This window comes from Alosa sapidissima, chromosome 3 (genome assembly GCF_018492685.1).
Source record: "Alosa sapidissima isolate fAloSap1 chromosome 3, fAloSap1.pri, whole genome shotgun sequence".
Lineage (NCBI taxonomy): Eukaryota > Metazoa > Chordata > Actinopteri > Clupeiformes > Clupeidae > Alosa > Alosa sapidissima.
Window position 1 is genome coordinate 21,555,177 of NC_055959.1, and position 71,390 is coordinate 21,626,566.

Sequence of the window (71,390 nt, forward strand, 5' to 3'; positions counted from 1 at the left end):
GTGTGTGTGGGACTTATTTGCCATGATGGTGAGTTTTAGAAAGGAGGCGAAGTTTGAGCAAATCTCTAAATGATGTAAAAATGGTGGAACTTTGTGACACTTTGATAACGGTAATAAGAAATCTTAATGTGGGACATGAGGTGTGTGAATCTGACTCAGATACACACTTGAACTTGACAAGGAACGAATCAGACTCCCACCAAGTTTCAGCAATAAATTAAGTGGAAACGGCTGTCTTGGATAATCGCAATGTGAGTCATTTTTACAAGACCTGACGCCCCAATAGCTCTTGAAAGAGGACCTCATCAGACAGATGCAGATAGACAGAGGCTGTCTTCCTTTGTACCTCCTTTTATTATGGACATGAAAATAATGCCTGTCAATGTGAATTTAATAAATAATGCCTGTCAATGTGATTTTTTTTCTGCTTTTTTGAATCACAGCTTTGAGAAGTGTCTCTCCACAGTGCCTGCAGCGGCACCTTCCCACACACTCTCCAGCCCTCAGTAGTGTGTGTAAGTGTGTGTGTGTGTGTGCGTGTTGTGTGTATGTGAGAGTGAATGTGTGTGTGTGTATGAGGGAGAGAGTGAGTGTGTGTGTTGTGTGTATGAAAAAAGAGGTTGTGTGTGTGTGACTGTGTGTGTGTAAGAGAGAAAGGTGTGATGCATATGTGGATGTGAAGCCTTTTTCCTCCTGACAGAGAAGACAGCCATCCTATTGTGGGGGCAGGCGTGGGCTCTGTTGGTTGCTCTAGCACATAACCCTATCTCGCTCTGACACAAAAGTATCCTGTGTGTGTGTGTGTGTGTGTGTCTGTGTCTGTGTGTGTGTGTGTGTGTGTGTGTGTGTGTGTGTGTGTGTGTGTGTGTGTGTAGATGATGTGTGGAAATGAAAAAGAAAAATCATCAGGGGACACATTTATAGATTCATGGTGTGGGCAGTCATAAGGGCTTCTGGGCGAGAAGCGCTCTTGCATAGGCACGCACAGTGGTGACAGTGCAACAGAGGGGACATTATCAGACTCCTGCTGTCGTCACTCACCACTTTGGCAGGATATGGTTTTTAATCATCACTCAAAAAAAAAACCACTTCCTATTTAAATATGCATGACTAGAATGACTTCCCTGATGGTTATCTCTATCTCACATCACAACCAAAATTAGGATTTACAACCAAAGCCTGTGTTGACAGCAACACTGCAAAACAAACATAATAAAAAAACAAATACGCTGTTTATCTTTGTCTACGTGCCTGTGTGAGTGTATATGAATAACCCCTCCTGTATGGGCCTCAGTGTTCAACCCTGAGACACAGTGATGACGGTGCATGACATTCATATGGGTAAGGTCACCTGTGCCGGCTGGGCTCCACAGAGGGGTGAAGCCCCTGGCCCTGGGCTGACATGACGTCACCACAGTCAGAATCACAGCCACGGCGACAGCACTAAGCTTAACCTGCAGCCGCCATCTGCTAGCGGCTTACCGCCCTTGCTGCTTTGTTGCCATAGCCCCCTCGGAGACATGGCCAACATATGTCCGTGTGTGTGTCTAAGTCCCTCCCCACTGAGGTCATCCTGTCCCAGAACTCCATTGAGGCACCATTCATGGAAATGGTTGGCCTTCATTCAGCTCGGGTGGTCAGTGCACCATGCAGCATATGCTTTGCCAAAGGAGCCAAGACTGATATGGTGGTTGCACCACCAATTATTTAGCATTGACTTGTTTCACTGTTGTTCAGTCTGATCCAGTCATTATGAAATGTTTTGTCACTGGTTGAAAAAGCGCTGTCACTGTTCTAATGATTCATCTTGTGCAAACAGTTGCTTGTGCTTGTGTGGAACACACTTGATTTGCAAAGATTCGTGCAAATGTGTCACAACCTCTACTCATGTGGTCATTCCTCTTGTGGAATGCCTGTGCCGTGAAGACTACTATGACTCCTTGCATTCTAAATGTACAATAACTCTAATTCAGGGTAACATCCCATAATTTTCTCTTGCTCTCTGGCTCTCAGCACCGCTGATAAATGGCACACATTCTGCCTCTGCCAAACACAGTGTGCTGTGCAGAGCATGGGTGCAGACTGGACTGCCAAGCTACTGCTGCCGTGGTGTTATTCTCTAAAAAGAGCCAGAGGGAGAGAGGACCTGCGCCAGACTTGTGCAGAATTCCAGAATTGAATTGAAACTGGCTCTTAAATTCCAGTTCAATTCTTGAATTTCACTTGCATTTCAATTGAGGTAGCAAACAGGAAGCAGAATTGCAATTCGAATTGTGCACAACCCTGACCTGCACGACCTGACCTCAGATGGCTTGAGCAGTTCACTCCATATTTAGGCAGAAAGAGCCCAATAGGTAGTCTGGGTAAGTGAAGGAGAGACTATAATAATGAAGTCGTAGCCATAGAGACAGGGAAAAGAGTGAGAGGTTGTTTTCTTTGGCTTGTGCAGTATTAGCTACATCTAAACATTCTCTTTTGATCTCCATTCAACTGGTCCTGAGGATGTTGCTTGGAAACAGCCTAAGGAGTGTGGGTTTTTTGTTTGGCTTCGTGTGTGTGTGTGTGTGTGTGTGTGTGTGTGTGTGTGTGTGTGTGTGTGTGTGTGTGTGTGTGTGTGTGTGTGTGTGTGTGTGTGTGTGTGTGAGAGAGAGAGAGAGAGAGCAGGCATTTTATGTGAAAGTGCAAGAGAGAGCTCTTTCATTACACTGGATCTGTCTGATATACTAACATTGCCAACAATGTAAGAAGAAGCAAAAAGTAAGATTTCAGTCTGTTGAACTTCATCTCTAACTCTCCCTGTCCTTCACATCTTGTGATATACAGTATGTGAATATCTCAAAGCTGACACACAGAAGATGACGTAATGTCACATCACCTAGGCTGTTCTACCTGCACCACTGACCATCACACAGCTAAGGTAAGGTGTTTGTGAGAAGGTCCTATTCAGGTCCTCCCGTAGAGGAGCGCCTTCAGTGAGCTGCGATTGATTCAAGGGAGGCTAGTTGAGGTTTCCAGGACAGCAAGGGATTACATGAGCCTGGGATCATGGTCACACACACACACACACACACACACACACACACACAAACATACACACACACACACACACACACACTCACATACAAACACACTCCCACTTTCCACCTGCACTACCACTACCACAACCACAACGACAGGTCAGACCAACCATAGACTTGCCTTAGTTGGTGGGTGGTGGGTGAGTTTCACTGTGGCAAAGGTGAATTTACATCAATATGAGGAGTTACTGAAAAAAAACTGCTACTGTACAAAGGCGTACTTTAAGCATCTCTCAATTGCTCAATTTTGTTACTGTGTGTGTGGGTGCGTGCATGTCTCTGTGTTTGTTTTGTATTTTGGGTAGTAGGGGGGTTTGATGGAACAGCAGTGCACCTGCAATAAACATAAGTTGAGTAAATTTTGAACGAGGTGTGTGGTGTATCTGTGTGGGTTGGTGGATGTGTGTGTGTTCGTCTGTGTGCTTTCGCTCTGGTGACCGAGCACAGCTCTTGGCTGCGCTCCAGCAGGCTTCCGTGACTGAGGCAGACAAGCCGGGCAGCATGTCTCTTTTCTCTTCCTCTTTTCTCTCCACTTCTCCTCTTCATCTTGTCCACCTCTTCACCCATTCATCCCCCTCTTTACAATGTCCAAGGCCATTCCTCCAGTCATACGACCCAATCAGAACTACACCAGCTCTGTGGGTGCAGCATCCCACTTCCCCCTCATATCATTAGTAAGTATTTTCCACTAATCAATGATGGGGCTTATTGCCCCGTATGTGTACTGTGCCCAGGCCACTGAAAGTGGAACCTGAAGTTTAAAGCTGCGACATTCACCCAGCTGCTTACGTGGCAGTTACTTTAACATTGAACAGTGTATGAGTAGTATGCTAATGTATAGTATGCAATATTTGCTTTCTATCTAATTGAAGCTGTGCAAAATTGCAGTTACAAAAGAGTATCTAGAGTATTCAAATGAAATACTATGTGTCTGCCCTGATGACAAAGGCTATGAAATCACCTTACCCATGACTTACAGTATGCAGGAGGTATCCCCCATGTATTCCACCGAACACACTGATGTATTTCCACACTCTCTATTGCTTTTAGTATACCCTACATGGACATCATTTACACCAGTGTTGTGACCCCTAATAGCGTCCACAGGGTGGGCTCTGATCTTGATTCCACATTGAAACACACATACACATACATCCCACACGCCGAATTGGCCAGTAATTTTACCCTTACGTGGCACAAACTGCAGTCGTGAACATGGTGAACACATCAGTGTAATAGGGCACCTACAAATACCACACACAAGACATAAACAACAAACACAAACACATACACAACACGTAAACAACAAACAGCCTCATACGTGACCAAGTCCATGCGTCTCCAGGGCCTTTCAGCACTTGCTCCAGACAGGCACCTGTGTTTTCCACAGAGCCATTCTCAGCCCAGCCCCAGAGGCCTTATCTAAATCCAGCTGGCAGATTGCTACATGAGATGGGAAGGAGATTGGAGCAGGACAGAATGTCCCTCTTTAGGCAAATAGGAACATTTACTGTATTCACAGTTTTCACAATATTATTTCACTTATTTATTTCATACAGTAGATGTACACAGTTTGCAGCATTGTTTCCTTTTCTAACCAACTAGTTGGCCACACGCTCTGAGGTCTGCAGAGTGTGCAGTAGCCGTTTGTTATAGTGCAAAGCAACAGGGGAGTACTTGGTGGAAAGCCTACACACACACACATACACATACACACATATGTCGCCCAGTACGCATGGAAGGCACTGGGGTTAGGTTAGGGTTACGGTTAAGGTTAGGGTTAGGTGCCTTAAAGTCAACGGTCGCAGCGCAGGGCATAAAACACCATCGAGCGCCAAAGACAAGCTTCAAAACGCAGTAGGCCTTGGCAGAGTTTTCCTGGTAGGTTTTTGAGGCTGCCAATATTTTCCTACCCAGTCACTGTGGGCACCTTGGCCTTTTGTCAGCTGACTATGTCATGGAAGGAGAGGAAGGACAGTGGGCTTTTCATGAAGTGGTGGTCAGGCCTGCCAATCTGTGTCATGGAAAACCATGACGGGTGCTCCATGAGAGAGAGGAAAAGAGAAAAAAAAGGGGGAAGACAGAGAAAGGGGAAAGGAAAAATGGAGAAAGACATCCACTGGAGGCCCTTTCTCCCTGTTTGTTAAATGTATGTGCGATCTCTATCCCCTTTATTCCAACGGACGCTGTCTTTCTCCGTCATCATCACAGAGTGACAGATGGCAGGGCATAGACGCCAGTGATAGTACAGGGAGTATGGGGAAGAAACAGAGCATGGGTAAGACACAGAGGGGAAAAGAGGGGGGGGGGGGGTACTTTAAACAAAACAGAAATAAGCAATGTAGGAGAGGAGGGCTAGAGGAAGAGATGGGGAGGCGGGAGGGAAAGCATGTGGTATTAAGCATGTCTGCAAGCGTGGGGGGCATGTGACTCAGGTCTGTGGGGTGGGGGCTGTGAGGAGCCAGGCTGGGTGCTCTTGTTTTGGACAGGAGCCTCTACTCCATGCCAGGATGACGATGCGCCTTTATTTGAGTGTGGCGTGTGCCGCGTATACACACAGATGTCCACGCACACACAAACACACACACACACACATCTCTGTCAGCATCCCCCATCCCCCAAGAGATACCCCCATGCCACGTGGGCAAACAGAACGCCAATGTGACCCATTCTCACCAGCGACGAGTCATCAAAGCCTCAGCACATCACTCAGCACAAAACATGCCCTGCAGTCAGGGCGGGAGTGAGGGTGAGGGAGGGGTGAGAGGGGAGGATGTGTGCGTGAGAGAGATGGGGTGGGTGAGGATGGCGGATGGAATATGGTAGGGGGTGAGGCCAGCTTACCCCATAAAATACTGATTTTGCTGGATGATAAAACAAAGGATAACCCCAAATCAAACAGAAAGCCAGCTGAGTCTTTTGACTGTTGAGGAAGGCAATGTGTATGAATTGTAACTATAGTATTTTTGTGTGTATTAAGTATGAATTATTAGTAGGATTATGAAGAAAGGATCATCTTCATAACAAGATTATATGAATATGAATGTAACATTGCATTTAGAAAGTAATTTAAAAAAAAAACATTTGCCTGTTTAAATTGTTAAATAGACCAGTTTCAATATGGCTGTAAATAGTTGTTTAATACCTGTGGCCTTAAAGCAAACTCAGGTTGACCTTAAAGCAAACTCACATGTTGTTCAGATGGCTACCACTTACACAGAGGTGTCCTGATTCACCATGCTTGTCTTATATCATCCCGGACATGAAAGAGTCCTATTAAGTACAGAGAGGGAGGATGTCCACCTATCCAGGGTAATTATGATTATGAAAGACAGGCCAGAAGAGAAGAGAAATGGTCACCGTCGTTGTTGCAAGGGCAGCCTGAGGTGTAATGGGACTCATTGATTCATTCTTCACACACAAGCACTATAAGCAAAAATACAAAAAGGGCAGGCAATTAGTTGTGTATTATTTGAATTTTATATCATTTTATATTGTTTGTTTTGTTCTTCTAAATAATTAACTGCTTACGGTGCACAATGCAAGAGAGAATAGTGCCTGACCGCTCGATGGTGTTTTAAGCCCCCACCAGTGACTTCAAGGCACCCAACCTTAACCCTAACCCTTGCCTAACCCTACTGCCTTCTATGCAGCACTGCCTGGAAGACGACACCTGCCTGGCCATGTATACAGAAATGTAATGCCATTCATTTCAAATTGGCAGATGGCATAACTTGGCAAAAACTAGTATTTTTTCTACGCTACTTTTTCCCTGGAAGCAAAACTGAAATATGGTAATATTTCACAACAAAATAGGTCAGTGTCTCAACAGGTGTGAATAGGAATGAAACCCTCAACCCTGTTCTAACTAACTGCATGGGCTGCCACGTGAGTACATCATTAAGTATTTTTGCATGCCATCTCAGGCACAAGCTATGGTAGACCCCTTCTCAAAGTTACTCATCAGGACGCTGCATCTATTTTAAAATTCCAGCTCAGGAATCTTTCCATTTGACCCCATGCAGCCAAGACAGCATTCTTCTGTGTGCTTTTCAATGTCTCACATTTAAGACTATGAATGGCTTGAGGAATGTTCCACAAGTGTTTTGTTCTCAAGCTGTTCCAGTTGTGGTTTCACAGGAAGTTAACACCCTGATGATGGGGCCAAGGGGACACTACTAAAGCAGTCTATGACTTCTGCTTGATTGTTATCCATTGCCATAGGCTCTCACATTATTTTTTCTCCTATAAGTGTATGTAGGATTCTTTAGGTTATAATACTGCCAAAAGGTAGCATTCTGCATTCACAAGTATTTGCAAAACAAACCCAAAAGAATAGAAAGGCTATTAAATCTACAGAGAGGAGAGAGTAGACGAGCTATGTAATGCAATAGTAAAAAAATGTATTCTATGTGTAATTATTAAGCATATTTTTTGGATATCTGCAGTGTTTGAATAGGTAGAACGCAGTTTAATACCATACATGATAACTTGAACTAATATTTTAATTTCTAATATGCATGGCCTTTATGTGGCTAGTAAAGACAGTAGTTTTCTTGTCTTTTATTATGCACATAAATAGAAAGTTCTTGGAGGCAGCTAGTCACATGGTGTACTCATGCACTCTCAATGACTGAAGGGCAACACCATTGCCAGTGGAGATCCCTCCCTTTTTGAATGGGGGCGGGTGGGATGGAGGGTGGTAGACATATGACCCTTGTCATTTGTCAAGTCAGTAGCACATGCTGTCAATCTTTAATAGTGGTTCTAATAGCAAAAAACATTTTGTATAGCTACTGTACTTTTCACTTTTACTTTTTGAACACAACTCAGAACAGTCTGATTGAACTACACTTCCAGTTATGAAGTGAAGTTCTTACTCCATCTGCCATCCAAACTGCATAGAATACTTATCACAGAAAGTGGCAGGAAATGAAAGCATTGTTTTTTTCTTCTCTAGCAACTCCATTTGTGAGGAAATTGACAGCGAATGGAATGGCTTTTGAGGCTTGAGATGAACTCTAGATACACACATGGGCCACGTGTGAGACTCCGTCTCTAAACCAATCAGTAAAAAAGCAGAGCACCAACCAATAAGTATAAGTATCAGTTCAGTATACAGGTTCATGGTGCTATTTCCTGCTTGGCCTTATGCCTGTCGCACCTCCTCCGGTGCCCTTCGGGTCAGATGCAAGGTCGTCAGCTGGTGCCACCTATCACCGATGTTTCGCCCCCTAGCCAGTACATCTCCAGGTGGGGGGGCAAGTGGCTTGTCAGGGACGTCTCCCTACCACTCCCTGCATCTCACCCTACTGGGGTGTCTGACCCCATCTACCATCCTTCCTCCTTACCCACAACCAAAAGCTAGCTTTCTCAGCCTCTTCTGCCAGCTCTTTGACTGCTCGCTGCAGCCTTGCCCCTGATGTTCCTGTGGCATGGAGGAGCTGCATCACTGACCGGCCTACAAAGCCCCTGCACCCAACCTCCACTGGGTGGATGGATGCTGCCCAGCCTGCCTCCTTGCACTCCATTGCCAGCTCCGTGTATTTGTCCCGTTTCAGCTCATGGGCAGCTGGTATGCCCTCTTCCCACGGAACGGTCAGCTCAATTATGAGGACTCGCTTGGCGGCTGTGGACCACATGACAATGTCTGGCCTCAGGGTTGTGTCCACAATCTCACTGGGAAAGACGAGCTGCTTGTCCAGGTCCACGCGCATCTCCCACGCCTTTCCAGGAGTCAGCAGTGATCTTGACTGGCCCCCTTGAGGCTGGTTCTCTCCTGGTCTCCTAGGCTTCTGCTGGTTCTCTCCTGGTCGGACAAAGGACACGCGCGAGAGTTGGCTGTTTGAGCTGTTTGAGCTGTTGGCAGTTGGCAGTTGCTCTGTTTGTCTCCAGGTGTTCTGCAAGCTTTCTCAGGACTTGATTGTGGCGCCATCTGAGGCGCCCCTGTGAGAGTGCCACTCTGCAAGCGGACAGGATGTGCTGGAGTCCTGCGTTGGCTGTTCCACATAGAGGGCATTTGTCCTTGCTCCCAAACCATATTGCCAAGTTCTTAGTATGTAGCCTGGGGAGCCCAGTGGTGTCTCTCTGGCTGCATCGGCGTAGTGGTTCCTTGCATACCTTTCCAGATCATCTTTGGAAATATCCAGCTTGCCACTTCGCTTCTCATCAAGCAGCTGTCTGGCATACCTGAAGGGGTCTTTGAAAAAGGCTTTCCTCTCCTTCTCCTCTCTCTTCCTACGCCTCCTGATACGGTGTGCACGGCGAAGCTTTGCGAGCCTCTGTTGCAGGTCATCCCACAGGAGCTTGAGACCTGTCCTTTCCTCTGGTGTTGCTTTCCTCCACCTTTTCCGTAGCTGGCGCCTGTTGCATTGGAGCTCCTCAATGTGTTTCTCTCTCCATCCTTTCTGGGCTGGGACTAAGGTTCTCTTCACTATGCCTTCTCCAAACCTGTCCTTGCATTTCTGGAAGCAGATGTTGCTGAATACCCTTAGCTTGTCCTCCACTCTGCCTCGCAGGGCATTTTCCAGGATGCCACTCAGGTCTCTGTCCAGATTGGTCCACACCTTCCGTTCTTTCGGCTTCGGCCACTTGATTCTGCCGCGCTGTTCTAGTGGCTTGGGGCTGCTTCCTGATTGTGTGGCTGCGGTGGAGACCGTGTTTCCTCTGTCCAGACTTGCTGCTTCCATCTCTTGCCCACTCTCCTCTGCTGCCGCCCTTCCTGCACTGCTGGGTCCTTCCGCACTATGGTTTTCTACCTGGCATTGGGTCCCTTTCGTCTGACCTGCCGAAGCAGTGCGATTGAGTTGTCTAGGCTGGCTGCTGCACTTTGTCCGTCCTTGATGGATACGCAAGCCTCTAAGTGAAGTCACTTTCTGCCACCCGCAACTGCACATCCGGAGGAACTTCTCGTTGCCGTTATCCGTTTCGTTTGGTACCGTGTGATCCGTCCTGGTGGGCCCATCTTCCGCCCCGCCTCTCGGAGGGCCCTCGGGTTGTTTTTCCTTTCTTGTTTTCGTAGTCATTGAGGTTGGCACCCTCTTATTATATACAATAAGTATATATACTCTTTTGATCCCGTGAGGGGAAATTTGGTCTCTGCATTTATCCCAATCCGTGAATTAGTGAAACACACTCAGCACACAGTGAGGTGAAGCACATACTAATCCCGGCGCAGTGAGCTGCCTGCTACAACAGCGGCGCTCGGGGAGCAGTGAGGGGTTAGGTGCCTTGCTCAAAGGCACTTCAGCCGTGCCTACTGGACAGGGTTCGAACCGGCAACCCTCCGGTTAGAAGTCCGAAGCGCTAACCAGTAGGCCACAGCTGCCCCCAAATATCATGTCACAAAGTCGATCTGTAAATGCTCATAACCAAAAAAGCTTTCTGGGCATAAACATAATGAAAAGATAAGAACTGTGAGGCCTTCCGGATGAGAATGTGCCTGGAATCTTCATGCCAATCTGCTCCTCACAAACCTCCAAGAGGTGCAGACCAATAAATATTCAAGCATTGTAGCTTATTTCACTTGATTACATGAAATGTGTGACAAAACTGACATAATAGCCAAAAAACTCAGACTTCCATTGACTATAACTGGACAGTCCAATCTTGTAGGAGCTGCCCTTTGTAGGCCTACTCAATGGATGCAGAGCTGTGAGACTGAATGAAACCTAAATACCTCACACTCACCACAATGCATTGCTTTGCTTTGCCACAACATTGCATTGCTTTGGCAACCACAGTTACTAAGCATGACACATGCATACTCCCTGCCTGCCTCTTATTTCCTCTCCCTCTGTTTGTGTGCAGTACATTTGTGTGTGTGTGTGTGTGTGTGTGTGAGAGAGAGAGAGAGAGAGAGAGAGAGAGAGAGTGTGTGTGTGGTGTGTGTGTGAAAGGCTATAGCATAGACTAGGCTACAATAGAATAGTTTCATGCAATGACCACTGGTGGAATACTTTAAAGATATGATTAATTTAGCCATGACACAGTGAAAGGGGGATCTGGCACACATGGCGTTCAATGTGCTACAATCCCTGACACTGGAATTATTGCTTGGTAGGTTAGTTGCTATTGGTTGAAAGTAGGTCAGCTCAACCGCGTTAATGTGAGCATTTCATGGCATTAGCCTTGACAGTTGCTGTATCCACCAAAGACTCAGCGTAGTCCAGTCTGATTGGAAGGAATGTTGGCTTGGAATGGAAGCGAATAGAGTTTCAAAGCGTTCGTTGGTTCGCGATGATTTAAGACACCATCCTACACTCTTGTTGATAGGGAGTAGAAGGGCTTATTTTTTATGTTTACGGTCCACAACCACAACAGTCGGGCGGGCAATAAAAACATTAGCCTGATTTAAGATTATTTTCAGTTTCTGATGGCACTTTAACCCATAGCCTAGCAGAAGCCTAAAATTCAGAGAGCAGACCATATTGAAGTTATGGCATAGAGACGATGCATTAGCCTAATTAACGCATTATTACCATACAACAAATGCAAAATCATCATCAATCATAATTGTTTCATTACAGAAAATGGATAATAAAAAAATGCAGCCTTCATTTTATATTTATCTTTTGAAATAGAGCTATAACCCTCTTGCGGTGAAAATAATAACAGAAAGATTTGACGTGAAACAATATATATTATACAAAGCTCATTAACAACAGTTTACACGGCCCGCCCTCGTCCAATCTCATTCGCACAGAGGGTTCATTAGCATTGCTAGTGAATTGACGTCAACGACGACAGTGTCCGCACATGGAAAGGCGAACCATTTTGGCTGAGCGCTAGAACCAGTTTCTCTAGCCGCATCGAGCTTCTGGTCGCGGTCTACGCGGACTCCACCAGTTTGGTCTCTGTCACGGATATTGTTTTTATTTTCCGTGCTTCACCAGACCTCTATTTACGGAGATTAGTTGGATTGCAGATAAATACCTATACATTTTATTTTGTCACTGTTTTGGAGAAATAGTTTCTCCTCATGTCCAGGGATATGGAAAAGATGTCCAGACCTATTCCTATTAACTCAACTTTCCTACCTCCGACCCATGGCGTACTCAAATCTCTGCTGGAAAATCCTCTGAAACTGCCGTTCCATCACGATGAAGGTAAACAATAACTTAAATGTGGGCTAAATCGTTTTGATGACTGTGCGTGCGTGCATGCCTTAAAATAATTATTTTCCAAATAGGCTACTGAGCCATGGGATCTTGTTGTGGCTGTCACATACGGTAGATTAGTTTAACCCTAGTCTTCGATTTTTCCACCGACGTCTTCATGCACGTCTAATGCCATCAGCTTTATCAAAAAAGCTCAAAGCTGTTTCTGGAAAAGATTTAGCCTATTCCTCTGTTTTTGACATTGTTGACATTGTTGTCTAGCGCAAATAAGTAGTGAAATTATCTTTACTGTAGGCTATGCCTTGCAGGATAGGTTATTTGTTTGAATGATGTAAACAATCAATTTATCCGATAAGTTGAGATGTTTATTGTTGGCCGATGTTTAGATTTTGTAAGTGACAGAAAGAAAGGCCTGTGTAAAAGAGATGGCAGTGGAAGAAACCACAAATTACAATTGTATTTATAATTAAATAGCTAAGATACCCACTGCAACATGCTATAGAGACAAAGTATCCTAAAATATATGCCAATAGTTCTCTGGAATGTGAAATTCAGGAGTTCACATTATTTTGAAAGGTGAGTGCTTATTGTTGCCAATAGAGGGCGCCTGGTGGTGAACGCATTCCTGTTTAATTGTTTTTTGCTTTTTTGTGTATGATCCTCTTGACATGTTGTTCAAATTAATATGTTTACAGGGATTAGTTATTTTCCTATTTGTTGTACACCTGCAGCATACATGAAAAAGTACTGACATTTGCCCAAACTCTTTCCTTTTAGATGAAAAAAAAAAAGATATATTTTTGCCTAAGGAAATTAATAATAATATTTGTCCTACCATCCTTTTCCTAATCACTGATGACATTCTGAATTGCTGTTGCACTTTCACAGGCTTTGGGAAGGAGAAAGAGAAAGAGAAGAAGCTGGAGGAGGATAGCAACGGGGGCGCTCCACAGTCAGCTTTCCTGGGGCCCACACTGTGGGACAAGACCCTGCCCTACGATGGGGATAACTTCCAGCTGGAGTATATGGATCTGGAGGAGTTCCTCTCAGAGAACGGCATCCCAGCCAACAGCCAGGGTGACCAAAGCCAGCAGCAGCAGCAGCCTCCTCAACCACCACAGCAGCAGGCTCTGCCCCAGCCACCAGCCCCTTCCAACCCCCCCGCCCCCAACGTCGTAGATCTCAGCAGTCGGGCCGCCCCCGCTGTCCACAAAGGCTTGGTGCCCCAGAACTGCCTGCAGAGCCCGCCAAGATCAGGTAGACAACGCAAACACATATAAACACACACACATACACACACACTAGATATGCACAACTGATGGTGTTGATTGGCTTCGATTGATCTTTGGTCACCTATAGATTGGACTCTTGATCAACAAGTTTATCATAGAAGCTGTTAACTGTCAACTGAATGTTCAAGGCCATGTGGCCTTGCCCCCTGCTGAAGCACCCACCCCCATCCTGGTACAATGACCTTGTTGTGACACCGTTTACCTGCAGTTGGTCTGCCGTTAATGCCATTAATGTTTCTGTAATGACATTACTGTTGTTGGCTGTTGACATCACAGAGACACTGACTGCAGATGAAAACTCTCAAAGGCCAGAAATCAAAAGCAGAGAGAGAGAGAGAGAGAGAGAGGGAGGGAGAAAGAAAGATAGAGAGAGAAAAAGAGAGAGAGACCTAGTCAGCTTAGAACACTCAGCAGTTAGGTGTTAGACTTTGGACTAGTGGGGCGTGGGTCCAGCGCTAAGTCCAGAGAAAGTGTAACACATGGTGTACTGTACTCTCAAGGCCGGGCTGTGTACTTATAGTCGGTCATAGGACATCCAATCACCTCAAGAGCCTCTGCTAGTTTACAATGCCACACGTAGGAATGGACTCAAGATAAGAAATGTGGAGTAGAATATCACTATCATAAAGTAAATGTACCATCCAAAGACACTGTAAGGCTATTATTTATTCAGTGTACTAGTTTGTACACATATTTATATTGTGCATAAGTCTTCAATCAGTTATTACTAATGATAAGGCGACGTTAGGTGGTCTTCCAATTCCCTCTTGATTTGTGAGTCAGTAGGGCATCCAATTTCTTTTTGTTCTGACACAAACTGCATCCAAAAAGAATGTACATAACTTGCAAGGCAAGCACAATAGCAATTCCCAGCCCAAAGTGTATTGACTTAACTATCTGGGTCCAAGAACAGCTCTAGAATTAGGAGGATTAGGCTATGCTGGTAGACAGTGGGGGGTCAGACCAACAGCCTGATGTCTATCTTAGCCCTTCTCAACAGTTCTGATAATTGGTCTAAAAACCTGTGACCGCAGGCTGGCCTCTCCAGACAGTTCTCCTCGAATGGCTTTGAGGTTTACAGTTTCATGTTTAACCAGATTGTAGCACTTGATGAGTATTTGTAATTGGACTGAGTCTGCTGAATGTTGCAATAGTAGAAGAACTCATCCAAAACAAATCCGTTTGATCCAGCTACTCACGCTGACGAACCCACACATTGACTTTATACACCATTCATCTTCATGAATCCTGCAGACAGTGAAGGCCACGACTGGGATAATTACTCTCTGTAATCAGTCTGTCTGTTAGGAGGATGTCAAAATGAGGGTCCAGAACTTCCACAGAGCTTTCAGGTTGCAATGGAAATGCTTATCAAGTACATTTAGTGTGACATATTTGATGATATGCCCCTTTCGTTACACCAAGGAGGTGTTGTAGAGGTGTAATAACTGGCAGCTATATTGGTGTGAAACAGATTGATGTTGAAACCACAAATCACTGTGTTCTTAAAGTGCAGTGGTCATGTTTAAATGGACTGGTTAGTGTGGTTATTGACTAGTGAGTCTTTCTAGAATTGTCCATCCAGGCCTATGGCCTGTGTGCTGTTCCTTAGTTTTAAAACCAATTAAAAAGTGACACAAGCAAAGTAGAGTTAAAGTACATTGTTGCTAAATGGATGCGCTGTCCCTCCACAACACTGACAATGATAAATATGCTCTAATAAGCATATCATTATATTATATTATATTATATTATATTATATTATATTATATTATATTATATTATATTATGGGCTATCCTATGGTGTGGGGTCCCATTTGTTTACACCGCCATGTGTTGTACTGAGGTTAGAACGGCTGGTCATGAGGTCTGGAGGGAGGGCTCCATGTGCAGCGGTATTTACTTGTGTTCCTCGCTCTCCCGTGGGTGCGTGTCAGTGAGTGGGCGTGCTGTGTGTACCCACGCTCATGTGAGGGTGTTGTGTTTGTGTTTGGTCTAGACTCTTTTGCTCTCTCTCTCCCCCTCCCTCTCCCTCATCTCTTCTCTCTCTCTCTCCCTCTCTCCGTGCTCTTCTCAGCGTTTCTCTTGAGCACATTACCTCTCACGTGCGTCTGGCCGGCTCATCCTGCAGCGTGCGCAGCCATGTGATGGACACATGCAGGCGCCGTGTGCTGAGCAGAATGGAACAGCACAGCCTCGCGCGGCGCAGGGCTTTACTCCAGAACAGAGCTAGTCACGGCATGAGCCGGCCTCCCCCCACCCTCTCCCTCCCTCCCGCGCTCTCTTCCTCTCCCTCTCTTCCACGCTCCCTCTCTCTCTCTCACTCTGGCACTCTCTTGCTGCCTCTCTTGTCCCCCCTCCCTTTTGGTTCTCACTCTCTCGCTCTCTCTCTCTTTTCTGGAATGTTACCTCTCTCACCCCCCCCACCCTCCTTGACTTTGCTCTCTCTCTCTCTCTCTCTCCCCCTCTGGCAGCCCTCCATTCCTTTTTCGTTCTCTCTCTCTCAGTCACACACTGCTGCTCCTCCTTCCATCTCTGGCTTTGCCTGTTCAGTCTTCACTGCCAGACTCTGTTTGACTGAGCACATGCTGTACCCTGCAGATATCACATTGCCTGGGCCATGCAGCTGTCACGTGTCAATGTTTTTGTTTTTTTTAATCTCACACACACACACACACACACACACACACACACACACACACACACACACACACACACACACATGGTTTCTCTCTCTCATATTTACTCACACCCACACCCACAAAACCACATACACATGCACACCCCTTTTGACACTTCCAGACACCAGCCATCTCATGCAGTTGTTGTTCTGTCAGTCAGTCAGTGGTGCTGGTCTTGTGTCCTCTGCGGTCAGAGCGTGAAACACACTTGGAGCACAAGATAAAGTTTATCAACCAGTTTTGGTACAACTGCCATGCTGGGCCACCTTGTGGATGTTGGTCTCAATGGTGACGGGTGAACAAATATCTCCTCCTGACTGAACACAGCAATACTGAGAGGCTTTGAGAAGGGTGGGGGGCCACAAGGCCAAAGGTGGGCCTCTCAAACACAGATAAGGGGGTCGTGCTACGGCGACCCGAAAGGTAAAAAAACAGCACATCATCGCTTTTGTTATCATCAGTTAGACGCTATTAGTTTGTCAACAGGCAGGTGATGTTCTTCATGCTACTCTTGTGTTTTGGCAAGTAGTGCAGTTATGCGCTATCCCCAGGCGAACTGTGCTCTGCTCGCAAAGTAAGAACATTCCACTAGTTTTTGCACTCAATAACAGAGAGAGAGAGGGGGAGAGAGAGTGAGCAAGAGAGATTTCTGCTTTCTGCTGAGAGACAATGAGCAGAGTGAACAGAGTAAGCACAGAGCTGTGTGTGAATGAGCAAGGAATATGTTCCTGGATGACTGACTGGGATAGAGAGGAGTTTGATTTTTTTAAGATTTTCTTTTGTAGAGGGAAGGATCAGGCAAGTGGAAGGGAATGAGGAAGTGGGTCCTTGCGTGCCACAGAGAGCACTGATATGCCAGCTATGGCAAATCCTTTCCTGGTACTTTAATCCCATTACTGTGCTATCACACAAGGCCAATCGGCAAGCACATCTATACGGTGGTTTGCAACAAAGCCAGCGTCGTGAAGGACAGAATGCTATAAAACAGGCCCAAGAGGGGTTTACAAAGTGCCACATAGTTGACCGACTAACCAAGCGACTTGGGAGATGGAGGAGGAAACACTTGCATCCGGGAGAGCTGAGCTAAGGAGGAAGGGATGGACAGCAGGGGGGCCTGGATTCAAGCTTGGGTCAGAGCTTGGGTCAGAGCTTGGGTCAGAGCCTCCCCAGCATCACAAGACACCCTTCCCAGTCCAGCAGAAAAGCCCCAAGCCCACGCCAGGCTGACCTCACGGAGGATTAAAATGCCCCCGTCTGCCTGTTATTGTCTGACCCAAGCGCGTGGCCAGCAGCACAGGGGGCCAAGCGAGAGCATGACCGGTGGAGAGGAGAGTGACCCCACTGAGGTGGGGGGTGGGAAGGCTTTGTTGGGATGGTTTTCACATAATTGCTGTCCAGATGAACGTCTCAACACACTAATAGGAAAAGAAAAGAGCCAAGCTAGGAGTAAGTGATCCTTAATTTGTGTAAATCCGATTGGCCTCTATGGTCGTCTCATCTCAGTCATCAGGGATGTTTGCCAGTCCTCCAGAGGCAAAGTGGTATACCATTGAAACGAGTCTCTTTTTTTTATACCATATTTGTACCATTTTATGGTGGTCAGGAATTTTGAAGCAACTGTGAATAAATGTGTTGAGTTTTTTACGCTAAGTCCCTCAGACCAAGTTTAGCACACTCCCATCAGGGCATGTCAATGAGTCACCATGCCATACTTCTGACGTCAGGTGACCAAACAATCTGAAGATTTCATGCATTCTTGTCTGCATGATTGTTGGTCACCTCCCCGGTGTGGCAGGTTTGGTGTGCTGAGCTTGGCGGGTTATCTGCCCAGGTTAGACAGTTTCTGACCTAAACACTCAGTAGATGATGTGGTTGAAATACCGGTTGGTATTTGGTATTCAAAGTCATGTAAACTGGTGGTTGTCTGACCCAATGAGGGGCGCGCCCAAACTAATCCCCAAGTAGTTGTAATGTGCCAGAACCAGAAGAAAAAGGAGATGGATGCGAAACGACATATTCACACATACTCTTGTTCTGCCAGAACACCCATCATGGCCACAACACTTCCTAAGGAACTTGTAGAAAAAGAAGTTAACAGAAATGAAGGCTTAACTTCAGCCCAAGCATGGCAACAACAACTTGTAGAGAAACATGCAGAGATCAGACAAGAACAGAAATTAAATAAAAGTATTTCCAACCCCATTAGTCAACATTTCTCTAGCACACCCCCATATATGCAGGGTGATTAGGGCAGCCGTGGCCCACTGGTTAGCACTCTGGGTTGCCGGTTCGAGCCCTGACCAGTGGGCCGCGGCTGAAGTGCCCTTGAGCAAGGCACCTAACCCCTCACTGCTCCCCGAGCACCGCCGTTGAAGCAGGCAATGAGTGTCACTGCACCGGGATTAGTGTGTGCTTCACCTCACTGTGTGTTCACTGTGTGCTGTTTGTGTTTCACTAATTCACCGATTGGGTTAAATGCAGAGACCAAATTTCCCTCACGGGATCAAAAAAGTATTTAAAAAAAAATTAACATTTGATTGTGTGTGAACATACTCCAGGAGATAGAGTAGATCTGCTCTGGCTATGACTTCCAGCGCTAATGACTACGATTTAGGTTGTGGGTATTTGGGGAGTTTATCCACCACGTCTCCTCTCTCCTCTCCTCTCCAGCCCGGGCCACTGCCAAATGAAATGCCTTTCTGTGTTAAGCTCTTTAATTTGCTTTAATCCGCCACTGATGAGGTACCAGGAGGGAGAACGACAGGGGAAAAAAAGAAAACAGTAACAGTCTCCCATCGAGAGATGGGAGGAAGACGGTGAAGTCGGCAGGAAAAGACTCGTTAAGAACTCCAAAACAAAGCAGCAGAGTTTTCAACATATTTGTTTCCCTCAGCTGACTCAAGCATAGGCTCAGGTGATAATCACATAGCTTAGCTTGCGTGGAGAGGGAATAGAGTGCATGCGATTATAAGGAAGAGGCAGGTGTTTGTGGCTTGACTTATACTTGCTCTCCCTCTGGTGGTTGGAGTGGGTAACTGCAGTATGTCCACAGAAGTTGATAGTCTGGTTCTCTGGACATTTTATAGAGGTTCTGCTCTGGTCTGGTCACTGTACTGAATAAACATAACTTAATGTACAGTATACTAACAGCATTCATTTATTGTCCAATCCCAGTAAGACTTGTCATTCTAGTCTTTCATTGATTAGTATGTCATACTGAGGAAATTATCTCAATAATTTGAAACATCTCACCCCTATACTGAGTGTGCTAATGAATCAGCTAATGAATGAGTTTTGCTCAGTGGAGTGAATTCTGGGGAAGGGAAATAAGTAGCTAGCAGCAGGGTAGCAGTCAAGACTCTTAAGGTTTTACAGTATTTGAGATTTCTTAACCTAAAACCTTCTTGTTTTCCCTTTCTCCACCAGCTCTGCCGTCAGCCCGCAATACACCCAGTCCAATTGACCCAGAGTCCATCCAGGTTCCTGTGGGCTACGAGCCCGACCCAGCAGACTTGGCTCTGTCCAGCGTGCCAGGCCAGGAGATGTTTGACCCCCGCAAGCGCAAGTTCTCCGCCGAGGAGCTCAAACCCCAGCCCATGATCAAGAAGGCGAGAAAGGTCTTTATTCCCGAGGATCTGAAGGTGAGAGGCCGCCACTGTTCAGCTCTCTCCCTCGTAGCTCAGCCCCATCTTGTTTTCCATTCTTGAGCTCTAGGTTTGAATTCAGTGCTCCCAAGTGTTATGTAACTCCGCAGGAAGGATTGAGGGAAGCTAGGGAATAAAACCTTTTAAGAGGCAGAAGTGGAATTAGCTCACTGGCGCAGGCTCAACACAAGGAGAGAATGGGCTGTGTAGACGGTGAGGGCAGAAGCTAGAACATTTTCAGAGTGTGCACTTCAAGTGAACAAGTTACATTTTTAGAACACATCCCAAAATAGTTTTTTATTTCCACAACAAATCCTTCTCATGAGCTCAGACCTCTACAGGGACAACTGGAATATGTTTACCATTCAGAGAGGCAAAATTAGACACTGTTGCACCCATCTTAACACTCTGGCTCACTGCCCTTAGACTTGGTTTGGGGAGATTTTTATAGGATTGTCAGTCATGTGACGCTGGAACCCATTCGTTAGGTCAGGTTAGGACACTGGCCAGGCCACTTAAGTTATTACCTCAGAGTGGATAGCCTAGTATAGATTGTCAGTCCTCAGTCAATTATAAGAGTCATTATACTGTACCCCCCCCAGGCTTTTACAAAGCTAAGCTTGAGTGTTTGTTTGAGTTTACAGTGAAGAAAAGCATTGAAAGCACTGGGCTAGCATGCATGGATGAATTCTCTCAGCATGTGTCCTCTTCCGTTATGTAAACCCTTCTCTCTCTCTGTATCTAAAACAGGATGACCGGTACTGGGCGAGGCGCAGGAAGAACAACGTGGCAGCAAAGCGTTCACGTGACGCCCGGCGGCTGAAGGAGAACCAGATCGCCATCCGGGCGGGTTTCCTGGAGAAGGAGAACTCCGCACTGCGCCTGGAGGTGGCCGACCTGCGGAAAGAGCTGGGCCGCTGCAAGAACGTTCTGGCCAAGTACGAGGCCCGACACGGCCCCCTGTGAGCGGCCCAGCCCCCGACCCCACCCCGTTTGCTACCACCGCCACCCTCTGCCTGCCCGGCCCTCCACCACGCATGGGCCCCCTCCATCACCCAGTTCACCCCCCAAAACCCCCCTTGCACCCCATGCACACCCACACCACCAGCCCCAGGGGGTTTTCAAGGACTATGCCTGCCCCGTGTGGAGAGGAGGAGAACGTTTCACAGTCCAACGGACACTTCTTTAGAAGCTGATGTACTCTTTATGTTGACACATTTGTTTCTTCCTTGCCTCCTCAGTCACTGTCCTTCCAAGTCCCCCTCTCTATCCCACCCTACACATGTACATAGATATATTACTTGCAAACAGGATGTATCCCCCCCCCCCTCATATTTTTCTCATTTTCTTTTTATTGTTAGTCCTTTGATGTAGCCACCTGTTGGTCGCTGAGCTGAACCTCTGTGTGGTTACCTCCCCGCCCCCAGAGTCTCGTTTCTTACCGCGTGTCCAGGACAGCCCTCTGTCATTCTCTTCAGTCTCACTCTTTTTTTTTATTTCTACAGTCCACAAGAGCAGCTTCTGGAGTGATTTATTCTCTCCTCCTCCTCCGCCTCCTTTTCCTCTTCCTCGTCCTGTCAACTCTCTTTGTCCTTCCACTCAGGTCTTGCTGTCTTCGTTTCATTGTCCTGAGAATCTGTTCCGGAAAAGAGGATTGTGAGGCGTTTTAACCATGGCCCTGCTGTAGCTAAGCAGGGTCAATGTTTTGTAACTTGTTTTGAGATAAGTGTTGTATTGCAGCGTCTCCGCCACCCTATGACCCCCACGGTCCTCTATTGTCTTTGTGCGTAACTGCAGCCACGTTACACTAGCTAGCTTTCAAGACCGCTTATTATCATGTGTTCTGTTCTGAATTTTATCACTTACCTATTTCCCCCATAACTGTGACATAAGTGTACAGACTTTACTTTTAAAATAGGTAATGGTTCATTTCATGTGTTTTTATTTTTTATGTCATCACTGCATCATGGAGCAATAATTCTAGCCTGTTGTCTGCAGCCTCACAGTATGCGTTGTCTAAAGAACCGTTCTGTGTGCTACCACCTCTCCTCTTTCCCGTGTTCCGTGTTCCACCACATTCTCATTAGCGCATTCATGTGTGTGTTCTCTCTGCTTGTCTTGTGAATGAGCTTTGCCTCGGTAGAGGGGGGAAGAGCTGTCCCTCCAAAATGCTGAGCGCCCATGGCCCTCTCAGTCCCAGACCCCCCACGTTCCCTGGTGACTGAACCCTGAACCCTGAACCCGACCTGTCCAGCTAACCTCTGCACTAATGCGTGTGTCACAATCTGATCTAGTGTGACCTTTCTACTCCCTTTAGTCTTGTCCTCTGCCTGGTATTTCCTCTGGATCAGCTTTCCTTATCTCTCTACCCTACAAAACAATGAACTTTTGAAAAAAAAATTAAGCTGTTAATTAATATTCATTCTTATTACTATTGTTGTTGTTATTGTAATTATGATTATTATTACTATTATCATCATTGGTTTAATGAATAACTCAGCATGATTTTCAGAGCTCCTACCTGAAGCAAATTGTGAACTTTTCTTTTTTTCTGTTTTTGAGCAGACTCATTTTGTTTGGTTCTTTATTTGTTTTTCTTTTTCAGAGCATGAGTAAGGAGAGTGGTTCTGTCAATCAGTACACAGCTATACATAGTTCTCTTCATTTCTCCTCTTTATTTTTGTAGCTATATGTTTGCCTTCCTCGAAGATGGCTGTATGAATGTATTGAATGTAAAAGATGTTTTTTCAAAGCGTAAGTTGGATGGTGTTGTCTAATACTGTGGTTAACCCAATTAATTTGTTTACTACAGACCAAAACATACAGCACAGATAAAAGTATATTGGTTATCAGAGATTTAATGTTTATATAAAACTATTCTATAAGTTGTTCTTTTTGTACAGTATTTTTCCTATACAATACTGGCTACATATTTTAAAGGCACAACAAATCCAGAATATTATAAAAAAGATAAATAAAAAGTATATATATATATATAAATGATATATATATAAATGATATATACATTATTCAAAATATGTGATTCAGTGTTTTGATATATGACATTTTGCCATGGTAGATGTACAGAGAATCAAGGCACTCCAGCACCTATTCATATGGGCATTATTGTTGACACTCCTGTACCCTTGGTTGTATGGATGTAGCCTTTAGCTCCTCCTGTGGTCTCTGGAATTGTAATCCATAGAGCTCGAGTTTCGCCACTGGCACAGAATAAAAAAGAAAAGTGTATAAAGCCACGAGGATGACCATTATTTGCATCCTCCTTCAGAAATGCACCTGTCGACAAAGATGTTCGAAACTCAGCATATTTCCACGAGTCAGATACCTGATGACTCCACTAGATGTCACTAGATGTCTTATACAGTATTCCTGTTGTCCTCACTAATGAGAGTGAGAGGTCTGTTGCATATTTTGCAGGTGGTATATAGCTTTATTTATATATTATGAGAGATGAAGGGTTGGAATGCCAGACGGGCAACAGGTTTAACATCTCAGTATTTTTCCTCATTGGAAAAATGGTCAGCGGTTGTATACATTGACCTGTGTGGCTGCTGTCCTTGAGTGAGGAGACTGCTGAAATTGGTTAGTATAGCTTTAGGTTTAGTTCTCTATGTGCCCGCCAAAAGTCATTCAAAGCAAACAGACTAGGTTTCCATGGCCAGAAGGTTTTGGTGTTTTGCCACAGACGCAAGTTGTTGGGCGGTATCCCATATGCACACTATAGGCTCCTATATGTCAAGAGGATAAAGCCAATATGATTTCTCTCCGATCCCCTTTTTTACCTCTTAATGGATGAAGTCCACTACCTCACCCTTGGTAAATACATAAAAATGAAACATAGTGATTATAAGTCTATTCCAGTGCCTTGAACTCACAAGCTGTTCCTCAGACACTCTGCATTGTTCAGATTTAACCTACCACCTGGATAGCTTTAGACAAGGGCTCCCCTGGTCCATACAAGCATACATCCATTTTTTAGGATTCACAGACACAGACATGGGTAGATGACCATTGTATTAATGGCAACACCAAGAAGACTGTTTTTACAGAGGAGGGTAAAATATAAATTAGAGGTGTATTCTATCTTTTATGTGACATGGAATGGAGGCATAAGCATATTTATGCAGTTTCAGCCCTCAGCCTCTCCCATTCTCTCTGTAATATATAGTGTTGAATAAACTATTTCCAGTTATTTCTCTTTGGTGTTTTCTTTCTCGAACTTCTTTGGCACTTCACTTGGTGAGATTACATAACCAAGATATTTAAAGGGATTGGTGTTCAAGCAGCCATGCCTGAAGGTCTCACAATGCTGCCTTGTGTTGGCATCAGGTTCTTACTGCCTTTGCATGACATCCCACCTATAAAGTTTGGGATTTGCACCACATATCTGCTTAATCACATGAAGCCAGAAGGGTCTGTGGTGTGACGGAACAGAATGTATAGTGTCCCCCACACACACAGCCTTGTGGCACCTCATCACTTGCATCAGGCCTTGCATGGAAAACATAGGTGTGCAGGTAAGTAGGAGTATGCAACTTTGGGGATAGAAATGGTTATCAAATTGGGGGAATTTCCATGCGCAATCAAAAGCAGCAGTAAAGCAGTCCAGCATATAGGGTAGAGCTTTAAGAGAGCTAGCTTACTTGTTTAGGACTATAAACAGCGTCTATAAAGTATTATTGACATTCAGTGCTCAATAAGCTCAGCCTCTTATAGAATATAGTTGCAGGCAGCCCTACACTCACAGCTTTGATTGGCTTAATCTCAGGTAGGACATATTGCGTGGAATCTAAGGGAGGAGCATGGTGGTATGGACTACAGAATAAACCTCACGCTGGAGATGTCCGACAAAGAGCCTATGGGCTTAAAACATCTGTGAATGAATGAATAAATAAATGAATGAATAAATGAACAAATGAATGAATGGTCACGTGGGGGTTATATATGTCATTCCATCCATACCTCTACGGCCTTTTTTTAGATTTTGGATTGTGTATCATTTTACTTTCTTATTTTAGTGTAAATGTATGGGTGAGGCCTCAAAATACCTTTAAAAATACCTTTAAGATTGGGAGCTCATTCTTTGCATTTGACGCATCCTGTTCCAGGTTCATCCCTAGCCTGATTGTCTGCTTTTCAAGCCCTACCATAATAAGGCCTTTGGGTGACTTTCACCTGTCACAGCTGGTTAGAGACAAAGGAGAAGGATGGAATGTACAATGTCGTCATTAGCCTACTGCTCGTCTACGCAACCTTAACACAGGTGACTCCCGCAGGTGTGATGGCATGTTAGATCCATGATTAGTTCAATAGCTATGGTGACCTGAAAGATTCAAGCTCTTTTTCTATGAAATCATACTTTATCATCTGCATGTTTGAAACTAATAGATAATGTATCAAACACTTGTTCTTGATGATAAAACATGAACAGGTCTACATTTAATATTTCACAATTTGATTATGGCATTGTTATATGACTGATGTCAAACAAGGCTTTATTTTTGTATTAACACATATGAAATCTTTTTAAGAATCAGACACAAATGTTTATATACAGCACCAGAACACCAAAAGGTTACTTAAAATAGAGAAGTAGCATTAGAAGATCTTTTTTTTTTTACTTTTTGTTTTTCAAAAGGCCAGTACAGAATTATGTGCCAAAACAGAATGTACAAATATTACAAAACTGGGCATTGGGTGGTTTGAATACTCACATTTATCAAAATTAGAATCATCAACCCTTGGTTCTCACATGTTCACAGAAGAAGAAAAGAAAAGTGAAACCAGATAAAAGCACACATTTACCAACCACCATGCGATTTAAAACACTGAGTATTGATCACACTGGCCACACGTGTAGGTACCCCACGAAGGTCCGGTCAGAAATACCAGAATCTGGATGTGTACCTTCCGCGTTTAAGGGTAAGTTAAAACTATGTGATATTTGAGAACACTGGCCACATCTGGTGATTCAGTCCCCCTCACAGCATGGCTGATGAATCCCATACTGCAGATAGGAGTCCATAAGAGTCCAGCACAGCACAGTATGATCATGTGGGTCTACTGAAAACATTTCTTTTCTATTCAGCTGAAAATAAATAGGCAGATGATACAGTGCTGAATATGATTCTCTCATTCCAAGTCCTTTCTTCTAGATTTGATTCTGCTTCCACATGAGACTTCATCATGAGTCATACACAAGCCAAGCAAGTCTGTCCTTGAATGAGGTCTGGTTTAAAAGCACTGAGCTCTGCGTCGCTGTGACTTTTAAGCATACATTTCTCAGCTGAGTGGTGAGTATGTACTGACAAAAAGCATAAATAATGCGGGAGTGGCAGCAAATGTTTGATCACTGATTAGTGTAAATATCGAAACACTAACGATAGAAAATGTACACTTTTTGATCAGCTTCAATGATACTCTTGTTTTCACTCCACAAAAAAAAGCATCACAGGGCACAGCCAGTCACTGAATGATAGCATTCCGATATCGGTTAGTTAAAAAAAATAAAAAAAAAAATCATCACATTCAACACGATTACTCTGGGGCCTTTGAAACATTACAAGCTGCTCAACGGCGAGAGATACTCAACAAAAGTCAAAGATATCAAATATAAGTGGTTCTTCGCATTACAAAAGCGCCTTGGAAAAAAATATGAAAGTCAGCACTTTCAAATACTGCTTGAGAGTACAGACAACACCACCGTACAAAAAACGCACCAAAGAGCTAAAATGTCGAAGTGAGTGATCCTCAGTGGATATGTATTGTGTGAATAAAAGCGTGACTGCTAGAATGACATGGAGCTCATGACCAAACTTCCAGTGTTGGTCTTGAGTGAGGACTAGAAAATGTTTGATAAAAATCCCTGTGTGTGACATTTGCCGTGGAATGTTTTATAATAGAAAGGTGTGATATCAAAGAGCTTCAAAGAACATGGACTATATACTGCCGTTTCCCAAGTAGGATTGAGCATTTTGAAAGCAGAAAAGGAGAGTTTCCTCTCCTTCTCATACCGAGACAGACATGAGCTTTAGAATTCAAAAAAGGAAAGAAATGTGATCCTCTCAATGGCTGAAATGTGTGAGTGCCGTTTTCCAGTTGCTTCAAAAATGGTAAACAATACACAGTTGTACTCGTAAACTTTTGCCGCTGCTGTTGTTGTTATTATTGTGGTTTTCTGTCAATTTTGTTTTCTTCTGCAGAGTCTGGCCCGGTGGGGAGGAGCAGAGGAGTCTTGTGTGTGTGTGTGTGTGTGTGTGTGTGTGAATGGTCATGATCTGCCTGCTAGTGAGTGGAGAACAGGTGGAGGTGCAGAAGCAGGAGCAGAAGAGGCCATAGAGAGGTAAGACAAGACAAGAGGAGAAAGAAGGGAAAAGAGGAGAAGGAAGAGGAGATGGAGGCAGAGACGAGTGATGGGCCATTAGGCCTCCCTGATTTCGTCTGGCCCAGGGGTCCGGTAGAGGTATTTCCAGATGGCGTAGTAGTGCACGGCTGCAGCCAGTGCCACAAACACGTGCCAGATGGCATGGGCGAATGGTATCACCCCGTCCGACTTGAAGAAGAACACCCCCAGGCAGTAGATGAGACCACCGCAAGCCAGCTCATGCAGACCCTCGGTGTTGTTCTGTCCATGGAGGAGAACATGGTGAGAGAACGGAGCTTCCAAAATGGATTAAACCTAATCTAACACAGTGGAACACGTCACACTGCTTCTCCGTTCAAAGCTGTGCCTTGGGCAATTCAGCCAGGCTATAATTAACTAGTTATGCTGCCAAAAATTCTGCCAAGTTGTAATGGGATTTGTCTGATTAAACCCCAGTGCAGACGACAGGTGTTTCAAACTCAGATGTTCACTTTCAACACTTAACCACCAGGGGGAGATATATGCCTAATGTCAGGCACTGTTTTTGCAAGCACTATGCAAACTACTGGATGCCAGCAATATGTCATAGTGTAGTTGTAAGCTGTGTAAAAGTGTATGAATGGATTGTCAGTTGTGAGGATAGCTAACTCGCTGCACAAAGATGGATGGGTAGGTTGGATAGCTAATAGCTATATAACCCAAGGTATATGCAAAGGCCTAGAAATCAAGCTTTAGCCTCTCTTAAAAAACATATTTACACTGATGGAGAATTATAACAATGCAATTGAATAACATTACATGTTTGTTTATCAGAGAAAAAGAGAAAATATCAAGATACTATACCATTGAGGTCACAACCAAAGCAGGAAAAAATCCCATTGTTAGGTAAAAGGCTAGTTCAACCAGTTTATACCTACAAATGGAGCACAAAAAAGATTAACGTGAGCAAGTTCAGTCACATAGTAGAAAGAGAAACCTCAGTAAAAACACACCATTTAACCAGAATACGTCAACTCAGTGTGCTGACCCACTCACTTCTCATGATAGTTGAACACATAAATAGTCCCTGCGGCGGCCATCAACCACACAAACCACCTCATATGACTCGCCAGAGGGCCCAGCTCACGCAGATTCAACCTAAGAGAGGAAGTGCAAACAAGAAACAAACTTAAGAGACAAACAGCAATGTGAATAATTTGTGAAAGACTCTGCTAAAGGGCTTTGGTTTTTCATTTGCATGTTCAAGTATAACAGCGTACTCACCAGGGTGTGTAGGAGGCAGCGATGAAGAAGTAGATAACTACGCGGTCACACATGTGGAAACAATGCTCCACCGACCTGTAACGGAGAAGCAGTTCCCACCATTAGCAAAGCTTAGCCACCAGTTCACCTCAACAAACATCAAATTGTGAGAGCATGCTCAACACCAGAAGTCATGTCCCACAATGATGGGGAAAGATGAAAGATGACAAATTTGTGGTGGTGGCTTAGAGTGCTGAAGACTAGGCCTACTGATTCCTGGGCTTGTGTCCGTACATATCTGTTGTCTTTCTAAACAGAAACAAAGCCTTTTTTAAAATAAAAAAAAAAAAAATCAAAGCCCGTCTAAGACTTGTAACTAGACAAGTTTTGAGTTTTTAAGGTCCAGACATAGTAGAAAAACTGACAACGAGGAGAAAGTACAGAAGGGTACGGACAGAGGTCATGAGGAGTATGAGAAAGAGGGAGGCAACGAGCACTTACCTCATGTGGCTCTTCTTCCATGAGATGATGTGAAAGACGGTGGAGACCAAGAAGAGTGCACACAGGCCCATGCCATACACCCAGGCGGTAATCTTCTCCCAGCGGTCGTCAGAGAGACGGTGCAGCAAAGCCATGCCAACGAATGCTGGGACAATGAGGAACTACGCACACACACACACACACACACCTGGGTCAAAACTTAGACTAAGGCAAACATCCCGTGCTTTAAAAAAAAAAAAAAAAAAAAGTTTAAAAACTATGACTGTGTAGATTTCTTGTATTGCTGCTTATACTAGGAGAATACGACAACAAAGGTCTTATTCAGGGGAACAGCCTGTCAAAATGTAGACCGTTTGTGATCTGCACTGAAGAGGAAGGATTACCACTGGACACGATCCAGCTGCAAAATGTTTTCAGCCCTTTTGGAAAGCCGCCGAAATGAACAAGGTCACATTCCAGCTCTCTATTAATTTGAGAATGAGTTTGCCACTCGGTCAATCGCATCACCATAATGAGTGATAAACAACAATACACAGGACCCCACGACAACAAAACAACATTTCAGCAGCTCAAACAAATAAATTGCTTAACAAAGTGCTGAGGTGCAACAAAGGCTGACACACACTCAGGTTCACATGGGTCCAACTGAACCCGTCTGCCCTGTCCGAGAGACATAATACACCTGACATTCTCCACCGGACCAAACATTCTCCACCGGACCAAACACAACCAAAGATGTTAGTAGCACTATTCTTCCATATTTCCCATTTCCCATAAATACCAAGTGATAGTCTCTTGGATCAAATCAGTGTTAAGAAACAAGGACATTGGCTTTTTTTGGCAGTTGACAATGGTAAGCTGCACACGGTAAACACACCACAAGACTGACAGCATACAGTCTTATTATTATATGAATCTCCTGGTCCCCTACCGCGTGTGTGTAGCAGTTAGCAGCATGCTCATAGCAGGTGGGCTGATATCGGCAGTTGGCTGCAGCTCGGCTGTTCATGAACCTGAAAGCAAGACGATTAGAAAGATTAGTGTATTGTAGTACTCAAATAAACAGTCATTCAGATTTTTGTGCAGCAAACAAAGGAATGATAAGAGCCCATTTCGACATCTGCAACTTATGAAATGACAGCATCTTTTGAACATAAGCTGGATAGCAGAGGGGTCCATCGTTTTTCTATTTTCGTTACATCCCAGGGTCTCAGGATGAGGATGGGGGCGCTTCTGAGAGGAGGGGTTTCAATTAACGCTACTACACCCAATGTAACTACGTAGGCTATACTGTGCGACAAATCTCTGCAATTTCTACAAAAAAACAGACGCATTCTTACAGCTGTCAACAAGCTTATGTCATTGCATGTTGATGGTGTCTGTCAGTTACAAGCGAAGCATCTAAACGGGGGTCTGGGGGCGCCGCCCTAGCATCCTCATTTGTATGACACTGGTGCCAACAGATCCAGATGTAGGCTGTGTGACCGGTCTCAAAACAGCTCGATCGTATCATTTCAGCATTAAAACAAAAGATCGAATTTGTGAGCTTGCTAACGTTCAATGTATCTGACAGTGGGGTCTGACATGATGTGACTCATAAATAGACCCAGATGCCAATGCACGTCAAGAAAAACATGGCGACGACGATGGGTCAAAGCTAAGCACGCTCACACAGCTGTAAGGCTTTACATGCAACATTGTTACAACGATCTATACAAAATATTATTTTACAGTAAATCAGTAGCCAATGACAGCGAGTTGCGCATATGACAATATTCAGCCGCTATTATGTTACTGTTAATGCATTGAACTTTGGTATGCTAGATATTTAGCACACATCCTCCATCGTCTTTGCGTTGTCTTTAAGCTGGGTTAAAGAATTTTGAGAGACTTACCTCTGAAAGCTATTCGCTCTCTTCATGGCAATGTTTATTTTGGCAAGAAAATGCAATCTAGATAAAATGTCTAGTACGTCTGAGAGCGAAACTGACCGAACGAGGGGGAATAACAAAGGCAAATTGGTAAGCTAGCAAGCTATAAGAGCTTTAACGTTGACCATCTACATCGACAACTCAGTCATTCTTTCTTTCAAAATATGCACGTACAGGAAATCGGTAACGTTAAGGCACTATTTCAATCGTTTCCTCAAAAGCATTCCTGCTATTAGAGCTGGCTATGCTTCAATCAAGTGATAGGTTCGACTCAAAACCACCACCGCGTTGGCAGCCACCCCCACCATGTCGCTATACTTCATGTTCCTGATGTCCTCCAAACAGCAACCTAAAGTTGTAATTTTTATGCCAAAATGATTTGCTGAACGACAGCTTTTTGTCCAATAGCAGGGCTGAACGACAGTCGCATCAGCGTTCACGACCAATCAGCATCAAAATCATGGTATTGTTTTTCTGCTGTCTTTTCGTGACGCTATCAGTGGGGGCGGGATGTAATGGGATGCGAAATTCAATCTGATGATTCTTACAATGAAGCAAGGCAGCAGTGATAGACATGCGCTTAAAATGTAAGCAAAATTAGTTTTGTCTTCCATCCATAGTTTCGACCTTTCAAAGGAGGATACATTCCCTTTCTTGTTTTCCTCTAGGGCCTAACCTAGACTACTCATACAATCTCCATGTGTCAGAAGAAGTTTTTACAAGCACAGGGGTGTATCACAACATCACACATCATACTAAACTTGACAGACCACTTTCCGTTGATTCAGAAAGTGTCGTTGAGAAAGAAAAGGGTGTTGCCGAAGTTTCTCATAAATTGTGCCTTAATATGTCTATGCTTTACACATGACTTGTGAGATACTGTATGATATAATAGCCTATCAAGATTTGCATACATCATACAGTCATCAAGCCTATAAACCATAAACACCTTTACAACTGTTAGTTGTCGCCTACTTCAGCAAGGTAAACCAGCTGATATAACACTGTAACTCAATTATTCAGCATTGGGTAACACAAAGCTTAGCCTACTAGATACATGGCCGATAATGTCAAGGTTTATTCCTCTCAGGCCTATAGTCTCTTCTCCTGTTTGCAACCTTTAAAAATCCAAATGTACCAGTTTACATGACCTTTAGATTTAAGATTTTGTTTAAAGATTGAATACATATAATATTCCCCCGTTGTCCTATATGCTAGTCAGTTGTTATATTGTGTTGTCATCACTATGCAGAAACCTGTGACACTGCGATTCAGCATTACTCACAACATTCAAGCCTATCTTGCCAGACCACAAGGCTGTTTTTTTTTTTTTTTTACTTTGTAAGGGAAACACAGCATTTGTAGCAGTGGTGCAGTGCACCCACCATAGCCCATCAGGTGAATCACTACATCAGGACAGAACTGAAAGGCTAGCTCCCATAGGAATCAAGTCTGCTGCAGTGAGCACTCCGCATTACTGAGTTTGTATGCAAGACAGAGACAGAGAGCAAGAGAGAGAGAGAGAGAGAGAGAGGATGACATGCCTGCAGATGATCAGCGAAGGTGTGACTGAGCCCTGGTGCTTGGCATAGGCTTAAAGATGTCATTCACACAGGTAACGAGGGGATGGCAGGGACCATCTGCTGTGTGTTTGCATGGCCCTTGGCTGTGAAGATGCTGTGGCCACACAGAGCAGCTAGTACCCGTGTTTTCAGCATTCGGCAGATTAGACGACCGAGATCCTTCCTACAGAGACCAGAATGTAATCATCAAAGTGTGTCATCCAGCATTGAGGTTTTGATATGCCCTTGTATTACAAAGCTATATATGCTCAATAACCCTTTAGATAGATAGATAGATAGATAGATAGATAGATAGATAGATAGATAGATACTTTATTGATCCCCAGGGGAAATTCAGTGCAGCTTTCATCTACTGCTAAGCTCAAGTGGAGTTAAATGTGGGCAAGCAAATCCTAGAGCCCTTGTGTAACATACACAAGCTTTATCTGTGAGGTACAGTACGCAGGCAGGAAGCGATCCTGGAAATAGATCAGCAACATGCTGTGGCGTGTCGTGGAAGGCCAGTGTGCTTGCAAATACAGAGGGAGGAAAAGCCCTGCCTTCTGGAGACTGATAGGGTGAGAATAATACTGCAGGTGAGCTTCAGGTCAAAAGGTCATCTCAGTATTATCCAGGTAGTAAGCATCTGACAACACTGAAATGACACCCTCATACCAGTCCCATCCTCCATCCACCTCCATATTGCAGTTTGCAATTATAGCACTCTGACCTCATTTTGCAATATGCTCTTGAGATTTATTGGTCACAGAGCACCAGTGTAGCTAAAATCTGACAAATGTGTTGTGACTGAATATGTCTCGCAACTGAATAAAGAGCAAACAGGCACCTTTCATATGGCTCTGCATCTTTTCTCTGCACTCTGCATCCGTTACAAGCCTGTTTGCATGGTAAAGAAAGGGTTTGTGCCGACACGTGATGGAGGGTTCAACAGCCGGCTAATAGGTTTAGTGCTTCAATCTCCCACACAGTGACTTCTGAGAGAAAGACGTTGGAGACTGTAGCATCATAGCACTTTGCCTGATTTGCCTTTTTCTGTATTGACTAACCGAGAGAAAAAAAAAACACAGGACAGAGCAAGAACATTTTCAACAAGACATAACATTGAAGTGGTATTTGCACTTACAACACTCAGATCTACTTTCATCATGTTTTTTTGCTGATAGGAACACAATGTCCATATGTGCAGTCTATGATATGCATCTTATGAAATCTGTCAAAAAACTCTCACGAAGGGGGGTGGACAAATAAATACACAATAAAATCATGCAATAATAACCATATCCAAATAAACAATCTTATAAGAAATTCTTCTGCTGTGGTTGGCCACTGCCACAGGGCCTGATCTTGCCATGAGACTCACACTGGCTTTCCTGCGGCATGCTTGGCTGTATTTAGAGATTTGAAGGCAGGTGCACAAGGGTCACGAACAAGCTGAATGTTGCGTGCGTTTGGAGATGCCTGGAAAAAGCATGGCTGTTCTTTAGCAGGGGAGATTACTGACAGTTTCCACCTCCCTGCATGGCAGTCTTTACTGCAGGTGTATGCACTATGCAGCAATTCCTTTCAGCATTGCCAGTGTTTGCACAGCAGAGCACTGCAGTGTATACTGCAGATGATAAATGGATGTATGTCTTTGGTATCCCTTAACCCATCCCCCTTCCCTTTTGTCTGCTGAAAACTTTGTCATCTTCTCTTTAACTTTCTGTCAACCATTCAGCTGTCAGCAAGTTTTCTTTTAGTAGCCTTTGTTGTTCTGCTTAGTTAGAATTGAAATGTAATTTAATGTGACTTTATTAGTAGCAGCTCAATGGGAGACTTCATGCAGAGATTGAGTTTTCTAGAGAAAGAAAGTTTGCATGTCGTCAGTGCCTGTTTCCAACTTGCACACCATGCCTGCACTCCAGGGAATTGTGTAACAAGATTATAAAACTGGTGATGTTGGTCTTTCATTTATTGCAATCTCTTTCTTGAGCAAGACATCAAAGACCCATTACGTTGATCAGGTCTAAATTTGGGCACTATACACAAATGGCGTGTTTCTGAGTAGTAGGATTAGATTGGTGTAAGCTCAGACTCCATTCATCCCTCCTAGTTAGAGTGATCACAAAGCTATTTCCGCTTCAACTTTTAGCAATGTGTTCCGTGTCACTGGTGAGAGGCTACTTACAGGTAGCTTTAGCCATCTATTTATAATGTTATAAACAAGTGTAATGTTCATTGCCGGTGCTCCTCGTGACATGACGCAACAAATCAAATCAGACATCAGCAACCAAGCAGAGCCAGACAGCTGCAACAGCCCAAAGATGCAAAATTATAATAGACCATATAATTTCAGGGCAGATTTACTTTTAAAACAAGGACACTTTCTTGTCTTTCATGATCATCATCATCATCAGTGACTGGGTTTCATTCACTATCAGCTACATGTAGCTGAAACTGATTAATTACTTTAGTAAGATGGTGGTATAATTAGGTGTCGTGCCGAGATGGGAACAGACTCCTCTTGCACCACTTGGAAAAGGCATTTGATCCCTAGAGCTTCACTGCATTGTCACAAGGACAAACATGAACAATAAAGTCAGGTCAGGAACAGCTCAGGCCACTTAGCAGGCTGGCACAGCAAGGCCCAGGCTGGCTCAGTGATGGAGTCATTTATCATTCTGGGAATGAGGCCTAAACAGGGCCACAAAACCTGAGGCTCTTCTGCTTTTTTGTTATGAGTGATGGCAATAATACAGCCATAATACTATTTTACTGTGTATGTTCCAATTCTGTTGATACTTGATCAGAGAGCATAATTTGTGGTGTTCCTTGGTATTCTTTATTATGCAGTTGCTGCATATAGCTCAGTGGTTTGTATTTACTGCCACACCATCCCTATCTGTTATCAACTGTATCTTATACAGCCTCCGATTTACCCACACAGAATTCCATCATGGCTGCCCACTGAGCTGTGTACTCAAGTGCTCCAGCTGCCTTCTGTGTTTATGGAGGCAGACTTATCATCCTCATAGTTAAATATTGACACCAGAATCAGTGTCAATCAACCTTTGTCCCAATATGATGTGGTTGCCAACGTTGTGTGTACTGGGCCCCAGAAACAGTACATACAGTTTGTGTTTATCTTGTTAGCCTCTCTCGATAACAGCACATTGTGATAACACACAGAAAAAAAACTGTGATTTAATAATTCATTCTTTCTTTATACATGTAGTTCTTTTCTGTGTTTGTGCATCCCTGACAGATCTTCTTAGGCCAGTAGAGTCTCTTTAGCAGAATGAGCAAGGCTAATGAGGTTTACAGGCAGCTTAATGAGACATCATAAGAACCCTCTCAAACGCGGTTGCTGATTAGACTGAAGGCTCTTTAAAATCAAACAGGACAAAACCTAATGCTCAGGTCACAACTTAACATGGATAGCAGATTACCCACAGTGACCCACCGAACAGTTACTTGACAGCAATCTCATCTAAACATTTGGCATTATGGAATTGTCACAGCAACTGTCAGCATTAAACCTCACAACTCGCAACTGAATAGAGAATAGATAACAACTCATTGTGCAATCCAAAATACAGTATATGCATGTGTACACATTTAGCAGCTGGGACTGAAACCATGACCAAGTCTGCCTATTTGGTTGGTTTGGACGAGCTTCATATGCCAGGTTTATCCAATGTGACATTTGTTCCTGAGAGCAAACTCCTTCCTGTCTGAGATTTGGTAAAGCGGGATTTCACATGCAGTCACAACCGCACCAATGACCAATGATTCCCTCCCACACTCCTTCTCTTACCGTTTCCATCTTGTCCTCCGCAGGTCAATTCCAAACATTGTTTTTCAAGAAACAAAATTCAAAAACCGTGTATAAAAAATAGACAGAATATGGATTTTTTTCCTTTTTTCTTAAAAAAAATATGTACAAAAGTTTATCCAACAGTGCGACAGGCAGGTTACAGAGGAGAAAAAAAGATAAATAATAAAATTTAAAAAAAATTAAAAAGCGATCCTGCCCGTTCCTGTCCCCCTCAGACCAAAGTACTTTTCTTCTCCCACTGGTCGACACAGGTCGTCTCATATGACGTGACCATTTTAGTCTGGTCCCAGTGCGTGGCGGCTGGCGAGCTCTGCATGACCACCAGCCTGACCGGCGTTGTGCTGTGTGGCGCTACAGGGTCCGGGGCATACTCCTTCGTGGGATCTTTGCCCTGGCAGTCGTAGAGTATACATGATATCAGAAAGACCATCAGCAAGATAACGTAGCTGGCGATCAGGATGCAGAGGTTCAAAGTGACTGGATCGATTTCCACATACTCTACCGTAAAGCCCATCATGGTTGCAACCTCATAGTGGGAGGCCCCGGAGGGCCTCTGTTGTGTGCGCTGAGAGGAGGATGGTGGTCGTCCGCTGCCAAGAGTGGAAAGGTGTTCTGGAGGGTCACTGCAAAACTTTCTGACGCAGTCCCTCACTATCCCTCTTCTGGTGCAATCCTCAAGTCACTCTCCCTTCATTTATATCTCTTTGTTGATGAATTGATCTGCTGTATACATCTCTTGTGCTGTCATTGTCTCACCAGCTTTTTCTATTCTACAAGAATAAACAGTCCTTAAAATTCAGTCTTCCTTTCCATCCCTTCTTGTTACTCTATCCATCTGCTCTCTCTGCGTCTCAATCTCTCTCTCTCCTCGGTCGCTCTCTCTCTATCTCTCTCTCTCTCTCCTTATCTCACCCCAACCCTCCCCCCATTCTCCCTTGCGCAGATCAGAGTGGATGTGTGGCTTTGCGGTAAAAATACTTTAATCCCCACCCCTCCTCCAACCTTGAATTTCTTTAGCCAATGATTAAAGCAGCTACCTTTAATTACTTTACAATTTGTATTTGGTTCCCGCCTATATAAATTAAAACGGATACCCGACTCCCTGCAGAGGAGTCAAAGTGAAGGGATGCCCAATGTCAGGGGTGAACACCATAATGACATGTATCCCATATGCTCCTTTGTCATAGCTGCACCAGTGACACCAGCCATTTAGCCTGGCTTCTCTCTGAGAGCCTTGGAGGCAGAAACTACTCTGGCAACTACTGCTGTGCAAATAACCTCTGTAATGCAAAACTTTAATGTAACATTTTATAATTCCTTTTCTACTTTCTCTTACTTGGAAAAAAAAAACTCTGATTTTGTTAAATATAGGGTCCATGTTTTTCTATGTTTGTGATGTAATCTTAATCTTGATTGTGACCAGGGATTGAGAGAGATAGAGAGAGAGGAAGCCATCTGGTGAAGGAGGAGTGTAATCTAGGAGAGATGTAAAGAAGTGCACGGGTGGGGGGGGGGGGGGGGGGGGGCTAAGCGAGAAAGAGAGAGAGAAAAAGCTTCCCTCCAACATGGGCATCCAATTTTATTCCTCAAAAACATCAGAGGGTACATGCCAATGCTTAAATAATGACCTGATTTTGCAATCTATCTCTCTCTCCCTCTCTCTCTCTCACTCTCGCTCACTCTACACTGAGAGACAAAAAAAACCTTCAGCTTCTTAGAAGATCTGCCATGAGGTAGCCTAGACAGTGTGCTCCCTAACCACGGGATTAAAACAGAGTGTGTATACACCGCTTCCAAGCAACAATAATCTATTTCAGGGAAGACAGATAGAAATCCTCCAATGATGATATACCATGGTGCATTTATCCATGACATGATTTACTAATCTTCTTGTATTCAGCCCTCGCTGTGACAAGCAGTAGATCATCTTCATAAAAGAGAGGTCGTGTCCAATTTGTTTGCAAATGTGACATCTTAAAACAGTGCATTCTTGATAACGACGACATGAAACAATTATAACAGAAAGAAAATAAACATAATAATGTGAAAGCAATGTGCATAAAATGGTTTACTAATTCAAAACGGACAGTGAATAATTTCACTGAAAATCTGATCATTTTCATAATTGTGATTGCAAATATTACAAATAGTATAGATGGTTAAAACAACTTCATTCAAAAAGAAAATACAGATCTTCAAAATAATGCATGCATATGTGATAATAAATATGATATATATTTGAAACCAAAGTTTCAAATCTCCACTGGACAAGGTGACAGACAGATTCTCAAATGGTATATGACCAAATTCAAGCAGCAGGGGGAAGCATTGAGCAGAGGAACACTCTGATAGCATGCAGAGCTCCTGACTGAAGATGTCTGAACTTTCTTATTACATCTGTGTGGTGCATGTTTAATGCTCACTAGTGCAGTCCCAACATGTTGTGCTGTATCTGAATATGCTGTTGGAAAACAATCTAACATAGACAACCGTTTTCCTGATTCTGACACAAACAAACAAACAAATAAATAAATAGATAAATAAAAAAATAAAGTCTCAGTAGCTATTTACAACAGCTGTGCTCTTCCTTATCCTTTCAGTTTGAAAAAATCAGTCTAGATTGCCATACAAACCACCTCCATGATACAAACATTAAGACGTCATCTGTGTTTCTGTAATGCTGGTGAGCAGCTTCCCGCTTGAGCAGTGCTGAATTGTTAAATCTGTCCAACCACCACCCTTGCTGGCGTCTGTGAAACTCTGGTGGAGTTGGTCCAGCTGATTGCACAGGGGGAATGTGGCAGCACCCCACCCTGGTGTGGAAATGCTCAGTGATAATGGAATCAAGCTGTTGAATTGTTTCAGATTCCGAGGCTGAGTCCAGGTCAAAGATCACATGCAATTCTTATAGGCGGCAAAGCAGGTGTCCTTTGCTGAGTTAGCTTAACGTTAGCTGTTCCAGGTCTGGATCGTGTGAATGAACATCTAAGTGCACTGAAAATTTCACTGGTGATATTGCATTTCCATAGTGTAATGCATGAGAATGAAACCTGAATGTTGAAAAGACTGTAACTGTAATGCAATCACATCCATCAATGCAGTTTTCAACAATTCTTTAAGAACAAGAGAACATCATCTCTTTATGTAATGTAAAATAAAGTGTATGTCTCAAAATATCTCATTCTTGTTCTAGAACATTCATTTTGGTAGTGCCTAATGGCTAAATACCTCGTCATGCCCAATGAATATCACTTTCTAACCTATAGGTAAAGGGGCCAGTTTTTAGTGGTGCCAGTAAGTCCAGCCCCAGTCACAAGGGAGGAGGAGGAGGAGGAGAGAGAGAGAGAGAGAGAGAGTGAGAGAGGGTGCAAGGAAAAAACTACTGGAGGGACTGAAGGCTTTGCTGTCTGGTGCATGGGGGTATGAGGAAGGGAGGAGGAGGACGTTGTGATGTTTATGGGGAGCAGTGTGTGTGTGTATGTTTGTGTGTATGTGTGTGTGTGTGTATGTTTGTGTGTATGTGTGTGTGTGTGTATGTTTGTGTGTATGTGTGTGTGTGTGTGTGTGTGTGTATGTGTGTGTGTATGTTTGTGTGTATGTGTGTGTGTGTGTGTGTGTATGTGTGTGTGTATGTTTGTGTGTATGTGTGTGTGTGTGTATGTTTAGGAGGAGGTGTGTGTGTGTGTGGGGGGGGGGGGGGGGGGGGGGCAGGCTGGAACGATCCAGGTGGAAGTGCCTCCCGTGGTCCTTGGGCTTGCGCTGGAGCTCGTGGCTGTGTGGGAAGTGAGATAGCCTCGAGTGTCTGCCTCGCTCGCCCGCTCGCCCGCCCGCCCGCCTGTTTATTTTCACTGCGTGGCACTACGGCTTTAGCGGTGTCCCTCCATCGTCCACAAACATCCTGGCCCCAGCCTGCCCTCTCACAATAAGCACACTGGGCCCCAGCATGACCAACTGGGCCAGTGCAGACCACCACCCACCACCCCTCACCCATCGCCCCCCCCCCCCCCCCCCCCCCACACACACACACACACACCCTCCAGCAGAGAGGGGATGAAACCAAGCCCAGCAATAGATCGTCTATTGTTGCCCTGCACTGACAGTGTCTCCCCATGTGTCTGCATACCCCTAGAGGGCTATATATCATACTCTATGGTATGCTTTGGGATCATAACAATGTGATACAGTCAAATCCTTTTAAATAAAGAAAGATGATGTTAAAGAATTATTAGTTGCAATTACTAAAGAAAAAAGTAAAAGTATTTTTGTGAATGTTATTATGCTGATGTTTTTTTACAGCGGATAATGTTGATGTTTTTTACAGCGGGGGTATAAATAACGCAAAAGCTTTCTGGTCTGCTTGGAGTGTATGGTTTCTTTTTTGACATTGGAGAGGTATCAACTTTGCCTGTTTAATATCATATGATCACCGTCACTTAAACTTGTTTCTATCTAAAGGGAACCAAAAGGGCATAGCTGTCAATCAAAATGTAGTCTTCACAGACATAGCATAAGATAGTCACATGCTATCTAAACAGTCCTCAACTGCATATGAAAATCAAATCATACACATATTTTCTCTCGTCAGGTTTGATCATCTATATAATATTATGATCATCTACTGTATATATATCTCGTCAGGTTTGATCATAATAATCTCTTTCCTACTGTTTGTCTGTCTTTCTGCATCTCTCTCTCTCCCACTCCCCCCACCTCTCTTCTTTCTGTCTATCTCTCTCTCACTCTCTCTCTCTCTCTCTCTCACACACACACACACACACACACACACACACACACACACACACACACACACACACACACACACACACATTTTTTGGCGATTTTGCATGGCTGAATGACTGAAAGCACAAGAGTTCACTGTGTTGTTGTTGATGTGGGAGGCAGATGTTGCTAACATGACCCTACCTCTTGTGTGCCTCAGTAAAAAAGAGCCTCCGGAGAGGTTTCCTCGACCTGAACTGAGAGAGTTTATGCAACTAAATGCAACCAGAGCACATCTGCTGTCAACTCCTCTTCAGCTGTGCAACAGCCACTCTGCCTCCCATAGGAGAAGACTAATTAGGCCTATCCAGACTGGCCTCACTGGCGTCAGACGCATGACAACATGTGGTGAGTTACTCGGCAAGGGAAAGATGCACTTTTGCAACTATGTGCAGAGGAGTTTCGTCTTCAGTGACCCTGGGGAAGGTGGAAGAGGGGGAGGAGGAGGAGAGGGGAGGGGTTCAACTAAATGTTTAATATGAGAAACAGATCTTAGAGACAGTGGAAGGATTCTGGACTTTGACTTGCAATTAGCCTCTTTCTGCATTATCTTTGTTCTTGTTTTTCAAATCACACAGTTCCCATGACTCTGCACACACAGTAAGCCCTATTAGCTGACCACAGCTTTAATAACCCAGGCCAGGACATATGAAAATGTTATGTATCCTGTGATTGCAGTGAGATTGCAGGACAGGGATGGACCTGGGCAGTGCAAGGGGGGAGGCCGGGGCCAGCCTCGCTCCGTGCAATTCCAGGGTTGCAAATAGGGGAGCTCGGGCCCTTTGTGATCTAAGAGCTGAAGGGAGCCCTTTCCTTCCTGAGGGGAGAAGTGTTTGTGTTCGCCCGTCCTCCAGCTCTTCTTCAGGGTGTGGGAACGGGCCCCTCCCTGCACTCATGGCTTCCTCTCGCCAAGGACCCGGCCGACCGGCCGGCAGGCACAGTGGACAGGTCATGTGACCTCGTCATGTTAAAAAGCCGGCCTCTTTGATGAAGAGGTGGAGGAGAATACAGCTGGTTGAACAGTGGTAAAATGGTACGGGTGTTTTCTCTAGAGGAGAAACCTTCATGGATTTCTAAAACAGTTTTTTGTTGACTGTGTCTCTACATGCATACATGAATTTATGCTTGTGTGGTATCTAAACATTAATTTCATAATTTTTAGTTAGCTGCTTGATTTTTAGTTAGCACTGATTTTCCATCAGTATATGATAAAAAGCAGCAACTCTGGTTTCACCATCTTAAAAAGAAAAGTTTAATTGTCTATAATGATGGCCCAAAAGGGAATCTCAAACAGCACGGAGCTTTAAACGCCGCACCAAACGACATCCTAACTCTCCACCATTGTCCTGCACACGTCATCGGAAATGCTTTATGTTCTCTCTCCCAAGGCAGTGCTCTGAGGAATGTCCAGTAGGCTGATTAAGTGCCTGCTCAATAACTCTCAGCAATCACATCGCAGCAAAAGGCCCCTCTCCCCACACCCTGGGGCAGACGGTGAGCCATTAACTCGGCCTCAGACACAGGGGCGACTGGGACTCAAGTTCGGCTGCCGATGGCCAGCTGAGGCTTTCACCCCTACTGAGCCTGAACTATGAACTGGGATTTAGAAACAACTAATTTTTTATGAATGTGTGTGTGTGTGTGTGTGTGTGTGTGTGTGTGTGTGTGTGTGTGTGTGTGTGTGTGTGTGTGTGTGTGAGAGAGAGAGAGATAGAGAGAGAGAGAGATAGAGAAGAGAGAGAGACAGAGAGAGAGACAGACAGAGAAAGAGAGAGAACGTTTGCTGGGGCTAAGATGCAGGGTCTTCTTCCTGAAACTAGGGCAAAGGGACAACTGAAATTCATGGCAAAGTTCAGCCCTTGCCTTGCCTTGACCGCTAGTGCTTTTTCAAATCAGGAGAAGCACAGCTGTTGGTTATGGCACGGGAAAAAAATAAGTCGCACACTTAGTAATGGTTTATTCTCACAAACAGAACAAACAGAAGCTTTTATGCTGGTACACTTTCATGTTGGTAAAATGTTTGGTGAAAAGTTAATTAAATTACACAGAAAGTTATAATGAAGTGATCATATTGATAAGATTGATAAGATCATATTGATCCTGAAAACAGATCTCTGGCAAGGCAGGAGTTGCCTAGCCTGGGAATACCCATATGAACTTTCGGCAAATTTGGGATTTGCTCCTCAGGTCTCTCTGGCCAAGAGGCTGTTGAAACCCATGTCCTATGTCCCCAAAACACTGGCACGCAAATACAATCCCTAATCTGGCATGGACGTGTATTTCTTTGGAATTGAGTAAACAACTGTATTTAAAACCTTTATTTACAAGATTGCTACACTTTTTAAACGATTTGGTAAGAGTTTGTACCAATTTAAGTTTAATTTCACTGCTAGTTACGCCCTGCTGGAAGTCTTAAGTCAATTAACTTTTTTCAGACCCACTCCCAATTGTACAATTGTGAAGGTCTGAGTGTTCCCAGCCTAAGAGTTGCCCATGTGACAACTAGTCAGGTACCCCATACATTTAAGATATTTTGACACAAGGCATAGGCAGTTGCGTTTAAACTCTCCGTAGAGTTTCACATATTTGTAGCCTTAAAAGTTCATTCAAGTATTTAAATGAATTTGAGACCATCAATAATTAGATTATAGACAGAAGTCAGTCAGATAAGCCCACTTTATTGCATCAGTTATTTGTCTTTTTATGACATTTAACCACTTTTGAGAGGACTCATTCATCATGCAAAGAAGCTTTTATTGAAAGTTGCTGACAGACTTTTTCCCATTTTCAACAATTAATTCTTGTCATAGGCTCCCTGTAACGACATTTAGTCGTGGCCATCTTCCCTAAGCTATCTCGTGAACTTTGAACTATATGAGATATCCACCTCACAGGGGCCAGCTGAGAGGAAACAGAGCACTGTGAAGAAGCTACTTCCCATGACATCACTGTTATATGTTATATGACCCCAGCAGCTGTGTCAGACAAACCTTTCCATTTCCCCCTGCAAGTTAGTTAGCAAATATACCTTGGGAAATAGGACACAAGTCTTTTGCCAACATGTTTTTGGCATGTGTGCAAGAGAAGGTTATTGCAGACACTTCACACCCACACTCCAATTGTAACAATCAGATATACTGCACTCAAATATACAGCATTGTCTACCCTAATTCTCCATATAATTTGTGTGGACATTATGCTTTTAACAACTTAATACTTTCAGTTTATGCATACTCATCTTTTTTTTACTGTAAAATGTATACAATTGAAATAGTCTTTTTTACACAAGCCGCTATAATTTGAAGGGGGGGGGGGGGGGATCATTGTGAATCCCTGAATTACTGTAAGCTCTCTCCTTAATGGAAAGATGCCCTGAAAGAAATGTGCTACCACAGAATCGAGAGCGAACCTGGAGACTTGGAAATTAGTTAGCTCCCTGATGTTTCCTATAAGTGTCAAGAGGAAATTGCAGATTAAGGGTAAATTTCCTGATGTGGGGGTTTGTAAACACACTGGAAGTTTTTTTTTCCTGTTGGTGTCAGACTAACACAAAACAGGACTCTTTGCTTAGAGAACTGTGTCAGCATACTATTGTTCTCCTGTTTTCTCAAGCAGCTGTGAGAGATTATGCTTCTTTCAGGGAGAGTAACAGAATTTATCTCTGACGTGACAGACTGATCAGAGAAGACACTCTTGTCACTGATGTTAGTGTATTTCATTAAATTCTCAAATATTTTTGTGTAAAACACTTAGAAAAAGACAGTCCAGATCAAGTTGTATATATTAACATATAAACATATGACAGAAATTATGAAAAATGTTTTAAAAAAAAAACTCTTGCATGATGTTTGGAGCAAAGCGTAAGTAAATGCAATAATGGATTTGGCCATTGGAATGGAAATGCGATAATGGATACAAAAAGATTATTTGGCAATCATCTGAAATGGTTTCACAAACAAAGTCTGAACTACATTCTCTCCTCCCTCCATGTTTTTAAAGCAAACTTCCATTTGTCATAGCATATGGCTTTCATTTCTGTCAAATAACTCGATCGAGTCAACAACATAGCCATGATAGGATGTCACCATGTGGTTTCTCTTCGTGCCGATTTGACGTCTTTCCCTCTTTGTTGTGTGATGGTATTTTTTTTTCTTCTTTTCTTTGCCAGATGGTTGAGGCTCACAAAACTTGAAAGAGGTCTTGATGAGGAAAGAGTAACAAAGGGCAAAGGCAGTTTACCAGTGCACTCCTGGGTTTAATTAGAAAGTGTGTGTGTGTGTGTGTGTGTGTGTGTGTGTGTGTGTGTGTGTGTGTGTGTGTGTGTGTTACTTGAGAGAATGGAAATGAAAGAGAGAGGGATTGCGACAGAGAGAATGAGAGAGAGAGTGTGTGTGTATGTGAGAGAGAGAGAGTGTGTGTGTGTGTGAGAGAGAGAGAGAGAGAGAGAGAGAGAGAGAGAGAGAGAAAGAGAGAGAGAGAGAGAGAAAACAGGACGGGTTAGGTTGTGGATCTGGTTGAAGCATGGATAAAGGATGAAAAGGAAAAGGCAAAGTCCATCGATTTTAGCGGGAACTCTTCAATCAAAAAGCTCCTCATTGTTTCAGTATTGCAGTGCTCACACCCTCATTATGTCTATGTCATCACAGGCCGAGCTCGTGAGCAGGTCATTTGTTATGACTGGGAAGAACGGAGCGCCGCAGACAGGCTAAGAATGTAGGGAAATTATTCAAAAACAAAAAGCCATTGTTTCAAGAGAACTTTGCCACCACCCCTCCAAATCACGACACAATGTCAAGACATTATAATGTCTTGTATGCCCTTGAGACTTGACAGGGAGTTTCTGTAAATGTTGCTGTGACATATATGCCATCACATATGGGCAATTTAAGTTGTGTTTTCATATCTCCACAAACAGGGAACGTGGGACGAAACAAAAAGTCATTGTGTCCTCTCTCTCTCTATGTTGGGAAGGGAAGGGCTCTGGCCTCAAGTTCTGCAAGAACTGCGCAAACTATTTGGTAAGACTCTATGTTACAGAGAAAGAGAAGGGGAGAGAGGAGGAAAGGGGTAGAAAGTGTGTGTGTGAGGGAGAGAGAGAGAGAGAGAGAGAGAGTGAGAAGCTAGGCAACACCTCAGAAACCTTTTTCAAAGCACTTGGCAAACCATGAAAGAGTGCAAGGACAGCTTGTGAAAGCCAAGATTTATGATATGACCTGTTTATGAATGAAATGGAAAGGAGATGTTTCATGTGGACTTTCTTTTGGGGCTCTGTTTGTGAAGAGCCGCACAGCTGTGTCTAACATGCTTTACCTCACACTGACGTCAGTGTGTTATAGTGTTACTTCTCATTAAATGTTTTCCAGTCACAAATCTTGCTGGGTTGTGGTGGAGTGTTGCAATAGGAATGACACATGAACCCACCCAATGAATCAGGATTCAAATTTGTTTATAAAGGAACACTGTAAAAAAAAACCTGTTTATACAAACTAACTAACATTTCTCACTTTACTGTAAGGGTGGGGGTTGATTTAAATTTTTAAGGTCTTTCTGTTCCAAGGTGAAAAGTTAGAGGAACTCATGAAAATCTCAGTGTAAATCTGATCTTGTTCCAGAACATGGACCTCCACATTACAGAATGGCTCTATTGTTTGCCTTGGAGTTTGATGTTAAGTCAATGACTGTGAGAGCCTGAGAAACCTCAGTCAGTTCCAAAGTCGAACTCCTCTGGGTAGGCTGAGATTTCTTAACACTATTTGGCCACCCCTCAGCAAAGGTGTGTGGTAAAAACTCTTGAGCATTGTGAGGGTCAAGGTTGACAAGCTGGCGGCATGCCCACTGTTTCCTGCCTGGGGCTGGGGCTGGGGCCGACCCGGCACTCTCACTATGTCAGGTGGAGGGGGCTTACAGGGGAAGTGATGACATGGGCCACCCCTCTGGGGATACGGGGTGCTGACGCATGTTCAGCTAGCTTGTCTCTCCAGCGGTGAACTCACGGCTCCAGCTTTGGGCCCAGTGGGACCCCACAGCTCCCAGCTAGAAGATTCCTCACCGGGAGAAAAAGAATACCATGCATGAGTCAATTAGATATAACACTGCTAGGTGCAATAACCCAGTGGTCAAGTCAAGTCAAGTCAAGTTTATTTATATAGCGCATTTCATACACAGAGGTCATTCAATGTGCTTTACATAAACAAAACCAAACAATAATAACAAATAAAAGCATAGAAGGGCAATATAGTCAAAGAATAGTTCAAAAGGTAAAGATCATAATAAAAAGAAAACATAAAACATAAGGTAAAATCATTTACACAAAGGCAAAAGTAGTAAAAAGTAATAAAAGACAAGGTAGAATAATTATCAAGGCAGATTCAGAATTTGTAACTCGGCGCAGTTAGCAGAAAGCATATGAGAACAGTTTGGTCTTAAGTCTAGATTTAAAACTGGCTACAGTTGGGGCCTTTTTGATGTCATCCGAAAGTTGGTTCCAGACCTGGGACCTGAGAGGACGAGATAGTGTGTACTGCTAAAGCATGTCTGATAGGTATTTAGGTCCTGCTCCATTTACTGATTTATAAACAAGCAATAGTGCTTTTAAAGTCAATTCTGTGACTTACTTGAAGCCAGTGCAGGGACTTAAGAATTGGAGTAGTGGTCTGTTCTTTTAGTTTTTGTTTGAATCCTAGCTGCTGCATTTTGTATCACCTGAAGCTGTTTAATAGTCTTTTTAGGAAGGCCTGTTAACAGTCCATTGCAGTAATCAACCCTGCTGGAGATAAATGCATGAATGAGTTTTTCTAAGTCATGTTTTGACTCAGCCCTCTGAGTTTGGCAATATTTTTGAGGTGGTAAAAAGCTGATTTAGTTATCGCTTTCATGTGGCTGTTGAAATTTAGATCACTGTCAATTAATACTCCAAGATTTTTAACAGTATCCTTTGCCTTCAACCCTTTTGTGTTAAGGAGAGTGTCAACCCTAAGTCTTTCCTCCTTTTTACCAAATATAATTGGGGGCCAAGCAGAGAATCTTAAGCATTTTCTTATGTTCTAAAAATATTTACTTTTGCCACAATTTCATAGAAAAGCCAAACATTATAAAAAGTTTCACAGGCTTCAGAAATTATAAAATCTTCACCAAAATTCTCACAGACAATGTTTAGACCAAGCTATACAAAAGTTATCAAAAGAACTTTGATATGTTGTTCCATTTCAGAGATATAGGCCAATAAAGTTGGACCACTCAGTCCTTTTTTCCTAGATCACCTATATTCCTATATGAGTAATTTTGTTATTGTATAACAACCATACAACCATCATTAGGTGGATACCATTAATAGTGCAAATTTTCAGATCTGTACTCTTTTTCAAAAGCTCTTAATTCTCTTGTGAAATTTTTGCTTGGAGTTGTCTTGTTGTGTGTTTACGAATACACATTTTCACCATGTGAATGTGACTTGCCAACATGTAGGATTGTCAGTGGGTCAGTGGGATAATGCCTTGTACTAGTGATCCTTAGGTTGAGAGTTCGAATCCCAGCTAGAGCATTATGATCAAGCTGCACATGTTGTTGGTCATTTAAGATTCACAGAACAGCACCTGAATGACATCAGGCAATTAACATTCACGCTCATCAGTTTCCAAGAATCTCAATGTCGAGACACAGAGCAAAGATTACTCAGATGTACCCTTTTAGGAAAATTCTATTGTGAAATTTGGTCTTGGAGCTTTCTTGATGTTGTGTGCTTATTAATACACATTTTTACCTTACACTTTACAAAGTTTAGGATTGGCTGTGGGATTATGCCTTGTACTGGGGATCCATTAGCTACAGCATTATGATCTAGCTACACATGGCATTCTACTATTGCTCATTTAAGATTCACATCATTGAACAGCACCTGAATGACATCAGACAATCAACATTCACGCTCATCAGTTTCCAAGAATCTCAAACAGGAAGTCAACTTTTATCTCAGCAAAGCTTTCACGTATCAAAACCAAACTCGGTACATGGACTCAGGACCATACCTGTCAACACTCCCGTTTTTCCCGGGTTTCTCCCGTATTTCAAGGTCATCTCCCAGCACCCTCCCATTTTGTAATTTCTCCCGGAAAACTCCCGTAATTTGCATGGCCATCAAACTTCATTTTAAAATCATTGATCCATTCAGGTTGCCTGATTGTGTATGAAATACACCCTACACATACACGATCACTTAGTTTCAATTGCAACCGTTTTGTCATAGGCTAAAACCTGGCAACCCAAAACCCAAATAAGGAAGCGGGTGTCGACTGTGCAGCCTGAGTCTCGTCGTAAGCAAGCGGGCTAGTTGAATGGCCTACTCCAGAACTAGCTGTTGTGAAATTGTTGGGAATTTAGTTGATTAACACATCACATAAACTGTTATTGAGTGTTGTTGATACACTGAACTTGTGGCCTCATAACCTAATCTGACAGCAAGCAGCTTTGGAGTTTTGGAAGTAGACTGCAGGCAGGCAGCTAGCGGATACATAACTGGCATGCGTAAGGTACATGTAATGGTAAGGTAAAAGCAATGACCAAAATGCAGTGTTGAAACACGTGTATGAAACGTATTAAATATGCAAACACAGATCCGGTATAAATACTGACCCCCCCCCCCCCCGAAAAAAAATCTCCCGTTTTTGGAAAGCTAAATGTTGACAGGTATGCTCAGGACCCACTTAGGAGGAGGCTGAAGAAATTTGGTGACCTTTGACCACTAAGGGGGCGCTATAGTCACAGGAAGTAGGCTCATATCTCAGCAACGCTTACACGTATCAAAACCAAACTTGGTATATGAACTTGGGACCCCATCCTGAGGACACACAATCAATTTGGTGACCTTCGACCACTAAGGGGGCGCTAGAGTTACAGGAAGTTAGCTCCTATCTCAGCAATGTTTTTACATATCAAAACCAAACTTGGTACATGGACTTTAGACCCCATCCTGAGGACACACAATACATTTGGTGTACTTTGACCACTAGGGGCGCTAAAATTAGCAAGAATTTCTCGTATCAACCTCAATCTTGGTACGTGGACTCGTGGCCACAACCTGAGTACGCACAATAAATTTGGTGATGTTTGACCACTAGGGGTGCTATAATTAGCAAGACTTTCTCGTATCAACACCAAACTTGGTACGTGGATTCATGAACAGATCCTGAATAACTATAATACATTTGGTGTCTTTTGACCACTAGGGAAAACTATAATGACATGAATTAGGCTCATATCTTACTAACGCTTTTATGTATTGAAACCAAACTTTGTACATGGACTCAAGACCCAATCCCAATCCCAATCCAGTCCAATTCAATCCAATCCAATCCAATCCAATCCAATCCAATCAACAATCACATGAAGTAGGCTCATATCTCAGCAATCCCAATCCAATCCAGTCCAATTCAATCCAATCCAATCAACAATCACATGAAGTAGGCTCATATCTCAGCAATCCTAATCCAATCCAGTCCAGTCCATCCAATTCAATCCAATCCAGTCCAATTCAATCCAATCCGATCAACAACCACATGAAGTAAGCCCATATCTCAGCAATCCCAATCCAGTCCAATCCAATCCAGTCCAGTCCAGTCCAGTCCAGTTCAATCCAATCCAATCCAGTCCAGTCCAATCCAATCTATAATCACAGGAAGTAGGCTCATATCTCAGCAATGCTTTTACTTATGGAAACCAATTTTTGTACATGAACTGAAGACCCATTCCCAATCCAGTCCAGTCCAGTCCAGCCAGTCCAGTCAAGTCAAGTCCGGACCGGTCCGGTCCAGTCCAGTCCGGTCTAGTCCAGTCCAGTCCAATCCAATCCAATCCAATCCAATACCAATCCCAATCCCAATCCCAACTCCTGTTCAACTGCTTGGCCCCTCATTGCTGCTTGCAGCTATATTTACTTCAGTTTTTTCTTTGCTCAGCTGAAGAAAATTTTGAGACATCCAGGTGTTGATATGTTCTATACATCTGCATAGCTATGATATGAAATCAAATTATTTTGGATGATTTGTCCAAGTGGGAGCATATAGAGGTTGAATAATAGTGGCCCCAAGATCGACCCCTGGGGAACACCACAGGTCAAGGATGTTGGTGTTGAGGTACAGTTTCCGATGGCAACAAAGAAGCTCCTTTCTTGTAGATATGATTTTAGCCAGCTGATAACTATGCCTGTAAATCCAACCCAGTGTTCTAGTCTGTGTAGTAAAATATTGTGATCAACAGTGTCAAATGCTGCACTAAGGTCCAGTAGCACTAGGACTGATGTTTTACCTGAATCTGTGTTGAGGCGTATGTCATTGAAAACTTTAATGAGAACTGTTTCAGTGCTGTGATTTGCCCGAAAACCAGACTGAAAGTAATCAAAATACCCATTTGATGTTAGGAAGGTGGTTAATTGATTAAAGACTACTTTTTCAATAATTTTGCCAATAAAAGGTAGATTGAATATGGGCCTGTAATTGTTTAGCATGGAGGCATCCAGGTTATTCTTCTTGAGAAGTGGCTTTACAACAGCTGTTTTCAGTGACTTAAGAAAAGTGCCAGACAGCAGTGATACATTTACAATTTGAAGGACATCCACCGCTATGAGGTGAAAAACAGTTTTGAAGAAATTGGTAGGCACATGTGGAAGAGCTGAGATTCTGTACCGTTGTGTGTTTGCAGTGGTGTCATATGAACAATTCCCTCTCAAGGAATATGGTCTCATACATTTTGAGTCAGTATAGAGTATTGTAAAGGATTGAGAGGTATAGACCAGGATTGCACAAACAAAATTTTAAAAATCTGATTAAGTTTCTGAATGCTGAAATAAAAGTGGAATGACTGAATTATCAGGTTCTGACAACTAGCATGGCCTCTACATATATTGACAATATGGCCAGCTCTGCTAATGTTAGAGGACAATCAAGGTGAACTTTCATTTTGTATTTTGCAATATAAGCTCTGCTGTTGCTTTCAGTTTTACAAAACTATCACAATTTTGGAAAAAACAAATCAGCTTAATGTTTATTTCAGGAAGCTCATTGTGAAAAACAGTAGTGTTGGGTGTTGTTATATGACTTCTGAGACAGCTGGGTGTGACACCAGGGGAAAGTGCCCCATAGCATTGCAGTGTTCACGAGGAGCTGCTGGGTTCAGCAGGAGGGTATGGCTTGTGAACAACACCTGTTAAATCCCATATCGGGTCACTCCTTTTTCCAGCTTCATCGCTGCTTTTCCATAGCTCCTGGTGTCTCGGCATCTGGGAAGAGGAAACTCTTATGTTTAAACGTCTTACCATGTAATTAACATTAGATCCTCGAGTCAGGTGTCAGAATGACTCTGCTGTCTACCTTGGTGGTGGCTCTCAAACCCTCTGCCCGTGCTAAGGTTAGCCATCAAATGTGACAAAGTGTGTTGTAGGTGCTCCTCTGACGCAAGCAAACCATTAAGTTGTAGTGTCTGGTGTCACAAGGATGCATAGCAACGCAAATGCTGCCTATAAATATACCTCCACGTCGGTGCTATTTAAAACTGAGTCAAAGCATGAGAGTTCAATGCAACGTCCTTTTACCTATGGGGGATGGATTAACTTGTGATAATGTACTAAATATTTAGTACTAATGTACTAAATATTTACTAAATGGGTTTTGGTAAAATGATTAACTACAAATCACTTTAGAGGAAAGTTTAAAGGATGTGAAGTAATACCATGTATTAAGAAATGCATAGTATAGTATGTGAAAGGGGCACCCTGGGACAAATAAATTCCCTTACATGAGAACAAACTCCGCTGTACGAGTTATCAGCAGCTACAGGTGATTGTCTATATATCTCTGCAGAAAATCTGCACTCCATTTACTGCCAAAACACAATAAAAAAAGGGCAGCCAACGCATTAGCTAACATACACAATGGTATGCAGGACAAGGACTTGGAAGCACTTATGTATGTCCTAAAAGAAAGAGACACTTCCTTCAATTCAATTGAATGCAAAAAATCACACCATTTCATGGCAGCAAGATAGCTATTTTGAATTTTCTTACGGTGTACAAGATGCTCATAGCACACCATACTTTTCATGGGAATATTTCTGGTCATAATGAAAACACACTCTTTCACTACTGTTACTATTTCTCTGTATATGTTTATCCTTGTCTTTTTAATGTATGTTGTATGTCATGTCTGTGTCCTCTGAATGGACCTTGAGTCTGGCAATAAAGTTGATGATGATGATGATGTGCCCACTACCCAGCTTAGGAGGGTAAATGTCAATGTAATTACATATAAAATATAAAACTATTATTTCAGAACATATTTTATTAAATTTGTGACTAAATAACAAGTTATATTAATATTGCACTTTGACTGAATAACTGAATTAAGACAGAACTTAGACAATAACAATAGTAGTTACAATAATAATACTACTAACAACATTAATAACTGTTAATTGGAATAAAGTGATAAAGACTTTTATAACCCTCAATATGAGTAATACTACAAAATTTAGCAAACACCAAACAGCCTGTGTTGATTCAGAATCTATCATATTTCAAAGAATATGCTAATGAAGTTAATAAAATAGACCAAAAGTGCTTATTGAGACTTCTGAGACAGGTACAATTGAGTAATACATAATAATAATAATAATAATAATAATAATAATAATAATAATAATACTCTAATTCAACTACAATGAGTATACAATTCTGGAAAGCACTTCATTCGTGCCATGTGTCTGGTATTACAATCATAGGATACTGTAAGTATGTACTCAGAGTGAATATCAAAATCTAATCCTTGCAGCCCATTTAGCTATTGCAGCATCAGCCTCTCATTAATGTGTATGTAACTATTAGTACCATATTTCCATATCCGGTAAATACACAAGTCACTGAGAGGGTGTCAACCCAACGATAGACTTCAAAAGAGGTGTGTATGTAAAGGTATCACAGTCAATGAAGAATGATTCATTGTTCTTGGATTTTCCTTTTATCCTCCCCTCTCCCTCCCTGGTTTATCAATCCTCATCCCTTTTCATTAATCCTTAACCACAGGATGCAACAGAGGATTAATGGGCAGCTTCCCCTCCATGGGTTTGCGCTGAGGTTCTCTGTCTTAATTTCGATACATCCACTTTGGCTTCCTTCCTAGTCGGCCCAGATGTGGTCGGTCTTTTTGACACATGAGTGGGAGGAGGGAGGGAGCAGGGGAAAGGAAAGCAACAACCATCAGCTTCTTCAAAGCCAAGGCTTGTCAGCATGTGAGCGGCTTCACATGGGACTGTGGTAAGAGCCAGATGGGTCAGCCAGGCCCACCACGTTGACACCAGTCAGTGATGTTGAAACATCTGGACAGAGGAACACAACCACTGTTTCTTCACCCTATTCAATCCGCATCAATTTACGGCCTCTCGCTAGTTCCTCCTCATTCCCTCTCTGTTACTTGTAAATTGTTTTTGTCCCTTTTTGGCACATACTCCTATAGAGGTCAAATGTATATGGTCTCATGCAAAGAGGCTTCTGTGGTTGGTCACCAGCACCGTCTGACTTTCCCTTCGCCGCTCCTTCTTCCTCTCCATCCTCACCTTCCAGCATATGGCGCTGGAGCCCAAGAGTACCAGGCCGAACGACAGAAGCACCAGTCCGAAGTAGGATATTGTGGACCCATGCGAGTTAAAGCTGTATGCCACTACAGTGACCACAATCCCGGCAATCAGAATGACCACTCCAAACGGTACCGTGCAGCGGTAGCAGGAAAGTTCCGCCCCACCAGTGGCTGCAGTGAGCTGGACTTCATTGACCAGGGGCACTGAAACTCCTGTGGTACTGACAGGCACAGGGGCGCTTTCATTATTGTTGGTCTTCTCTGCTAGAATGCGATCTCTGGCTGCAGGCACTCTCATTGTGTCTTTGGAGAGTTCCTCTGGCATTTCAGAACAAAGCAATGAGAAAGTCTTGTTTTACAGGTCTTTGTCCTCAGCTGTGCTCTGTCAGTATGTCCAAACCTGCAGTTAGAATGATGAAACATCATTAAGCCCAATGCTTTGGTGGGTGTTCCATCTTACAGTATAAACACAACTTCAAGTGCACACAAACAGTTTTCCAGTTGCCCTCTTATACGCACACACACCCTTCTCACACCAAAAACTGTCTGAATGACGCAGATGCTCTCATCCCAGCACGAGCTGTCACATTCCCTAGAGAGCGCGGGATATGACATTACGATCTGCTCCGTGAAATTCGAGCACCTTCCAAATTATGAGTTATTTCACAAGCAGTTTGGTCATCACCAAAGTTTGCAAACATAGCAATATGACAATTAATATGACTTTTACATAGACCCACGGCGTTGCCAATATAAGTAGGCTACGTGAACATATTTTATGTTTATATCTTATAAAAACAAAATTACTTCTTAATAGGATGACTATTTGCCGCTGCAACGGAGTGACGCATCTGTTCGGCTATTAAGTAGAAGTTTTCAAAAAGAAAAGGCATGGTTTCTTTAGTTGTTCGAAAACCTTCTTAGACAATGATATAGGCTATTTGATTAAAAAAAATAGGTATGCCATCTAAAAGTGTCTATAGCACATCTAATATAGACTGTTTCAACATACTGCACGACTATGAGCTTGAGTGAAACCATATTTAAGGTAACATGATATGCAACACAGGAAAGTGGCTTACCTCTTCCACAGTTTCCATCGCGATTCCTTGTGTTTACGGAGGAATAACTGTGATGTGTCTGCTAACTTTTCCTGCTAACTAATTTGAACGAATTTCTTCAAGAGTCTTTTTCTATTAGTAGAGACCCAGAGCGAATGACTTAGGACGTCTTGCGCACAGTCTCACCCAAGTTCGTCTGGAGCTGAACCAGAGACTAACGGAGGTGGAATTTGACTCCCATTCATTGGATATCCACAGCGAGTTTCCTCATGCGCGACAGCGGCTTGCTCTGCTGCACATATCTCATAGGGATACACATTTTGTGAAGTATTCGAGACCCCGGAGATGGAGTGACTTGCTCACTCTGAAAAAACAAGTCCAATGTTGCAAAACAATGGGAGAAAAGTCCTGTAAAAGGAAAGTCCCAGGCCATTTGCATGAACCAAATTTAATCAACAACACCTTTGCGTTACCTTTAGTCAAACAAAAAGCTTCATTCTACTGCATTTTAAGTAGCCTACAATGCATGGGGGAAATAGACACATAGTCTATAGCTCAGCACCTAATGACATGCAGATGGATAGATAGATAGATGGACATAAGAACATTACAGCCATGTAATCTTTAACAAATAAAATGTAATCTGTTTATTAAAAGTAGGCTACCCCAGAATTGTTATCCTTTGCAATCAACACTGTATTTCCTTTCACTTAAGACTGAAAATACTGTCATTCTGAAATTGCTTTAATCATTTCATTCATATGACCCACCAAGTCTTTGGCTGCTGTGGCTGCAACCTGGGGCAACCACTGGGTGCTGTTTATTTAAGGTCCAGCCAATGCCCCCACCATGGCCATGTGAAACACAAGCACTGGGTGTTATTTTACTCCTGCCCCTCAGCCAATTCAAAGTCAGATTTTCTGACACATAGTAATGTGATATGGGGTGTTGTCTATGCTCTTCCTTCCTGCTGGTGATCCCTTCCCAAAAAGAGATACAAGATTTCCATTGGGCACAGGAAGTAGAGCTGTTTTAGCGCAATCAATTATCACCCCATTATATGCAGTATATGAAATCACTAACTTTGGGGGAAAACACAATAATCATAACTAGTTTGAAATGTTAAATGAAATGACTGCATCCATGTCAGTTTTCTTTCCATCAAAAGGATTTCTGACCTATAATTGGAATTTTTGGAGTCTCCATTTCCAATTGTGTGTTCATCTGTGACCATTTTCACTGAATGGAAATGGACACCATCCGAGGACAAAGCATTGAGGCTATATTCTGTTTCAGGTCAATGCCTTTGGGCTTCTGGTTTGAGAAGCCGAGATCAATATAGCGCCAGTGTAGGCCTATATATTGCATGAATAGGTATATATTCATAATGCATGTGTTGCAGGCCTAAAATAAATATGCACGCACGATTGCCTTGTGTCTTTCATTCAAAATAGGCTATGTGATCAAAAATAAGAATTACCGCATTTAAAGGTGCATAAACACAACGCAACGCAACACCACAAAACAGAACCGATACTGTAGGTCACTGTGGGCAGTTAGGGAGATCCCTTAACCCTTCTAAATGGCACACTACATGTTTGCTGCACTGAAGACGACAAAATATAGCTCGCAGATCACATCCGTCCTGGCATCAGATTGGAATGCCGCGGAGTGTCGCTGACGCAGTTCTTACGGTGTTGGTCAGTCATTGATCATATGATCCAACATTGCACACCTTTGAAATCATGTCACTGCACTTTACAGAGGACGAGTTTCAAGCGGCATGGAGAGAGCTGGATGAGCCGCAGGTGGAAGGATGGGAGTTGTTTACAGAGACGATGGGAGTCAAAATATATCGACGCTACAATCAGGTACGTTAAAGGGGAATAGCTAGATGCTGAATGGACAGGTTTAGCTCGCCATAATTACTGTTAGCACATAGCTTGCTACTAGTACTCCAGTAGAATGATAATTGTGTGGTCTTGTAGATTATTTTCTATTGACGAACAGAATCGGAAGCACGTTTGTTACAATGATGCGCTGATGCGATGAAACGCTTCGACAAAACTTTTAAAACATGATTTGGTGAGTGTGGTTGGTTGCAGGCAGCAAAGCTAAGGAAGTGCTAGCCAGGGTACCATGGCTCAATCTGACTATGCGCCTGTCCTCAGTTTGTGTGACCAGTGTTGCAAGAATTCTGTCGATTTTCTTCATCAACTTCTGATACATGTAACCTAATAGGCAACATGCAATACATTTCACAATTGGGGTGAGCGCTTTGTTTCACGAGGCCTAGGCCTGCATGAGCATTGTTTATGTTTTGTTTTGTTTGTTAAATCTACATGTGTTGAAGAATGAAAAAAATGTTGTATGGCAATTGGTCATTGACAATTATAGATATATATATAGGCCTAGGCCTACTTTTAATGTTAAAGGTGTGTTGAAGTGAACATCTGTGTGATGTGTTCTCACCATCAGTTCATTATCGTTCCTTGGGTTAACATCATTTAAGTAATCCTGGTTAAGTAAGTTACATAATTATGGAAAATGTGTTTGAAAAAAAAAACCTGTTTGACAGAAAACGGGTCAGTTATTATCATGTTCAAATAGTATCTGGACGTTTGTTGGTAGGCTGTTACTTGTTTGATGCATAAGCTATCTGTTTTAAGTTAAGTTTTAAGTTAAGCTAAGTTTAGGTCAGCATATTTCTGAACGTTTGATGGACATTTGGACTATATTTCCATTAGTCTTAATGTGGTAAAATTTTGTCAACATGATGTGTTGAAGTGGTGCAGTTTTAAAAGAAAATGTCAATTTGAGGATGAAAATGAGCATACAAATGGTATGTCAGGTGCTTACCCTGATTATGGAACTATTTATATATCATTAATCTGGTTCTCTATTTTATGAGGTACAGTGGTGGAATTTTTCTGCTCTCTGATACACTGCTATCAGGTCATATACTTGATGTTTCACCTCCTACTGCATCTTTAAAATGTTTAAGATAAAGACAGAATGAGTGAAGTACTTTCTTGTTTTCACAGGAAACTGGCCTCTATGAGTACAAAGTTTTTGGCTCTCTAAACTGCACTCCAGACCTGTGCGCTGAGGTTTACATGGACTTGGCCTACAGGAAACAATGGGACAGCTATGTGAAAGGTAATACGAGGAGTATTTCTGTGTCACATTTTCCAAGGCTGCATTACTGAAAGGCTATATTAGAAGGCCATGTTCTATAAAAAGAAGGGTTTTCACCTGAATATTAATCTGCAGAAATATATTGTTAGTTAAAATGGCAGTTTTTTTTTATTTATTAGATTAGTCATGGTATTAATTTTCACGCAATAAATGAAAATTGCGAAATCAATATATCGTTATACTATCTGATATGTCAGCAAATGTTTTAGCAATTCCAGAGCTGGCATTATACTGAAATTCAGTAAATGTTTGCACACAGCACTCTTGTTGCTATGACAAAAACAAGTTCAAAATAAATAGTTGGGAGAGACAAATAGTTGGAGTGACACAGATACACATAGGCCATACCAATACTATCTCTATTCATTTTCTTCAGATTCTCTATCCTTTCCCTCCCTTTAGCTTTCCCCTTGTTTTTTTTAACGGGAAATAAAATCCCACGCATAGACTGTATAAATTGTCTCTTCTCTCACATGTCACATCTCTCATCCTTTGTGACTTCATGCTGGCAGTAACCTCAAGTATCTCACAGGTAATCTCATGTCAACTCATAATGTAACAGTGTTCTTAGTAGTGTAGTGAAATATTTCTTCATCCCCAAATGAAATTATGTGATGTAGCGATCATATAGGCTATTCTTTCCTATTATTGTTTTCATTTGTTGTTTATTATTTGCAATAAAAACACAATTGTATCTAGCCTTTTTTTCTAGTGCAGTACAAGATTTTGCTCCTGTGATGATAGATTGTTAGCGATGTAGAGATATAGATAGTGATGTAGAAATAATGTTTTCATTATGTCCTCTTCAGTGTACATCTGAACTAATTAATTTTTCTCCCCTCCCCCTGTATCGGTTGTTGCCTTGAGTAGATAGCAAAACCTTGAATTTCCCCTCGGGATCAATAAAGTATCTATCTATCTATCTATCTATCTAGCTTATGACCTACATACACCTACGTTTTTTGAAAACATAAGCTTACATCTAATCCTTTTAAGTGTTTTATTTCATTTAGATTGCACTAAATCTGAACACCCACACTCTCTGTACAGTATTGTAACAGCAGATACTGTATGTCTAGGCAGTGTTGAACTCTCTTTATTCTATGTAATTTCCCCTGCGATTCGTAATGGATTCCATGCTTTATCATCATTTTCATTTACAAACATCCAAAAGAAAACTAGTTCCAAGTTTAAGATGCAAGTAGACTTTACGGTGACTGTCCATCTGTAACGAGTTTCCTGATTTGAAATTCATCCTTAGTTCGTAACGGCACAAGGTGACTCATAGGATTCACATCATAATGTTTGAGGGGGTTTTGTCTCAGTGATTTGTTTTATTTGCCAAAGGTATTCCTTCTGCTTTGCTAAACTGACACGCCTCAGCTGGCTCCAGTTGTTTTTCCTGTCTGTGTTTGCATAGAGGACCACCATGACTTTGTTAGAAAATACTCTTCCGTTGAGGGAAGGACTAGTAAACGTTTGGCAATAAGGACTGTGTGACAAAAATCACTGCAGATGCTATTTCCTTGTCTTTAGACCGCTAGATGGTGCAGTTTAGATTATGTGAAACCCCTTCGTGTATAGCTGGATCTCTTGCTGAGAACTTATATCCAAGTTACCACCTCGTGACGTATTAAATGACATAGACGATATAATGCAGTGTTCACGTCAATCATTGTATTTCGCATTCTCACCATTGCTGAGAAAAGAACATCGCTAGTGCTACTGTGGTGGTGGAACAGCTATCTTTGGAGTAGCCGTATCTCCCAACAACTGGCTACCACAGCTGACATTCGCTTCGATTCTGAAATTGCTTGGAATTCTTACAGAATTACTGGTTTATTGTGAGACTTAGCAGGTGAGTATGTTTGAGTGCTGCAGACCTACCTCATTGGTCTAGCACTATATGAACTAGCATTACTCAACAACGTGCGATGCCCAGACCCCAGCATCGTTGCCTTGTCTAAACACTCCACTACACACTGCATGTGTTAGCGCCAAGTCCCTGGTGCAGCCCGGCACAACAAGTTTTAACCAACGCCCTTTCCCCAACAGGTGAATATCTTCAAGTGCTGTAAACCCACCACACCCACTACTGGCAGCCGGCCAAAAACCACATAGGAGGCAAGTGGAGCACAGCTTTGCTCAATATGAAGTGCTTGGCAGGCCCTCTTCCTCCTTATCTAGGGACGAGCAGGCTGCCCCCCCCCAAAAAAAAAAAAACCTACGTGAGGCTGACCTATATGAGGCTGGCGGCAAGGTGCTTCATTCCTCAACAGTTGGAGTGCTGGGGCTCAACCCATGGGTCCTCAACACCCTTGCAATGGCTATCGCCTTCAATTTCGCCACCAGCCCACTCTGAACTCTGGGCTACACCCCAAGCGTCAAATATGCTCTGTGCTTCTCTCAGAAATACAGTCACTCCTGCACAAGGATGCTATCAAGGAGATAAACCCCCCAGACACAAAGAGGCGTGTTCTCCACTTACTTTGCATTGTCCAAGAAAGACGTTGGGAGTTGACCTATTAGACCTGCAGCGCCTGAACATTTATCTCAAACAGCTGCCCTTTCGTATGCTGTGCACATCAGACATCCACTTGCTGATTTGTGCAGAGTGCCCAGATCTGGTCAGCATAAATGCTCAGACACTACTCCACACGCCTCTGCTCTTGGCCTGCCAGTTATATTTGAGAGAAGCACACTGGTGAACCCAGTCTACGGACTTCATATGTAACTGGTTAGATTTGACTGCCGAGTGAGCATGCCTTACGGAGGGAACGGAGTTCACAATATATTGGGACTGGTGACGTGTGCCAGATAAAGTCAGATTGTTTTTGTATGCCGTGCTGCTACGCTTTGCAGGCATGTTGGCCGCTGCGACGCCTGTTGTTACACTGGAGAGGCTATATCTTGAACCCTTCCTATGCTGGCTGAGGACCAGGAGGATCTCAGCCCAGACACAAAAGCGGATGCTGCCTCCCTAGATCAGTGGGCGCTGAGGTCTTTTCTCCTCAGAGGGGGTCCAATGAGATCACCCGGGAGTGGAGGGAGTACATGGTGTATGGGAAGACAGTCTTCAGACCTGAAACATCAATTACTGGAGCTACATGCCTGGCATTCTATAGGATAAATATCTTATGTGCAGGCTGTGTTGAGCACTGCTCCACCTGTTCATGTGGCTTCTGCTGTGGATAACAACAGGTCCTATTTGTGAGTGTGCATGAGCCAAAAAAAATGTACACAAAAAAGTGAAAAGGCTAAAAAAAAAACCCCTGAAACTTTGTTGTTATTCTTTGCCCTATGCCATGTGCATAGCAGCACCATACATGTGGTTGGGCCCTCACAACCGCTTCGAAATCAACTCTGCACTAGATAAATGTTTTGCTTTAAAGGCCTAAAAGACTTGAAAATGGTTCAGTTATTTTTTTAATGAATATTTTTCTTTCCACTCTACTAAATGGTATAATTAACAACAAAAACAAAGAAAACGATATTGGTATCGGCATCGGTTATCGGGGCAAATTGTTATACATTGGTATCGGTGTCGGCCCAGAATTTCTCAATTGGTGCATCTCTAGTCTAGAGACTAGTAAGTAGAACGCTGGTGATGTATGTAACCATGGTTCTACAACAGATGGAAGACCACCAGATATACGGATCACTTGGAACTCTGATTCTGGCAGAAAGGCTCCCGGCAATGATTGACCAGAACACTTAAATATCATTTATGTCATGTCATGAGTCACAAGGTGGCAACTTGGGTATTAGTTTTTGGCAAGACACGGTTATGTGCATGGGGTTTCGCAGAGTCTAAACTGGTCCACCAATTGTAGAACCACTGTTAATTACATAACCAGCATATGGTTATATATGGTATAGATTTTATATGAGGGGTAAAATGGACACCTACAAAAAAGAAATACAAGTTATAGATGACGCTATAGTCTTTGTTGAGACCTAAGTTAGATATTGATTTTTCTATTCTTTCTGTTTGTTCTACAGAGCTTACTGAAAAAGACTATGATGGGCAGTCTGCAATTTACTGGGAAGTGAAATATCCCTTCCCGTTGTCGAACAGAGATGTATCCTACAGAAATATTTCTCAATCACCAATATCCTTGCTAAATGTGTTTCTTGAAGAACCCTGTAATCTGTCAGTGCCATTAACCATTTCAGTTACAGTACTTTTATTAACCTATTTGTTATGAATTGCAATGTGTTCAGTCAAATCTGCACCACTTTTGGTCCTCTTTGCGAACATGTTTTCTCTGACTACAGTCTCAACAAAGAAAAGGTTTCCGTATATAATGCCATCTACATCTCAACGGTCCTCTACGTGTGTTTATCCTGGATGATGTCAGATCAGGGCCTTGAAAGAGTTCCACATCTGTTGTCTCCAGCCCTTCCTAGCGATCACATGGGATGACAGGATCCCACAAACCGAGACGTCCCATTAGTGAGCCAACCAAAGGGGAAAAGACTGTGGAGGCTGAAGAGAAGCTGGACCGTGTCATCATTGGATCTGATGGACAGACCCAAGATAACCCTCCCCTCTTTTCCTCCATGAGAAAATGTCAAACTACTTTTGGGTTGCTTATACACGCTGGATTGAATCTGAACATGATTGTACTGCATTTAGTTGGTTTTATTTAGCAAGCATTCATCATCATATTCATATACTTCCCTTTATAATAATAATTATAATCTGTCTTCTTTTCTGTACAGCTGTAAATTGCTATATTCCTTTACTACCCATAATATAGTATATCTACGTGAGAGAACGCAAAGATCTTGATATAGATGGAAGAAAGATTTGGGTGATCTTGGCCAGGAGCTCTTTGGTATCTCAGTGCGCGGAGAAGAGTGGAGTGATCAGAGTGAAAGACTACAAGCAGAGTCTGGCTATAGAGAGTGATGGTAATTGTGGCACTAAAGGTATAACTGCATTATATCATTGTCTCTTTAGACACAGAATTTAAACAAAAATCTTGTATTGACAATGAACTAATAGTTGTTGCTTCTTGTGATTCTCATGATAGTCTTCATGAACTACTTTGATAACCCCGGTGGCATGATACCAACTTGGCTGGTGAACTGGGCCGCTAAGGTAAGGTTAGCTTCACATTTACTGGCAACAACCAGATCACTGCAGATGGGAGTTTACCAGACTAATAAGCAATGCTGTCTCAATGGCACACTCATTTACAGCACCACTGTGTGTAAAAAGTGGCTGTCAAATATTTTTTTTTTCTTTCTAAAAACATTGCTTCAAATATTTTGGATACTCTATACTGTAAGTGAGGCATGTAAGGCGTCATACATCTCAGAATGTCTCTTGTAATGTAGGACAGCACATGATGATGGGCTTTGTTTACCTTTTGCAAATAATGGCCACAACTCTGATAGAAATGTCTTTTGTATGACACTGATGCGATAGCTTTATAATAGGCTTACATAACATTAGATCAAATATTCCAAAAGTGTTTTTATGTCACTGTTGCCATGCCAAGTTTTAATTCCCACACTGCTTTCCCCATCCCCTCATAGCTCACTGACAGCTAGCAGTAAGCCATAAAAATGTGGTTTAATGTCAGCGTGATGGGCAAGTGACCAGAAACTGTGCCCATTAGCATGACAGGCTATCACTGCTGCTGGTGTGGGAAGCAAAGCTGCCTGTAGTTGTCTTGAAGTGTGTACAAGTTTTCATTGTGTCATTTCATTTATTAACTCAGGCTTATTTTGTTTTAGAATCTTGTGAAGTCTACTTTATATTCAGCCATGGAACGCAGTGTACATGGGTTCAGCACTGCGTGCTGTGATCTTCAGCTGAGTGAGACTGACTCAACAGTCTTATTACCTCAGAATAAGTTTATTTGTGTTATTAGATGATGGGTGCATTTGTTAAGATCATAAAAAGTTATATTCCCCTGTGCATGAATCCAACAAAAACAGTGGTGCTAATAAAAAATAGGGCTGTGTTACTGGAAGAAAAAAAGGTTTGGGATCGCTTGTTTCATCTGACTGGAGGGAAGCCTGATATTTTTTTCCTGTCGTGGTCCCCAGCAGCCAGTTTGTGATACCATTTAAACAAACAAATCCTTTTTTTTTTATTTTTTAAAAAGAGGTATTTTGTTCATACATTTCAGTATGAAAACAGTGACATTTATCTTGATCCTGACCTTGATAAAGTTAAAGTTAGTGTCAGCCATTTTATTTCCACTTTTCAATCCTGAGATAGTGGTCAGTACACCTAAAGCTGTATGGTAAATGTTAACAGAGTCACATTCTTCATTTCAGAGTGGTGTTCCAGGCTTCCTCACTGACATGCAGAAGGCTTGCAACAACTATCAGAACTACTGCAAGAACAAAAAATGACATGGCTGAGGCTGCAAAAATACACAGATTCTCTACATGGAATCTTATTTTATGTGCTGTCCGTCCCTCTATACTGCGGTGAACCTCTTAGCTTTTGGATCTTGTCCAGGGGCATTGGTGAGCTTTTAATTACTGCAAACAAAATGAATTTGGTGCTGTGGTGGCCAATTTGTACTTTATGATTGGTAGTCTTAGTATTTTACAGAATGTATCACTTGAACTAGCACATACTTCAAAGTTTATGTCATAAAATCACACAAGAGGTTTTACTAATGTGATGCGTATATTGACAACATCATGATCCTGTAGTATTTTATCTGTTGATTTTAAGGATATTTTTTTCATTGATGGATACATCGGTTTGCGTGTACTGTATCTATAGGTTCTAGGATATCTAGGATGCCTCCTTATTTGAACCTTGCACTCACTGTTTTGCAACTGTGTTGTTTTCTGATTTTGTTCTGAACAATCTTGCACTGAAAATCATTAATTTCCTTGATGGTGTACTGCTGACCCTAGATTTGTTTTCTTTGGAGAAAAATCAAGGTGTTTGGATGGTGATTGTCTGTGCTGTACTTTCCTGAGGACAAACTGTATGTAGCCTAAGACAAAACATTTTATATTTAGAAGCTGGAACAAATTAATTTCTTGAGACACTGGGCACTTGAAACAAAGGACTATCCTACTCAACAACTTCATTCACAAAATGACTTGTGCTTCTGCAGGTGGCTGCAGTGGATGATTCTGAATTCACAATTTTTATATCACCTATGGTTTGCTACCTTCATATGGTGTAAAAATGTTACACTGCAGGGCTGGTATTAAAAATCCTGTTGTTGGCTGATGCAATGCATTGGGCAAAACTACATTTTGAAAAGCGTTTGTCTTTCTTTGTGTTTGTCCTATCCTACATATGGTTCATGAATCATAGCCAATCTGCCAGGAGCACTTTTGTCAGTGTAGTTACTAGACTAGTACATCTGATCCCTTTCATTTTTTGTGGGAGAACTTTAGGCCTAGTGCACAGCCGCCATCTGGCGCCTAGTTTACGTCATTACGCTTTCGCGGCCATGGTAGAAGAAGGACGCGCGCTCAAAAAGCCTTGTCCCACAGGCCAGGTGTCTGAAATAAGCCACGTAGCGGAATATATAACATTATTATGTGAAACCGCAGAAGGAAGATGTATATCCATCATAAAGCCATACGACAACGACCCAAACGACGGGCAAGGCGAAACAATACAAGTACTAGGCTACGTTGTCAACCTCTTCACACGCTGAGGTAAAGGTCAGTTGATTTGACTCAGGCCAGCTAACTCGCAACTTCACATCAAGTTCGACTGGCATCCCCTCAATGGTTGTTAGCTAGCTGATATTAGGTTACGAAATGCAGTGGAGACCTTTGCTTCTTGTTATAAGCAATTGTAGCCCTTTTATGAAGAGTTAAATTATTTTTTTTTATTTACTTTTTTGACCAATGTCAGTAGTGGACCTAGCCTGAACTAGTTGGATATTGTAGGCCTGAAGACCTACTTAGCTTAGCCAAAATAGTGTAATGTAGGGGCGGTGGTAGTGTAGTGGTTAAGGAGCTGTAGCGTGCAAAGTAGCCTGAAAGTTGTCGGTTCAATTCCCGGATTCCACCGTTGTGCCCTTGAGCAAGGCACTTAACCCCAAGTTGCTCCGGGGACAATGTGATCCCTTGTAATGTAGCTGACATATGTAAGTCACTTTGGTCAAGAAGTGTGTCTGCTAAATGTAATGTAATGTAATGTGACGTTTAATATTCAGAACAAACCAATTCGGAAATGAGATATTGCCGAAGATGGCATGTTATCAACACAACTTTCTCCACACTCCCTCATTACAGATAGAACACTAAAGGTAGGGTCATCCGAGGAGCTGAATTCAAACGGTAGTTATCAATGTTCACTGAAACTCTAGAAACTGCGAACATAATAACTACTGAATTCAACTGTTCTCAGTATGGGCCTACACAAACTTTTAGTCAGCCTTCCTCTGCCTGAAATTGCTGTAGGCAGTAACTATGGATGAAGAAAATAATACTTTTAGGACTGGGTTTACAGTGTTTTTTTATGTTTTAAAGCATTTCCCACAATTAGCTTTTCACCTTCAGAACTCTTAGATGAATTCTCTCACAGAAAGCCAGTCAATGTCAGGAAATGAGTTTGTGCCCTTCTGCCACAAAGGAGCTCACTGTGGAAACAATGAATTGGTGGTGATTTCCGTTTTCCTTTCACTCCTACTTTCCAATACAATTTGCCCATGGGTCAACTTTGACTGTGTTGTGCCCCTCACTTCTCACTTTGACATCTAGGCCATAGTGGCCTGCCATTTACTGCCATATATGGTGTCTATGGTGACGTTCATGACCATATACAAGGTACTTCACTGCTCATAGCATCACTTTCAATTTAAATCCCTTTACAGATTTAGTGTTCTTATCTGGATCAGTTCCATCCTCATACAGTTCATTGTAGATGTTCAACCTTTTAAACTGGTTCAATGTCTATACATTCAGTAGCCCAGGTGGCAGAGAATCTGAAAGGACTTAAGCAGCCCTCCATTTTTCATTATGTCATATGCTCATCATTTCGCAATGGTTCTTCCTCAGTTATTCCCAAACATTCCACTTGAAATGTGGTCATTTTATCTCCCCCTAGTGGACACAATGGTGAGCTCTGTCCATAGCTGAACAGAAGAGTGCAGCCTTTTGAGATGAAATGGTGAATTTGTCAATCAGTGGATTGTTTAATTTATTATGAACATTGTCCCTCGTCTAAAAGCCTTCAAAATCTGTGCATCAGTAATTCAAAGCACAGGCAGGCCTATTTTATTACCCCACCATATAGCAAACTGGTATTTGGCAATAATTAGCGGGTGGAGCAGAGAAAACACCTCTCAATTGAATTATCCTGAATAGAGATGGGTTAGAGTTGGGTGCGGCAAACCTGACACAGTGGCTGCATACATTTGGTTGTGATAAAATCTAACAGTAATCAGGGTTGAGTCCATACTTGTAGTTAATTGCCAGGTGTAGGAGAGCATATCCATCAAGTCAGGGAGCTGCTTAAGGATGAATGTCTTTACAGCTTCAATTATAACTCTGTGTTCATTTTTCACTCTGTGCCTCTTCTCTTTTGCCACTGTTTGCATTGTATAATTTACCGTCATTTGGGTAGAGTCAAGTAATGAGGTTGATGATGAAAATCAGAGGTAGAAGTATCTATTTTTATACAACATTTTATCCCTTTAAATTCCTCAAATGGATAACATCACGTTCACTTTGTTGGCTTTCTATCGGCAGTCTCACAGATGGAAAGCAAATATATGTTTTGGCCCACCATTGTATTGAGAGGGGTGTTCTTTTGATTGGTAATATACAGGACTAATTAGCTTAAGAAAGTGATATACTTCTCCTGGACTCCTGCTTCTCCTAAATGTCAGCTCAAATTTCTCAGGTGCCTTTCTGTCTGCCAGGGGTAACAAAATAGAGGTTCTGCTTGGGAATATATTTGTTCAGCCTCCTCTTTTGTGTGTTTTTAATAGATTACAATTATAGATATGAGCACACAGTGGGAATAGGAATCCTTGATCCTGAATAAGGCTTTTATGTGATTTAGTGTGGTGTGCAAATCAACTATATTCTGATGAAGGGCATTAAACTCAATTAGACATGCAGTCTCACACGTGGCTGCTTAGGAACCAGTCCTGTCAGAGCCTCTCCTTCCAAAAAGACCTGGATCAGGGGTTATACAATTATTTTCATAAGCACGATCACTGCATGGAGAATTACCATCCAATGCTCTTTGCTCCCGAGACCCCTAGAGTTGGCATGACTGAGTTTAGGCTTTCTTCTGCCAGTTCATTTTTCATGTTTCTTTTGAGTCCAAACAAAATGTTTTGGAAAATGAGGAGTATTTTGCATAACCTGTTTGTTTCTGTCTCTTGAAAAAGAGGACTTACAAAATCAAAGGGGACTGAGATTGTAAAAAAATGGATTCAGATGAAAAGGCAAAAAAATAAACCCATTAGGCCAATAGTATTATTATTTCATGTATTTCTAACAGAGCCAACCTTTCACTCCCTCACAAATAAAAATCAAAGGGAATTTGCGTGTTATGTTGTGGGCCTTGATTGGTTTACAAGGGAAGTGGATTTTTAAGGCTGTAAGGCTTTAAATTCAGTTGGCAAACAAAAAGTCCATTGGCAAGATAAGAGTTAAGTTCCCTTAACACACAGAGAGTGTTTCCTTGTTTGTCTCCACATCTCTCTACATCTTCTGTTCCAATCTGTCATTTATTTTCCTTCTTGTTTTTGCTTTAACCTTGACATTTTTTAATGTTTACGCCCAATTTCTGCCTAAGAAATTGGGCTTAAACATTAAACATTAATTGGCTTGGTTTCAGAGTTATCCCTTCTCCTCTCCCTCCTTCTCACTTCCCCCTCACTTTTCACCTGCTTCAACTTTGTTAATTCACAAGACTGTGTATGGAGATTATGGTAAATAGTTACACAAGCTCTAAGTTACTTTGACTGCTGTCAGGTGGGCCAAAAGTTTGCCTGGCTGTATTTATGATAGAATCAGACAGCTCCTGAAATACCCTGTTGTGTAATTTTAGTATTGGCTTGCTTGACTTTTGATTGGCCTCTATGGCAGTGCATGGTGTACCGTGAAGGAGTGCCTTTTACATGTGGCATGTTATCATCTGCGACAAGCCAATTGTGTATGGTTGTTGAATCTTGCGTCATGCTGTGTAATCAGCAATAGGCCTGGTTGTTGATTGGCCACTGTGGGAAATCCCCTATCTATAGCACAAGGAATATAACACCTTCCTGTATAGGTCTGAAATTGAAATGGATCTTTACAGGAAGTCATATTTCGCCATCGCCCAGTCAATGCATGCCTGACAGCTCACTCGTATGTTGCGCTGATGATGGATCCATGGATTGCACTGGAACTTGTTGCAGAGCAATGCCAGTATAGTTCCTGGTATTTAAGTAATAATTTTCAAGCACTTCATAGCACTGTTTTAGAATCAGAGATGGAGATGTGTGATGTGTCCAAATGGTCTCTCACACAAATTATGTAATGAATATTAGGATTAATATTGTTGTTTACCTTCACATATGATCCATCATCATCTGTGTTCCACCATCACGTATTGGCTACTTTTTTTGGCTTGTGTTTACTTGTGGCAGACAAACAGAATGGAACCCCAGGCATGCCACACAAGGAATCCCCGTCTGTTTGACGAAGCTTCATTACTCCTTTACTAGCACTGTTAATGTGTCCCAGCACACCCCAATTACTTGGCACAAAGTAGACACAAGGTCCAGTGGAGCTTGCCATCAAAACATACACTGTTTGACTTTGTTCGTTTTAGAAAACATGCTTGTCCACATCAGCAAACACCAAATGATAACACTTTTGGTGGAAGACTTTCCGGTCTTCGGAAGAGTGCAGCTCGACTACCCAGGAACAACATTATGGGTCTGCTGCACAGGGTAATGAATAGCCTCTTAGCAAATACAGAGAGCAGAAATATTGTTCCAGCACTCTCTTGCCATGGAACTAGGAAGTCACCAGAATGGCAGACATTTGGGGTCTGAGGGCTGTTGATGCAGTTTGGATCGGCATAGCTGTTAAAGATAATGTTTGATTTCCATCTATCAATCTTTCTGCGAAACAGTGCTTCATTCAGGGAGAGGAGGAGAAATGCACGTGTGAGTTACTGGTCCTGTTAAACAAAAAGGATTGAAAAATGGCTCTTTCTGACAAAGACATATTGAACCAAAGGCTCTAAATACACGGAACAGAGAGTTAAAAATACGATGTATTTAGTTTGAGGTGCTGAACTGGGTCAGACATGGAGCTGACATGGCATTAGCCCCATGACTGGACAATATTCCTCTCTTGTACCACCGCCACCACCACCACCACCACTACCACCATTCCTGCTTTATCTTAAACTCTAAAAGGTTGAGGATTTCAAATTTGGATTCAGGGAGAGAGATATTTCACCAATTAGCTCCTACTTCTCCCCAGCTATTTTAATTCATGTGCTTGCAC

The 71,390-nt window shown here is 42.7% G+C and overlaps 4 protein-coding genes across 7 annotated transcripts; 2 read left to right on the forward strand and 2 right to left on the reverse strand.

Moving 5' to 3' along the window:
* Nucleotides 1–11,837: 11,837 nt before the first annotated feature.
* On the forward strand, nt 11,838–24,026 carry LOC121704839 (hepatic leukemia factor-like). The gene is made up of 4 exons (XM_042085346.1): nt 11,838–12,184; nt 13,085–13,453; nt 19,596–19,810; nt 20,564–24,026. The coding sequence occupies exons 1-4, from the start codon at nt 12,058–12,060 to the stop codon at nt 20,777–20,779; spliced, it is 927 nt and encodes a 308-aa protein (XP_041941280.1). The 5' UTR covers nt 11,838–12,057; the 3' UTR covers nt 20,780–24,026.
* Nucleotides 24,027–25,312: 1,286 nt separating this feature from the next.
* Nucleotides 25,313–36,698, reverse strand: mmd (monocyte to macrophage differentiation-associated). 2 transcript variants are annotated; one of them, XM_042085347.1, is made up of 7 exons: nt 36,251–36,698; nt 29,872–29,953; nt 28,941–29,101; nt 28,461–28,535; nt 28,233–28,334; nt 28,041–28,110; nt 25,313–27,458 (listed from the first exon to the last, which is right to left on the reverse strand). In XM_042085347.1, exons 1-7 carry the CDS (start codon nt 36,286–36,288, stop codon nt 27,255–27,257), a joined length of 732 nt encoding a protein of 243 aa, XP_041941281.1. In that variant the 5' UTR covers nt 36,289–36,698; the 3' UTR covers nt 25,313–27,254. The 2 variants fall into 2 exon arrangements, with proteins under 2 accessions (XP_041941281.1, XP_041941282.1); XM_042085348.1 differs by lacking the exon at nt 36,251–36,698 and adding an exon at nt 30,836–31,299.
* Nucleotides 36,699–53,412: 16,714 nt separating this feature from the next.
* On the reverse strand, nt 53,413–56,514 carry tmem100a (transmembrane protein 100a). The gene is made up of 2 exons (XM_042084848.1): nt 55,749–56,514; nt 53,413–55,066 (listed from the first exon to the last, which is right to left on the reverse strand). Exon 2 carries the CDS (start codon nt 54,989–54,991, stop codon nt 54,566–54,568), a length of 426 nt encoding a protein of 141 aa, XP_041940782.1. The 5' UTR covers nt 54,992–55,066; nt 55,749–56,514; the 3' UTR covers nt 53,413–54,565.
* Nucleotides 56,515–57,338: 824 nt separating this feature from the next.
* LOC121704548 (phosphatidylcholine transfer protein) lies at nt 57,339–66,177 on the forward strand. Of its 3 annotated transcripts, none has more exons than XM_042084844.1 (6): nt 57,339–57,598; nt 58,772–58,886; nt 62,928–63,037; nt 63,689–63,860; nt 63,965–64,032; nt 65,223–66,177. In XM_042084844.1, exons 1-6 carry the CDS (start codon nt 57,473–57,475, stop codon nt 65,298–65,300), a joined length of 669 nt encoding a protein of 222 aa, XP_041940778.1. In that variant the 5' UTR covers nt 57,339–57,472; the 3' UTR covers nt 65,301–66,177. The 3 variants fall into 3 exon arrangements, with proteins under 3 accessions (XP_041940778.1, XP_041940779.1, XP_041940780.1); XM_042084845.1 differs by having other exon boundaries at nt 57,343–57,598; nt 62,928–63,007; XM_042084846.1 differs by lacking the exons at nt 57,339–57,598; nt 58,772–58,886 and adding an exon at nt 63,215–63,551 and having other exon boundaries at nt 62,928–63,007.
* Nucleotides 66,178–71,390: the final 5,213 nt, after the last annotated feature.

Excerpts from the sequence above, each read along its gene's own strand:
- mmd (XM_042085347.1), bottom strand. The coding sequence starts at position 36,288 with ATGTTTGGAATTGACCTGCGGAGGACAAGATGGAAACG. Across the intron at positions 28,536-28,940 it reads TGGAAGAAGAGCCACATGAG|GTCGGTGGAGCATTGTTTCC; the intron begins GTAAGTGCTCGT and ends TCTCCGTTACAG. Across the intron at positions 28,111-28,232 it reads GTGTTCAACTATCATGAGAA|GTATAAACTGGTTGAACTAG; the intron begins GTGAGTGGGTCA and ends CTCCATTTGTAG.
- LOC121704839 (XM_042085346.1), top strand. The coding sequence starts at position 12,058 with ATGTCCAGGGATATGGAAAAGATGTCCAGACCTATTCCTATTAACTCA. Across the intron at positions 12,185-13,084 it reads GCCGTTCCATCACGATGAAG|GCTTTGGGAAGGAGAAAGAG; the intron begins GTAAACAATAAC and ends GCACTTTCACAG. Across the intron at positions 13,454-19,595 it reads GCAGAGCCCGCCAAGATCAG|CTCTGCCGTCAGCCCGCAAT; the intron begins GTAGACAACGCA and ends TTTCTCCACCAG.
- tmem100a (XM_042084848.1), bottom strand. The coding sequence starts at position 54,991 with ATGCCAGAGGAACTCTCCAAAGACACAATGAGAGTGCCTGCAGCCAGA.
- LOC121704548 (XM_042084844.1), top strand. The coding sequence starts at position 57,473 with ATGTCACTGCACTTTACAGAGGACGAGTTTCAAGCGGCATGGAGAGAG. Across the intron at positions 63,861-63,964 it reads TGGTAATTGTGGCACTAAAG|TCTTCATGAACTACTTTGAT; the intron begins GTATAACTGCAT and ends TTCTCATGATAG. Across the intron at positions 64,033-65,222 it reads TGGTGAACTGGGCCGCTAAG|AGTGGTGTTCCAGGCTTCCT; the intron begins GTAAGGTTAGCT and ends TCTTCATTTCAG.